General features: G+C 41.0%; 2 protein-coding genes across 3 annotated transcripts; both read right to left on the minus strand.

The window, feature by feature from the left end:
- Positions 1–2,505: 2,505 nt before the first annotated feature.
- On the minus strand, positions 2,506–45,485 carry LOC148067034 (NACHT, LRR and PYD domains-containing protein 3-like). 2 transcript variants are annotated; one of them, XM_087806490.1, is made up of 18 exons: positions 45,353–45,485; positions 44,302–44,368; positions 44,072–44,227; positions 41,666–41,815; positions 40,767–40,940; positions 39,517–39,586; positions 38,984–39,203; positions 36,430–38,182; positions 34,222–34,398; positions 31,683–31,859; positions 27,481–27,654; positions 23,497–23,673; positions 8,443–8,619; positions 6,366–6,542; positions 4,292–4,465; positions 4,058–4,231; positions 3,700–3,746; positions 2,506–3,272 (listed from the first exon to the last, which is right to left on the minus strand). In XM_087806490.1, exons 1-18 carry the CDS (start codon positions 45,387–45,389, stop codon positions 2,731–2,733), a joined length of 4,623 nt encoding a protein of 1,540 aa, XP_087662616.1. In that variant the 5' UTR covers positions 45,390–45,485; the 3' UTR covers positions 2,506–2,730. The 2 variants fall into 2 exon arrangements, with proteins under 2 accessions (XP_087662616.1, XP_087662617.1); XM_087806491.1 differs by lacking the exon at positions 34,222–34,398.
- Positions 45,486–67,066: 21,581 nt separating this feature from the next.
- On the minus strand, positions 67,067–68,951 carry LOC148067035 (uncharacterized). Its single transcript, XM_087806517.1, has 4 exons — positions 68,751–68,951; positions 68,081–68,207; positions 67,623–67,773; positions 67,067–67,446 (listed from the first exon to the last, which is right to left on the minus strand). Exons 1-4 carry the CDS (start codon positions 68,877–68,879, stop codon positions 67,269–67,271), a joined length of 585 nt encoding a protein of 194 aa, XP_087662643.1. The 5' UTR covers positions 68,880–68,951; the 3' UTR covers positions 67,067–67,268.
- Between the last annotated feature and the right edge of the window lie 2,525 nt (positions 68,952–71,476).

A 71,476-nucleotide genomic window follows, 5' to 3' on the forward strand; every position in this document is an offset into this window, starting at 1 on the left:
TATAATTTGTTTAAATGTAAAACAGTGGATACAAAAAAGGGAGTTGATAGAAGAAAGTGATTCTTTCAAATGATTTCATATATTGAACATGTATTTTATAATTACTGCAGTACTTTTGACAAGACATCAGGCAAACATCACTCATAGTACACACATAGAAACTACATGACAAAATTCACAAAAACACATTAAAACATGAAATGTTTGACCCCTGACCCTTCAGAAGTGCACCAGTGTGAGGAGATCCTGGGAAGTAGGAAAATCCAGAGAAGAGACGAATGAGACGCACCTGCCGCCAATCAAAGTGGTCCAGAGGAAGCAGTCCAAGGAGCTCCCGGGTCCACAGGTGGGCGCTCCTCTTCCTGAGATCCTGCCCATGCTCTTCGTCTCAGCTCTTGGCTCACCAGGGCACCAGGACGGTTCCTTGGGTCAACCCCGAGCACTTCAGTCAGGGCTACATGCCTCTGGTGCACTCGCAGCTGCGCCTGGACCCGGAGCTCTTCAAGGACCAGGTCCGTGTTCCGCAAGAAGTACAAGGACCTGGAGAGAGAGTGAACATGGGAGACAGGACTGGAGGCTGGACCAGACCCTGGAGGACTGACTCCAGGGTCTGTCGTCTGGTCCAGATGACAATGAAGAGAAGAACCAGATGTTGTGTGTGTGTGCGTGTGTGTGTGTGTGTGTAGGTGTGTGTGTGTGTGTTTGTGTGTGTGTGTAGGTGTGTGTTTGTGTGTGTGTGTAGGTGTGTGTGTGTGTGTGTAGGTGTGTGTGTGCGTGTGCGTGTTTGTGTGTGTGTGTAGGTGTGTGTGTGTGTGTTTGCGTGTGTGTGTTTGTGTGTGTTTGTGTGTGTAGGTGTGTGTATGTGTGTGTGTAGGTGTGTGTGTTTAGGTGTGTGTAGGTGTGTGTGTGTGTGTTTGCGTGTGTGTGTGTGTGTGTTTGTGTGTGTAGGTGTGTAGGTGTGTGTATGTGTGTGTGTGTTTGCGTGTGTGTGTGTGTGTAGGTGTGTGTGTTTGTGTGTGTAGGTGTGTGTGTGTGTTTAGGTGTGTGTGTGTATGTGTGTGTATGTGTGTGTTTGGGTGTGTGTGTGTGTAGGTGCGTGTGTGTAGGTGTGTGTGTGTATGTCTGTGTGTGTGTAGGTGTGTGTGCATGTGTATGAGTGTGTTTGTGTGTGTATGTCTGTGTGTGTGTGCGTGTGTGTGTAGGTGTGTGTGTGCGTGCGTGTGTGTTAGCGTGTGTAGGTGTGACCTCAAATCTACCTGTCTGACCTCACATCTACCCGTCTGACCTCATATCTACCTGTCTGACCTCACATCTACCCGTCTGACCTCAAATCTACCCGTCTGACCTCACATCTACCCGTCTGACCTCACATCTACCCGTCTGACCTCATATCTACCCGTCTGACCTCACATCTACCCGTCTGACCTCACATCTACCCGTCTGACCTCATATCTACCTGTCTGACCTCACATCTACCTGTCTGACCTCATATCTACCCGTCTGACCTCACATCTACCCGTCTGACCTCATAAGTACCCGTCTGACCTCACATCTACCCATCTGACCTCACATCTACCCGTCTGACCTCACATCTACCCGTCTGACCTCATATCTACCCGTCTGACCTCATATCTACCCGTCTGACCTCACATCTACCCGTCTGACCTCACATCTACCCGTCTGACCTCATATCTACCCGTCTGACCTCACATCTACCCGTCTGACCTCATATCTACCTGTCTGACCTCACATGTACCTGTCTGACCTCATATCTACCCGTCTGACCTCATATCTACCCGTCTGACCTCACATGTACCTGTCTGACCTCACATCTACCCGTCTGACCTCACATCTACCTGTCTGACCTCACATCTACCCGTCTGACCTCACATCTACCCATCTGACCTCATATCTACCCGTCTGACCTCACATCTACCCGTCTGACCTCATATCTACCCGTCTGAGCTCATATCTACCCGTCTGCCCTCACATGTACCCGTCTGACCTCACATCTACCCGTCTGACCTCATAAGTACCCGTCTGACCTCACATCTACCCGTCTGACCTCATATCTACCCGTCTGACCTCATATCTACCTGTCTGACCTCACATGTACCTGTCTGACCTCACATCTACCCGTCTGACCTCACATCTACCCATCTGACCTCATATCTACCCGTCTGACCTCACATCTACCCGTCTGACCTCATAAGTACCCGTCTGACCTCACATCTACCCGTCTGACCTCATATCTACCCGTCTGACCTCACATCTACCCGTCTGACCTCATATCTACCTGTCTGACCTCACATGTACCCGTCTGACCTCACATCTACCCGTCTGACCTCATATCTACCCGTCTGACCTCACATCTACCCGTCTGACCTCATATCTACCTGTCTGACCTCACATGTACCTGTCTGACCTGACATCTACCCGTCTGACCTCACATCTACCTGTCTGACCTTCTTTCTAACCTTTTATTGTGAAGTGACCTTGAGTCTCTTGAAAGTTTTAAACCAAATGTTTTATTATATCATGATGAACATCATAAGTGACTCGTGCTCCACTGAACTTCAAGTCTTCAGTCGACTCAACAAGTGATGAAAGAGTTTCTTCAACAACATTCAGATCAACACGTTTGTTTCAGGAGCAGATTTCTTCCATCATCACTGTCAGCACTTTAATGATGATTGACAGCAGCTACACAAGTGTGTTGGAGGAACACACTCACACACTCAGGTCACACACACACACTGAGGAACCAGAACCAGGAACCTCTGTGAGTCCAAATCCCAGGTACAAAGGTTCAGTGGAGATGAAGAAGGTGTCGAGGTGTTTCTCTCCATCAGAGGAGACACTGAAGAAGGTTAAATATCCAGGACCACTAAAGTTCATCATCACTCCTACTCTGTGAGAAACTTCTTGACTCTTGATGACAGTTTCTCTCTTATCGTGATATAATTTATATCCATCATCATCAGAGCAGCTCAGACTCCAGGAATAACGGTTCTGTCCAAACTCAGACTCGTCTTCTTTCCCTCCGTCTCTTCTGAGAGTCAGTGCGATAGAAGCTCCTCCTCTCCACTCCAGCTCCCAGTAACATGGTCCAGTCACAGCTTCTCTGCTCATCACCTGAAGACACCGGTGGAATCTGTCGGGATGGTCCAGATAATCCTGATCCTGCGGCACAAGTTCCACCGTCCTGTTGTCGTTGGACAGTAGGAGGCGCCGGTGTGCTGTGTCCGGGTCCAGTGAGAGTGAACGGAAGTCTGAGAGAAGAAGACACGAGAGGTGATGATGGTGGAAGAACTTTCTCTTCAAGACAATCATGGACGCAGTGTCCCAGCAAGCCAGGGAGGGCTGCTCTGTTTGTTGACATCTAGTGGAGATCATCATCAAAGTGAAGTCTTCTGAGACTGGGACCACCTCCAGAGAAGAACCAGGAGGAACATCCCAGAATCATCCTGCCACATTTGATTGACACCACTGTGTCCATATCAAGTCAGCAGCTAAACTAGCATGTAGCTAACATGATGTTTCTTCATGTTCTTGAAACATCTCTGTGTTCATCTCCACCATCATCCTGGACTTGATGAAGCTCCATCAGCAGATTCAAGTGTAACAACATCTCAACATCACAACTGCTCCACTAGAAGCTGACAAGGAGTTCTCATCCATCAATCAAATCAAACTTACACTTCTCCCATCCATATGTTAACCTCTGTGGTCCACAGTGATCCAGCCTGGAGGAAGAAACATTGAGAAGATCAGATTCATTTGACTTCAGATGCTGCTAAGTGGACGTTCTTTCATGACTGTGTGGACCACAACAAAGATGGATCTAGAAACACTCGCTCAGTCTCCACTGTCTCCTTGTTCTTCCACTGGTGTCCAGCAGGAGAACATGGAGAAGCTCTGAGAGTTGGATTCATGTGCTCAGTTCAGATGAAGAGTCTGAGCAGCAACACACACTCACATCTCTCTGCTTCTGATCACATGTTCAGTCTGAAGATCTTTGGAGCTCAGTCAGTGAGTTCTGCTGCTCCGTCCATACCTGAGAGTCTCCAGCCTCCAGTCTGGACTCTCCAGTCCAGCAGACAGCAGCTCCAGTCCTGGTCCTCCTGGATGATTGAAGCTCAGGTCCAGCTCTCTCAGATGGGACGGGTTAGATGTCAGAGCTGAGGCCAGAGAAGAACAACCTCCTGCTGAGATGTGACACCTTGACAGACTGTAATGAAGGAGAAACACTTTCATTAAATCAGAAGAACTGAAGACATGATGTTCTGACCTGAGAGTCTCCAGGTGACAGTGTGGACTCTTCAGTCCAGCAGACAGCAGCTCCACTCCTGGATCCTGCAGGTCGTTGTCACTCAGGTCCAGTTGAGTCAGACTAGAGGACGGAGAGCTGAGGACTGAGGACAGAAGTGAACAACTTCTCTCTGTCAGTCCACAGCAGTTCAGCCTGTGAAAGAGACAGAAACGTCAACAAGAGACTTTTTCTCTATTTTGACTTGAAAGCCTTGATTGGAGGAAACACTGAACTCTTGACGTTCATAAGATCATCACATGATTGTGTGAACATTTGAAGACTTTGATTTCAATCAGGATCAACTTGATCAACACATGAAATAATGAAGTTTTCATCAGTTCAACACTTGATGTATAAATGATCACATGACTCACTGTTGTGAGAGGATTGATGTGTGTTTGGACGACAAACAAACACAAGAGAAGAAAACATGAGAAAAACTAAAGTCACAAAACAAATAAAGAATAATAGTCATGAGAAAAACAAAAGTGTTTGTGTTTAATGTCAGTGTTAGTGTTAGTGTTGTGTAACTCCACTCACACTGGTGTTGTGTAACTCCACTCACACTGGTGTTGTGTAACTCCACTCACACTGGTGTTGTGTAACTCCACTCACACTGGTGTTGTGTAACTCCACTCACACTGGTGTTGTGTAACTCCACTCACACTGGTGTTGTGTAACTCCACTCACACTGGTGTTGTGTAACTCCACTCACACTGGTGTTGTGTAACTCCACTCACACTGGTGTTGTGTAACTCCACTCACACTGGTGTTGTGTAACTCCACTCACACTGGTGTTGTGTAACTCCACTCACACTGGTGTTGTGTAACTCCACTTTGACTCGTTGTGTGAATCATGTTGTTTGACTTGTGTTGTGTAAGTCTTGTTGTGTGAGTCGTGTTTTTTGAGTCGTGCTTTGTGAGTCTTGTTGTGTGACTTGTGTGGTGTGACTCATGTTGTATGACTCATGTTGTGTGACTTGAGTAGTGTGACTTGTGTTGTGTGACTTGTGTTCTGTGACTATTGTTGTGTGACTCATGTTGTGTGACTCGTGTCGTGTGACTCATGTTGTGAGACTCACATTGTGTTAGTTGTGTTGTGTGATTGTGTTTTGTTAGTTGTGTTATGTGACTTGTGTTGTGTAAGTCTTGTTGTGTGAGTCTTGTTTTGTGAGTCGTGCTTTGTGAGTCTTGTTGTGTGACTTGTGTGGTGTGACTCATGTTGTATGACTCATGTTGTGTGACTTGTGTTGTGTGACTTGTGTTCTGTGACTATTGTTGTGTGACTCATGTTGTGTGACTCGTGTCGTGTGACTCATGTTGTGAGACTCTCATTGTGTTAGTTGTGTTGTGTGATTGTGTTAGTTGTGTTATGTGACTTGTGTTGTGTAAGTCTTGTTGTGTGAGTCTTGTTGTTTGACTTTTGTTGTGTGACTCGTGTGACTTGTGTCGAGTGAGTTGTGTGACTCATATGAGTTGTGTGAGTTGTGTCGTGTGACTCGTGTTGTGTGACTTGTATCGAGTGACTCGTATGAGTTGTGTGACTTCTGTTGTGTGACTCATGTCGTGTGAGTTGTGTCGTGTGACTCGTGTCGTGTTACTCTTGTTGTGTGACTCGTGTTGTGTGACTTGTTGTGTGACTCGTGTTGTGTGACTCTTGTTGTGTGACTTGTGTTGTGTTGTTTCTCAAGTGGTTGTAAAGATCAACCTGCGTCTCATGGAAGCTTCAAGAACCAGAGAAGAGAGTTTGTTCTAATTGTTGATGGTTTTCTTCAACATTCAATGATTTGAACGTCTTTTACTGTCGAGTCATGATAGAAATACTAGAGTTTAGTCTCCAGACTGTGTTGATAAATATGTCAAGATGACTTGAAATATTCTTCACCTTCCTGTTGTGTTCATGAAATATCATCACTTCTAGAACCAAGTTCATGAGTCGAGGAAAAGTCATTCAAATCCTCTCAGAGTGAAAAAGGTTTCATGAAGAAACATGAATCCATTCACTGTTTACATCCATGTGTGTGTTTGTGTTTGTTTGAAATGATGTTCTGACCTGAGAGTCTCCAGGTGACAGTGTGGACTCTTCAGTCCAGCAGACAGCAGCTCCACTCCTGGATCCTGCAGGTCGTCGTTGTAACTCAGGTCCAGTTGAGTCAGACTAGAGGACGGAGAGCTGAGGACTGAGGACAGAAGTGAACAACTTCTCTCTGTCAGTCCACAGCAGTTCAGCCTGTGAAAGAGACAGAAACGTCAACAAGAGACTTTTTCTCTATTTTGACTTGAAAGCCTTGATTGGAGGAAACACTGAACTCTTGACGTTCATAAGATCATCACATGATTGTGTGAACATTTGAAGACTTTGATTTCAATCAGGATCAACTTGATCAACACATGAAATAATGAAGTTTTCATCAGTTCAACACTTGATGTATAAATGATCACATGACTCACTGTTGTGAGAGGATTGATGTGTGTTTGGACGACAAACAAACACAAGAGAAGAAAACATGAGAAAAACTAAAGTCACAAAACAAATAAAGAATAATAGTCATGAGAAAAACAAAAGTGTTTGTGTTTAATGTCAGTGTTAGTGTTAGTGTTGTGTAACTCCACTCACACTGGTGTTGTGTAACTCCACTCACACTGGTGTTGTGTAACTCCACTCACACTGGTGTTGTGTAACTCCACTCACACTGGTGTTGTGTAACTCCACTCACACTGGTGTTGTGTAACTCCACTCACACTGGTGTTGTGTAACTCCACTCACACTGGTGTTGTGTAACTCCACTCACACTGGTGTTGTGTAACTCCACTCACACTGGTGTTGTGTAACTCCACTCACACTGGTGTTGTGTAACTCCACTCACACTGGTGTTGTGTAACTCCACTCACACTGGTGTTGTGTAACTCCACTTTGACTCGTTGTGTGAATCATGTTGTTTGACTTGTGTTGTGTAAGTCTTGTTGTGTGAGTCGTGTTTTTTGAGTCGTGCTTTGTGAGTCTTGTTGTGTGACTTGTGTGGTGTGACTCATGTTGTATGACTCATGTTGTGTGACTTGAGTAGTGTGACTTGTGTTGTGTGACTTGTGTTCTGTGACTATTGTTGTGTGACTCATGTTGTGTGACTCGTGTCGTGTGACTCATGTTGTGAGACTCACATTGTGTTAGTTGTGTTGTGTGATTGTGTTTTGTTAGTTGTGTTATGTGACTTGTGTTGTGTAAGTCTTGTTGTGTGAGTCTTGTTTTGTGAGTCGTGCTTTGTGAGTCTTGTTGTGTGACTTGTGTGGTGTGACTCATGTTGTATGACTCATGTTGTGTGACTTGTGTTGTGTGACTTGTGTTCTGTGACTATTGTTGTGTGACTCATGTTGTGTGACTCGTGTCGTGTGACTCATGTTGTGAGACTCTCATTGTGTTAGTTGTGTTGTGTGATTGTGTTAGTTGTGTTATGTGACTTGTGTTGTGTAAGTCTTGTTGTGTGAGTCTTGTTGTTTGACTTTTGTTGTGTGACTCGTGTGACTTGTGTCGAGTGAGTTGTGTGACTCATATGAGTTGTGTGAGTTGTGTCGTGTGACTCGTGTTGTGTGACTTGTATCGAGTGACTCGTATGAGTTGTGTGACTTCTGTTGTGTGACTCATGTCGTGTGAGTTGTGTCGTGTGACTCGTGTCGTGTTACTCTTGTTGTGTGACTCGTGTTGTGTGACTTGTTGTGTGACTCGTGTTGTGTGACTCTTGTTGTGTGACTTGTGTTGTGTTGTTTCTCAAGTGGTTGTAAAGATCAACCTGCGTCTCATGGAAGCTTCAAGAACCAGAGAAGAGAGTTTGTTCTAATTGTTGATGGTTTTCTTCAACATTCAATGATTTGAACGTCTTTTACTGTCGAGTCATGATAGAAATACTAGAGTTTAGTCTCCAGACTGTGTTGATAAATATGTCAAGATGACTTGAAATATTCTTCACCTTCCTGTTGTGTTCATGAAATATCATCACTTCTAGAACCAAGTTCATGAGTCGAGGAAAAGTCATTCAAATCCTCTCAGAGTGAAAAAGGTTTCATGAAGAAACATGAATCCATTCACTGTTTACATCCATGTGTGTGTTTGTGTTTGTTTGAAATGATGTTCTGACCTGAGAGTCTCCAGGTGACAGTGTGGACTCTTCAGTCCAGCAGACAGCAGCTCCACTCCTGGATCCTGCAGGTCGTCGTTGTAACTCAGGTCCAGTTGAGTCAGACTAGAGGACGGAGAGCTGAGGACTGAGGACAGAAGTGAACAACTTCTCTCTGTCAGTCCACAGCAGTTCAGCCTGTGAAAGAGACAGAAACGTCAACAAGAGACTTTTTCTCTATTTTGACTTGAAAGCCTTGATTGGAGGAAACACTGAACTCTTGACGTTCATAAGATCATCACATGATTGTGTGAACATTTGAAGACTTTGATTTCAATCAGGATCAACTTGATCAACACATGAAATAATGAAGTTTTCATCAGTTCAACACTTGATGTATAAATGATCACATGACTCACTGTTGTGAGAGGATTGATGTGTGTTTGGACGACAAACAAACACAAGAGAAGAAAACATGAGAAAAACTAAAGTCACAAAACAAATAAAGAATAATAGTCATGAGAAAAACAAAAGTGTTTGTGTTTAATGTCAGTGTTAGTGTTAGTGTTGTGTAACTCCACTCACACTGGTGTTGTGTAACTCCACTCACACTGGTGTTGTGTAACTCCACTCACACTGGTGTTGTGTAACTCCACTCACACTGGTGTTGTGTAACTCCACTCACACTGGTGTTGTGTAACTCCACTCACACTGGTGTTGTGTAACTCCACTCACACTGGTGTTGTGTAACTCCACTCACACTGGTGTTGTGTAACTCCACTCACACTGGTGTTGTGTAACTCCACTCACACTGGTGTTGTGTAACTCCACTCACACTGGTGTTGTGTAACTCCACTCACACTGGTGTTGTGTAACTCCACTCACACTGGTGTTGTGTAATTCCACTCACACTGGTGTTGTGTAACTCCACTCACACTGGTGTTGTGTAACTCCACTCACACTGGTGTTGTGTAACTCCACTCACACTGGTGTTGTGTAACTCCACTCACACTGGTGTTGTGTAACTCCACTTTGAATCGTTGTGTGACTCATGTTGTTTGACTTGTGTTGTGTGAGTTGTGTTGTGTGAGTCGTGTTGTGTGAGTCGTGTTGTGTGACTTATGTTGTGGGACTCATGTTGTGTGTCTTGTGTTCTGTGACTATTGTTGTGTTAGTTGTGTTGTTTGAATTGTGTAGTATGAGTTGTGTGACTTGTGTCATGTGACTTGTGATGTTTGACTCGTGTTGTGTGACTTGTGTAGAGTCTACTGACTCCTTCAAGAAACATCTTAAGACGTTTTTGTTTGTTCAGGCTTTTCCTTGATTTTCTGGAACTCCTGTTGTGTTATCAGTTTTATCTTGATCTTTAAAGTATATACTTTATTGAATATTGTTTTGATTGTTTAAGTGCTTTGTGACCCTGGTCTGGAAAAGCGCTATATAAATAAAAATTACTTACTTACTTACTTGTGTAGTGTGACTTGTGTTAGTTGTGTTGTGTGACTTGTGTAGTGTGACTTGTGTTAGTTGTGTTGTGTGACTTGTGTAGTGTGACTTGTGTTGTGTACTTGTGTGACTTGTGTTAGTTGTGTTGTGTGACTTCTGTTGCGTGACTCATGTTGTATGACTCGTGTTGTGTGACTTGTGTTGTGTGAGTCGTGTTGTGTGAGTCGCGTTGTGTGACTTCTGTTGCGTGACTCATGTTGTATGACTCGTGTTGTGTAACTTGTGTTGTGTGAGTTGTGTTGTGTGATTTGTGTTGTGTGACTCATGTCATGTGAGTTGTGTCGTGTGACTTGTGTTGTGACTTGTGTTGTGTACTTGTGTGACTTGTGTTAGTTGTGTTGTGTGACTTCTGTTGCGTGACTCATGTTGTATGACTCGTGTTGTGTGACTTGTGTTGTGTGATTTGTGTTGTGTGATTTGTGTTCTGTGACTCGTGTTGTGTGACTCGTGTTTTGTGACTTGTGTTGTGTGACTCGTGTGACTCGTGTGACTTGTGTAGTGTGACTTGTGTGAGTTGTGTCTTGTGAGTTGTGTCTTGTGAGTTGTGTTATGTGAGTCGTGTTGTGTGACTTCTGTTGCGTGACTCGTGTTGTGTAACTCGTGTTGTGTAACTTGTGTTGTGTGACTTGTGTTGTGTGACTTGTGTTGTGTGATTTGTATTGAGTGAGTTGTGTCGTGTGATTTGTGTTGTGACTTTTGCTGTGTGACTCGTGTTGTGTAACTTGTGTTGTGTGACGCGTGTTGTGTGAGTTGTGTGAGTTGTGTTGTGTGAGTAGTGTTGAGTGACTTGTGTTCTGTGAATCATGTTGTGTGACTTGTGTTGTGTGACTCTTTTTGTGTTAGTTGTGTTATGTGACTTGTGATGTGTGACTTGTGTTGTGTGAGTCATGTTGTGTGACTTGTGTAGTGTGACTCGTGTTGTGTAACTTGTGTTGTGTAACTTGTGTTGTGTGATTTGTGTCGTGTGACTTGTGTTGTGACTTTTGCTGTGTGACTCGTGTTGTGTAACTTGTGTTGTGAGACGCGTGTTGTGTGAGTTGTGTGAGTTGTGTTATGTGACTTGTGATGTGTGACTTGTGTTGTGTGAGTCATGTTGTGTGACTTGTGTTGTGTGACTTGTGTTGTGTACTTGTGTGACTTGTGTTAGTTGTGTTGTGTTGTGTGACTTGTGAGTTGTGTTATGTGAGTCGTGTTGTGTGACTCATGTTGTATGACTTGTGTTGTGTAACTTGTGTTGTGTGACTCGTGTTTTGTGACTTGTGTTGTGTGACGTGTGTTGTGTGAGCTGTGTTGTGTGAGTCGTGTTGTGTGACTTGTGTTCTGTGAATCATGTTTTGTGACTTGTGTTGTGTGACTCTTTTTGTGATAGTTGTGTTACGTGACTTGTGATGTGTAACTTGTGTTGTGTGACTTGTGTTGTGTGATTTGTGTCGTGTGACTCGTGTTGTGTGATTCGTGTTTTGTGACTTGTGTTGTGATGTGTGTTGTGTGAGTTGTGTGAGCTGTGTTGTGTGAGTCGTGTTGTGTGACTTGTGTTCTGTGACTTGTGTTCTGTGAATCATGTTTTGTGACTTGTGTTGTGTGACTCTTTTTGTGATAGTTGTGTTACGTGACTTGTGATGTGTGACTTGTGTTGTGTGAGTCATGTTGTGTGACTCGTGTTGTGTGACTTGTGTAGTGTGACTTGTGTTGTGAACTTGTGTGACTTGTGTTAGTTGTGTTGTGTGACTTGTGTCTTGTGAGTTGTGTTATGTGAGTCGTGTTGTGTGACTTCTGTTGCGTGACTCGTGTTGTGTAACTTGTGTTGTGTAACTTGTGTTGTGTGACTTGTGTTGTGTGATTTGTGTTGTGTGACTTTTGTTGTGTGACTCGTGTTGTGTAACTTGTGTTGTGTGACTTGTGTTGTTTGACTCGTGTAGTGTGAGTCGTGTGACTTGTGTCGTGTCACTTGTGTCGTGTGACTTTTGTTGTGTTACTTGTGTGACTTGTGTCGAGTGAGTTGTGTGACTCGTGTGAGTTGTGTTGTGTGACTCGTGTTGTGTGACTTTTGTTGTTTGACTTTTGTTGTGTGACTCGTGTAGTGTGACTTGTGTTGTGTGACTTGAGTGAGTTGTGTCTTGTGAGTTGTGTCTTGTGAGTTGTGTTCTGTGACTATTGTTGTGTGACTCGTGTAGTGTGACGTGTGTTGTGTGACTTGTGTTCTGTGACTATTGTTGTGTGACTCGTGTCATGTGGCTCATGTTGTGAGACGCACGTTGTGTTGTGTGACTCGTGTTCTGTGACTGGTGTTGTGTGACTCATGTTGTGTGAGTCATGTTGTGTGACTTATGTTGTGTGACTTATGGTGTGTGACTTATGGTGTGTGACTCATGTTGTGTGTCTTGTGTTCTGTAACTATTGTTGTTTTGTGTACTTGTGTGACTTGTGTTAGTTGTGTTGTGTGACTTGTGAGTTGTGTTATGTGATTCGTGTTGTGTGACTTCTGTTGCGTGACTCATGTTGTATGACCCGTGTTGTGTAACTTGTGTTGTGTAACTTGTGTTGTGTGACTTGTGTTGTGTGATTTGTGTCGTGTGACTCGTGTTGTGTGACTCGTGTTTTGTGACTTGTGTTGTGTGACGAGTGTTGTGTGAGTTGTGTGAGGTGTGTTGTATGAGTCGTGTTGTGTGACTGGTGTTCTGTGAATCATGTTGTGTGACTTGTGTTGTGTGACTCTTTTTGTGTTAGTTGTGTTATGTGACTTGTGATGTGTGACTTGTGTTGTGTGAGTCATGTTGTGTGACTCGTGTTGTGTGACTTGTGTAGTGTGACTTGTGTTGTGTGACTTGTGTTGTGAACGTGTGTGACTTGTGTTAGTTGTGTTGTGTGACTTGTGTCTTGTGAGTTGTGTTATGTGAGTCGTGTTGTGTGACTTCTGTTGCGTGACTCTTGTTGTGTAACTTGTGTTGTGTAACTTGTGTTGTGTGACTTGTGTTGTGTGACTTGTGTTGTGTGATTTATGTTGTGTGACTTGTGTTGTGACTTTTGTTGTGTGACTCGTGTTGTGTAACTTGTGTTGTGTGACTTGTGTTGTTTGACTCGTGTTGTGTGAGTCATGTGACTTGTGTCATGTGAGTTGTGTCATGTGACTTGTGTTGTGACTTTTGTTGTGTGACTCCTGTTGTGTAACTTGTGTTGTGTGACTTGTGTTGTTTGACTCGTGTTGTGTGAGTCCTGTGACTTGTGTCTTGTGTCGTGTGACTTGTGTCGTGTGACTTGTGTTGTGTGAGTCGTGTTGTGTGAGTCGCGTTGTGTGACTTCTGTTGCGTGACTCATGTCATGTGAGTTGTGTCGTGTGACTTGTGTTGTGACTTTTGTTGTGTGACTTGTGTTGTGTAACTTGTGTTGTGTGACTTGTGTTGTGTTACTCGTGTTTTGTGAGTTGTGTGAGTTGTGTTGTGTGAGTCGTGTTGTGTGACTTGTGTTCTGTGACTCATGTTGTGTGGCTCTTTTTGTATTAGTTGTGTTATGTGACTTGTGATGTGTGACTTGTGTTGTGTGAGTCATGTTGTATGACTCGTGTAGTGTGACTTGTGTAGTGTGACTTGTGTTGTGTACTTGTGTGACTTGTGTTAGTTGTGTTGTGTGACTTGTGTCTTGTGAGTTGTGTTATGCGAGTCGTGTTGTGTGACTTCTGTTGTGTGACTTCTGTTGCGTGACTCATGTTGTATGACTCGTGTTGAGTAACTTGTGTTGTGTAACTTGTTTTGTGTGAGTTGTGTTGTGTGATTTGTGTTGTGTGAATCGTGTCATGTGAGTTGTGTCGTGTGACTTGTGTTGTGACTTTTGTTGTGTGACTCGTGTTGTGTAACTTGTGTTGTGTGACTTGTGTTGTTTGACTCGTGTTGTGTGAGTCGTGTGACTTGTGTCATGTGAGTTGTGTCATGTGACTTGTGTTGTGACTTTTGTTGTGTGACTCCTGTTGTGTAACTTGTGTTGTGTGACTTGTGTTGTTTGACTCGTGTTGTGTGAGTCGTGTGACTTGTGTCTTGTGTCGTGTGACTTGTGTCGTGTGACTTGTGTCGTGTGACTTGTGTCGTGTGACTTGTGGCGTTTGACTTGTGTCGTGTGACTTTTGTTGTGTGACTTGTGTGACTTGTGTGACTTGTGTCGAGTGAGTTGTGTGACTCGTGTGAGTTGTGTCGTGTGACTCGTGTCACTTGTGTAGTTTGACTTGTGTTGTGTGACTTGTGACTTGTGTCTTGTGAGTTGTGTTATGTGAGTCGTGTTGTGTGACTTCTGTTGCGTGACTCGTTTTGTGTAACCTGTGTTGTGTAACTTGTGTTGTGTGAGTTGTGTTGTGTGATTTGTGTTGTGTGACTTGTGTTGTGTGAGTCGTGTTGTGTGACTTCTGTTGCGTGACTCTTGTTGTGTAACTTGTGTTGTGTAACTTGTGTTGTGTGACTTGTGTTGTGTGACTTGTGTTGTGTGATTTATGTTGTGTGACTTGTGTTGTGACTTTTGTTGTGTGACTCGTGTTGTGTAACTTGTGTTGTGTGACTTGTGTTGTTTGACTCGTGTTGTGTGAGTCATGTGACTTGTGTCATGTGAGTTGTGTCATGTGACTTGTGTTGTGACTTTTGTTGTGTGACTCCTGTTGTGTAACTTGTGTTGTGTGACTTGTGTTGTTTGACTCGTGTTGTGTGAGTCCTGTGACTTGTGTCTTGTGTCGTGTGACTTGTGTCGTGTGACTTGTGTTGTGTGAGTCGTGTTGTGTGAGTCGCGTTGTGTGACTTCTGTTGCGTGACTCATGTCATGTGAGTTGTGTCGTGTGACTTGTGTTGTGACTTTTGTTGTGTGACTTGTGTTGTGTAACTTGTGTTGTGTGACTTGTGTTGTGTTACTCGTGTTTTGTGAGTTGTGTGAGTTGTGTTGTGTGAGTCGTGTTGTGTGACTTGTGTTCTGTGACTCATGTTGTGTGACTTGTGTTGTGTGGCTCTTTTTGTATTAGTTGTGTTATGTGACTTGTGATGTGTGACTTGTGTTGTGTGAGTCATGTTGTATGACTCGTGTAGTGTGACTTGTGTAGTGTGACTTGTGTTGTGTACTTGTGTGACTTGTGTTAGTTGTGTTGTGTGACTTGTGTCTTGTGAGTTGTGTTATGCGAGTCGTGTTGTGTGACTTCTGTTGTGTGACTTCTGTTGCGTGACTCATGTTGTATGACTCGTGTTGAGTAACTTGTGTTGTGTAACTTGTTTTGTGTGAGTTGTGTTGTGTGATTTGTGTTGTGTGAATCGTGTCATGTGAGTTGTGTCGTGTGACTTGTGTTGTGACTTTTGTTGTGTGACTCGTGTTGTGTAACTTGTGTTGTGTGACTTGTGTTGTTTGACTCGTGTTGTGTGAGTCGTGTGACTTGTGTCATGTGAGTTGTGTCATGTGACTTGTGTTGTGACTTTTGTTGTGTGACTCCTGTTGTGTAACTTGTGTTGTGTGACTTGTGTTGTTTGACTCGTGTTGTGTGAGTCGTGTGACTTGTGTCTTGTGTCGTGTGACTTGTGTCGTGTGACTTGTGTCGTGTGACTTGTGTCGTGTGACTTGTGGCGTTTGACTTGTGTCGTGTGACTTTTGTTGTGTGACTTGTGTGACTTGTGTGACTTGTGTCGAGTGAGTTGTGTGACTCGTGTGAGTTGTGTCGTGTGACACGTGTGACTTGTGTAGTTTGACTTGTGTTGTGTGACTTGTGACTTGTGACTTGTGTCTTGTGAGTTGTGTTATGTGAGTCGTGTTGTGTGACTTCTGTTGCGTGACTCGTTTTGTGTAACCTGTGTTGTGTAACTTGTGTTGTGTGAGTTGTGTTGTGTGATTTGTGTTGTGTGACTTGTGTTGTGTGATTTGTGTTGTGTGATTTGTGTTGTGTGACTCATGTCATGTGAGTTGTGTCGTGTGACTTGTGTTGTGACTTTTGTTGTGTGACTCGTGTTGTGTAACTTGTGTTGTGTGACTTGTGTTGTTTGACTCGTGTTGTGTGAGTCGTGTGACATGTGTCTTGTGACTTGTGTAGTGTGACTTTTGTTGTGTGACTTGGTTGACTTGTGTCGAGTGAGTTGTGTGACTTGCGTGAGTTGTGTTGTGTGAGTTGTGTTGTGTGATTTGTGTTGTGTGACTTGTGTTGTGTGATTTGTGTTGTGTGATTTGTGTTGTGTGACTTGTGTTTTGACTCGTGTTGTGTAACTTTTGTTGTGTGACTTGTGTTGTTTGACTCGTGTTGTGTGACTCATGTTGTGTGAGTCATGTTGTGTGACTCATGTTGTGTGAGTCATGTTGTGTGACTTATGTTGTGTGACTTATGGTGTGTGACTTATGGTGTGTGACTCATGTTGTGTGTCTTGTTCTGTAACTATTGTTGTGTTAGTTCTGTTGTTTGACTTGTGTAGTGTGAGTTGTGTGACTTGTGTCATGTGACTTGTGATGTTTGACTCGTGTTGTGTGAGTTGTGTTTTGTGACTTGTTTCGTGTGCGCTTTGTGACCCTAGTCTCGAAAAGCGCTATATAAATAAATATTACTTACTTACTTACTTACTTTTGTTGTTTGACGCGTGTTGTGTGAGTCGTGTGACTTGTGTTGTGTGACTTGGGTTCTGTGACTCGTGTTGTTCAACTTAAGTTGTGTGAATTGTGTTGTTTGACTTATGTGAGTTGTGTTGTGTGACTTGTGTTGTGTGACTTGTGTTAGTTGTGTTGTGTGACTTGTGTCTTGTGAGTTGTGTTATGTGAGTCGTGTTTTGTGACTTCTGTTGCGTGACTCGTGTTGTGTAACTTGTGTTGTGTAACTTGTGTTGTGTGACTTGTGTTGTGTGATTTGTGTCGTGTGACTCGTGTTGTGTGACTCGTGTTTTGTGACTTGTGTTGTGTGACTCGTGTTGTGTGAGTCCTGTGACTTGTGTTGTGTGACTTGTGTTCTGTGACTCGTGTTGTTCAACTTAAGTTGTGTGAATTGTGTTTTATGACTTATGTGAGTTGTGTTGTGTGAGTTGTGTTGTGTGAGTTGTGTTGTGTGACTTGTGTCGTTCGACTCGTGTTGTGTGACTCGTGTTTTGTGACTTGTGTTGTGTGACGCGTGTTGTGTGAGTTGTGTGAGTCGTATTGTGTGACTTGTGTTCTGTGAATCATGTTGTGTGACTGTGTTGTGTGACTCTTTTTTTGTTAGTTGTGTTATGTGACTTGTGATGTGTGACTTGTGTTGTGTGAGTCATGTTGTGTGACTCATGTTGTGTGACTTGTGTAGTGTGACTTGTGTTGTGTGACTTGTGTTGTGTACTTGTGTGACTTGTGTTAGTTGTGTTGTGTGACTTGTGAGTTGTGTTATGTGATTCGTGTTGTGTGACTTCTGTTGCGTGACTCATGTTGTATGACCCGTGTTGTGTAACTTGTGTTGTGTAACTTGTGTTGTGTGACTTGTGTTGTGTGATTTGTGTCGTGTGACTCGTGTTGTGTGACTCGTGTTTTGTGACTTGTGTTGCGTGACGCGTGTTGTGTGAGTTGTGTGAGCTGTGTTGTGTGAGTCGTGTTGTGTGACTGGTGTTCTGTGAATCATGTTGTGTGACTTGTGTTGTGTGACTCTTTTTGTGTTAGTTGTGTTATGTGACTTGTGATGTGTGACTTGTGTTGTGTGAGTCATGTTGTGTGACTCGTGTTGTGTGACTTGTGTAGTGTGACTTGTGTTGTGTGACTTGTGTTGTGAACGTGTGTGACTTGTGTTAGTTGTGTTGTGTGACTTGTGTCTTGTGAGTTGTGTTATGTGAGTCGTGTTGTGTGACTTCTGTTGCGTGACTCTTGTTGTGTAACTTGTGATGTGTAACTTGTGTTGTGTGACTTGTGTTGTGTGACTTGTGTTGTGTGACTTGTGTTGTGTGATTTATGTTGTGTGACTTGTGTTGTGACTTTTGTTGTGTGACTCGTGTTGTGTAACTTGTGTTGTGTGACTTGTGTTGTTTGACTCGTGTTGTGTGAGTCGTGTGACTTGTGTCATGTGAGTTGTGTCATGTGACTTGTGTTGTGACTTTTGTTGTGTGACTCCTGTTGTGTAACTTGTGTTGTGTGACTTGTGTTGTTTGACTCGTGTTGTGTGAGTCGTGTGACTTGTGTCTTGTGACTTGTGTCGTGTGACTTGTGTCGTGTGACTTGTGTCGTGCGACTCGTGTTGTGTGACTCGTGTTTTGTGACTTGTGTTGTGTGACGCGTGTTGTGTGAGTTGTGTGAGTCGTATTGTGTGACTTGTGTTCTGTGAATCATGTTGTGTGACTGTGTTGTGTGACTCTTTTTGTGTAAGTTGTGTTATGTGACTTGTGATGTGTGACTTGTGTTGTGTGAGTCATGTTGTGTGACTCATGTTGTGTGACTTGTGTAGTGTGACTTGTGTTGTGTGACTTGTGTTGTGTACTTGTGTGACTTGTGTTAGTTGTGTTGTGTGACTTGTGAGTTGTGTTATGTGATTCGTGTTGTGTGACTTCTGTTGCGTGACTCATGTTGTATGACCCGTGTTGTGTAACTTGTGTTGTGTAACTTGTGTTGTGTGACTTGTGTTGTGTGATTTGTGTCGTGTGACTCGTGTTGTGTGACTCGTGTTTTGTGACTTGTGTTGCGTGACGCGTGTTGTGTGAGTTGTGTGAGCTGTGTTGTGTGAGTCGTGTTGTGTGACTGGTGTTCTGTGAATCATGTTGTGTGACTTGTGTTGTGTGACTCTTTTTGTGTTAGTTGTGTTATGTGACTTGTGATGTGTGACTTGTGTTGTGTGAGTCATGTTGTGTGACTCGTGTTGTGTGACTTGTGTAGTGTGACTTGTGTTGTGTGACTTGTGTTGTGAACGTGTGTGACTTGTGTTAGTTGTGTTGTGTGACTTGTGTCTTGTGAGTTGTGTTATGTGAGTCGTGTTGTGTGACTTCTGTTGCGTGACTCTTGTTGTGTAACTTGTGATGTGTAACTTGTGTTGTGTGACTTGTGTTGTGTGACTTGTGTTGTGTGACTTGTGTTGTGTGACTTGTGTTGTGTGATTTATGTTGTGTGACTTGTGTTGTGACTTTTGTTGTGTGACTCGTGTTGTGTAACTTGTGTTGTGTGACTTGTGTTGTTTGACTCGTGTTGTGTGAGTCGTGTGACTTGTGTCATGTGAGTTGTGTCATGTGACTTGTGTTGTGACTTTTGTTGTGTGACTCCTGTTGTGTAATTTGTGTTGCGTGACTTGTGTTGTTTGACTCGTGTTGTGTGAGTCGTGTGACTTGTGTCTTGTGACTTGTGTCGTGTGACTTGTGTCGTGTGACTTGTGTCGTGTGACTTGTGTCGTGTGACTTGTGGCGTTTGACTTGTGTCGTGTGACTTTTGTTGTGTGACTTGTGTGACTTGTGTCGAGTGAGTTGTGTGACTCGTGTGAGTTGTGTCGTGTGACTCGTGTGACTTGTGTAGTTTGACTTGTGTTGTGTGACTTGTGTCTTGTGAGTTGTGTCTTGTGAGTTGTGTTATGTGAGTGGTGTTGTGTGACTTCTGTTGCGTGACTCGTGTTGTGTAACCTGTGTTGTGTAACTTGTGTTGTGTGAGTTGTGTTGTGTGATTTGTGTTGTGTGACTTGTGTTGTGTGATTTGTGTTGTGTGATTTGTGTTGTGTGACTCATGTCATGTGAGTTGTGTCGTGTGACTTGTGTTGTGACTTTTGTTGTATGACTCGTGTTGTGTAACTTGTGTTGTGTGACTTGTGTTGTTTGACTCGTGTTGTGTGAGTCGTGTGACTTGTGTCTTGTGACTTGTGTCGTGTGACTTGTGTCGTGTGACTTTTGTTGTGTGACTTGGGTGACTTGTGTCGAGTGAGTTGTGTGACTTGCGTGAGTTGTGTAGTGTGATTTGTGTTGTGTGACTTGTGTTGTGTGATTTGTGTTGTGTGATTTGTGTTGTGTGACTTGTGTTTTGACTCGTGTTGTGTAACTTGTGTTGTGTGACTTGTGTTGTTTGACTCGTGTTGTGTGACTCATGTTGTGTGAGTCATGTTGTGTGACTCATGTTGTGTGAGTCATGTTGTGTGACTTATGTTGTGTGACTTATGGTGTGTGACTTATGGTGTGTGACTCATGTTGTGTGTCTTGTTCTGTAACTATTGTTGTGTTTGTTCTGTTGTTTGACTTGTGTAGTTTGAGTTGTGTGACTTGTGTCATGTGACTTGTGATGTTTGACTCGTGTTGTGTGAGTCGTGTTGTGTGAGTTGTGTTTTGTGACTTGTTTCGTGTGCGCTTTGTTACCCTAGTCTCGAAAAGCGCTATATAAATAAATATTACTTACTTACTTACTTACTTTTGTTGTTTGAGGCGTGTTGTGTGAGTCGTGTGACTTGTGTTGTGTGACTTGGGTTCTGTGACTCGTGTTGTTCAACTGAAGTTGTGTGAATTGTGTTGTTTGACTTATGTGAGTTGTGTTGCGTGAGTTGTGTTGTGTGACTTGTGTTAGTTGTGTTGTGTGACTTGTGTTAGTTGTGTTGTGTGACTTGTGTCTTGTGAGTTGTGTTATGTGAGCCGTGTTGTGTGACTTCTGTTGCGTGACTCGTGTTGTGTAACTTGTGTTGTGTAACTTGTGTTGTGTGACTTGTGTTGTGTGATTTGTGTCGTGTGACTCGTGTTGTGTGACTCGTGTTTTGTGACTTGTGTTGTGTGACTCGTGTTGTGTGAGTCCTGTGACTTGTGTTGTGTGACTTGTGTTGTGTGACTCGTGTTGTTCAACTTAAGTTGTCTGAATTGTGTTTTATGACTTATGTGAGTTGTGTTGTGTGAGTTGTGTTGTGTGACTTGTGTCGTGCGACTCGTGTTGTGTGACTCGTGTTTTGTGACTTGTGTTGTGTGACGCGTGTTGTGTGAGTTGTGTGAGTCGTATTGTGTGACTTGTGTTCTGTGAATCATGTTGTGTGACTGTGTTGTGTGACTATTTTTGTGTTAGTTGTGTTATGTGACTTGTGATGTGTGACTTGTGTTGTGTGAGTCATGTTGTGTGACTCATGTTGTGTGACTTATGTAGTGTGACTTGTGTTGTGTGACTTGTGTTGTGTACTTGTGTGACTTGTGTTAGTTGTGTTGTGTGACTTGTGAGTTCTGTTATGTGATTCGTGTTCTGTGACTTCTGTTGCGTGACTCATGTTGTATGACCGGTGTTGTGTAACTTGTGTTGTGTAACTTGTGTTGTGTGACTTGTGTTGTGTGATTTGTGTCGTGTGACTCGTGTTGTGTGACTCGTGTTTTGTGACTTGTGTTGTGTGACGCGTGTTGTGTGAGTTGTGTGAGCTGTGTTGTGTGAGTCATGTTGTGTGACTGGTGTTCTGTGAATCATGTTGTGTGACTTGTGTTGTGTGACTCTTTTTGTGTTAGTTGTGTTATGTGACTTGTGATGTGTGACTTGTGTTGTGTGAGTCATGTTGTGTGACTCGTGTTGTGTGACTTGTGTAGTGTGACTTGTGTTGTGTGACTTGTGTTGTGAACGTGTGTGACTTGTGTTAGTTGTGTTGTGTGACTTGTGTCTTGTGAGTTGTGTTATGTGAGTCGTGTTGTGTGGCTTCTGTTGCGTGACTCTTGTTGTGTAACTTGTGTTGTGTAACTTGTGTTGTGTGACTTGTGTTGTGTGACTTGTGTTGTGACTTTTGTTGTGTGACTCGTGTTGTGTAACTTGTGTTGTGTGACTTGTGTTGTTTGACTCTTGTTGTGTGAGTCGTGTGACTTGTGTCATGTGAGTTGTGTCATGTGACTTGTGTTGTGACTTTTGTTGTGTGACTCCTGTTGTGTAACTTGTGTTGTGTGACTTGTGTTGTTTGACTCGTGTTGTGTAACCTGTGTTGTGTAACTTGTGTTGTGTGAGTTGTGTTGTGTGATTTGTGTTGTGTGACTTGTGTTGTGTGATTTGTGTTGTGTGATTTGTGTTGTGTGACTCATGTCATGTGAGTTGTGTCGTGTGACTTGTGTTGTGACTTTTGTTGTGTGACTCGTGTTGTGTAACTTGTGTTGTGTGACTTGTGTTGTTTGACTCGTGTTGTGTGAGTCGTGTGACTTGTGTCGTGTGACTTGTGTCGTGTGACTTTTGTTGTGTGACTTGGGTGACTTTTGTTGTGTGACTTGGGTGACTTGTGTCGAGTGAGTTGTGTGACTTGCGTGAGTTGTGTTGTGTGATTTGTGTTGTGTGACTTGTGTTGTGTGATTTGTGTTGTGTGACTTGTGTTTTGACTCGTGTTGTGTAACTTGTGTTGTGTGACTTGTGTTGTTTGACTCGTGTTGTGTGAGTCGTGTGACTTGTGTCATGTGACTTTTGTTGTGTGACTTGTGTCGAGTGAGTTGTGTGACTCGTGTGAGTTGTGTCGTGTGACTCGTGTGACTTGTGTAGTGTGACTTGTGTTGTGTGACTTGTGTGAGTTGTGTCTTGTGAGTTGTGTCTTGTGAGTTGTGTTATGTGAGTCGTGTTGTATGACTTCTGTTGCGTGACTCGTGTTGTGTAACTTGTGTTGTGTGACTTGTGTTGTGTGATTTGTGTTGTGTGACTTGTGTTGTGTGACTTGTGTTGTGTGATTTGTGTTGTGTGATTTGTGTTGTGTGACTCATGTCATGTGAGTTGTGTCGTGTGACTTGTGTTGTGACTTTTGTTGTGTGACTTGTGTTGTGTAACTTGTGTTGTGTGACTTGTGTTGTTTGACTCGTGTTGTGTGAGTCGTGTGACTTGTGTCGTGTGAGTTGTGTCGTGTGACTCGTGTTGTGTGACTTTTGTTGTTTGACTTTTGTTGTGTGACTCGTGTGACTTGTGTCGAGTGAGTTGTGTGACTCATATGAGTTGTGTGAGTTGTGTCGTGTGACTCGTGTTGTGTGACTTGTGTCGAGTGACTCGTATGAGTTGTGTGACTTGTGTTGTGTGACTCATGTTGTGTGACTTGTGTCGTGTGACTCGTGTTGTGTGACTTGTGTAGAGTGAGTTGTGTGACTCATATGAGTTCTGTGAGTTGTGTCGTGTGACTCGTGTTGTGTGACTTGTGTCGAGTGACTCGTATGAGTTGTGTGACTTCTGTTGTGTGACTCATGTCGTGTGAGTTGTGTCGTGTGACTCGTGTCGTGTTACTCTTGTTGTGTGACTCTTGTTGTGTGACTCGTGTTGTGTGACTCTTGTTGTGTGACTCGTGTTGTGTGACTCTTGTTGTGTGACTTGTGTTGTGTTGTTTCTCAAGTGGTTGTAAAGATCAACCTGCGTCTCATGGAAGCTTCAAGAACCAGAGAAGAGAGTTTGTTCTAATTGTTGATGGTTTTCTTCAACATTCAATGATTTGAACGTCTTTTACTGTCGAGTCATGATAGAAATACTAGAGTTTAGTCTCCAGACTGTGTTGATAAATATGTCAAGATGACTTGAAATATTCTTCACCTTCCTGTTGTGTTCATGAAATATCATCACTTCTAGAACCAAGTTCATGAGTCGAGGAAAAGTCATTCAAATCCTCTCAGAGTGAAAAAGGTTTCATGAAGAAACATGAATCCATTCACTGTTTACATCCATGTGTGTGTTTGTGTTTGTTTGAAATGATGTTCTGACCTGAGAGTCTCCAGGTGACAGTGTGGACTCTTCAGTCCAGCAGACAGCAGCTCCACTCCTGGATCCTGCAGGTCGTCGTTGTAACTCAGGTCCAGTTGAGTCAGACTAGAGGACGGAGAGCTGAGGACTGAGGACAGAAGTGAACAACTTCTCTCTGTCAGTCCACAGCAGTTCAGCCTGTGAAAGAGACAGAAACGTCAACAAGAGACTTTTTCTCTATTTTGACTTGAAAGCCTTGATTGGAGGAAACACTGAACTCTTGACGTTCATAAGATCATCACATGATTGTGTGAACATTTGAAGACTTTGATTTCAATCAGGATCAACTTGATCAACACATGAAATAATGAAGTTTTCATCAGTTCAACACTTGATGTATAAATGATCACATGACTCACTGTTGTGAGAGGATTGATGTGTGTTTGGACGACAAACAAACACAAGAGAAGAAAACATGAGAAAAACTAAAGTCACAAAACAAATAAAGAATAATAGTCATGAGAAAAACAAAAGTGTTTGTGTTTAATGTCAGTGTTAGTGTTAGTGTTGTGTAACTCCACTCACACTGGTGTTGTGTAACTCCACTCACACTGGTGTTGTGTAACTCCACTCACACTGGTGTTGTGTAACTCCACTCACACTGGTGTTGTGTAACTCCACTCACACTGGTGTTGTGTAACTCCACTCACACTGGTGTTGTGTAACTCCACTCACACTGGTGTTGTGTAACTCCACTTTGAATCGTTGTGTGACTCATGTTGTTTGACTTGTGTTGTGTGAGTTGTGTTGTGTGAGTCGTGTTGTGTGAGTCGTGTTGTGTGACTTATGTTGTGGGACTCATGTTGTGTGTCTTGTGTTCTGTGACTATTGTTGTGTTAGTTGTGTTGTTTGAATTGTGTAGTATGAGTTGTGTGACTTGTGTCATGTGACTTGTGATGTTTGACTCGTGTTGTGTGACTTGTGTAGAGTCTACTGACTCCTTCAAGAAACATCTTAAGACGTTTTTGTTTGTTCAGGCTTTTCCTTGATTTTCTGGAACTCCTGTTGTGTTATCAGTTTTATCTTGATCTTTAAAGTATATACTTTATTGAATATTGTTTTGATTGTTTAAGTGCTTTGTGACCCTGGTCTGGAAAAGCGCTATATAAATAAAAATTACTTACTTACTTACTTGTGTAGTGTGACTTGTGTTAGTTGTGTTGTGTGACTTGTGTAGTGTGACTTGTGTTAGTTGTGTTGTGTGACTTGTGTAGTGTGACTTGTGTTGTGTACTTGTGTGACTTGTGTTAGTTGTGTTGTGTGACTTCTGTTGCGTGACTCATGTTGTATGACTCGTGTTGTGTGACTTGTGTTGTGTGAGTCGTGTTGTGTGAGTCGCGTTGTGTGACTTCTGTTGCGTGACTCATGTTGTATGACTCGTGTTGTGTAACTTGTGTTGTGTGAGTTGTGTTGTGTGATTTGTGTTGTGTGACTCATGTCATGTGAGTTGTGTCGTGTGACTTGTGTTGTGACTTGTGTTGTGTACTTGTGTGACTTGTGTTAGTTGTGTTGTGTGACTTCTGTTGCGTGACTCATGTTGTATGACTCGTGTTGTGTGACTTGTGTTGTGTGATTTGTTTTGTGTGACTCATGTCATGTGAGTTGTGTCGTGTGACTTGCGTTGTGACTTTTGTTGTGTGACTCGTGTTGTGTAACTTGTGTTGTGCGACTTGTGTTGTGCGACTTGTGTTGTGTGACTCGTGTTTTGTGAATTGTGATGTGTTACTCGTGTTTTGTGAGTTGTGTGAGTTGTGTTGTGTGAGTCGTGTTGTGTGACTTGTGTTCTGTGACTTGTGTTCTGTGACTCATGTTGTGTGACTTTTGTTGTGTGGCTCTTTTTGTATTAGTTGTGTTATGTGACTTGTGATGTGTGACTTGTGTTGTGTGAGTCATGTTGTATGACTCGTGTTGTGTGACTTGTGTAGTGTGACTTGTGTTGTGTACTTGTGTGACTTGTGTTAGTTGTGTTGTGTACTTGTGTGACTTGTGTTAGTTGTGTTGTGTGACTTCTGTTGCGTGACTCATGTTGTATGACTCATGTTGTATGACTCTTGTTGTGTAACTTGTTTTGTGTGAGTTGTGTTGTGTAATTTGTGTTGTGTGACTCATGTCATGTGAGTTGTGTTGTGTGACTTGTGTTGTGACCTTTGTTGTGTGACTCGTGTTGTGTAACTTGTGTTGTGTGACTTGTGTTGTGTGACTCGTGTTTTGTGAATTGTGTTGTGTTACTCGTGTTTTGTGAGTTGTGCGAGTTGTGTTGTGTGAGTCGTGTTCTGTGACTCATGTTGTGTGACTTGTGTTGTGTGCCTCTTTTTGTATTAGTTGTGTTATGTGACTCGTGTTGTGTGACTTGTGTTGTGTAACTTGTTTTGTGAGTTGTGTCGTGTGATTTGTGTTGTGTGAATCGTGTCATGTGAGTTGCGTCGTGTGACTTGTGTTGTGACTTTGTTGTGTGACTCGTGTTGTGTAACTTTTGTTGTGTGAGTCATGTTGTATGACTCGTGTTGTGTGACTTGTGTAGTGTGACTTGTGTTGTGTACTTGTGTGACTTGTGTTAGTTGTGTTGTGTACTTGTGTGACTTCTGTTGCGTGACTCATGTTGTATGACTCATGTTGTATGACTCTTGTTGTGTAACTTGTTTTGTGTGAGTTGTGTTGTGTGATTTGTGTTGTGTGACTCATGTCATGTGAGTTGTGTCGTGTGACTTGTGTTGTGACCTTTTTTGTGTGACTCGTGTTGTGTAACTTGTGTTGTGTGACTTGTGTTGTGTGACTCGTGTTTTGTGAATTGTGTTGTGTTACTCGTGTTTTGTGAGTTGTGTGAGTTGTGTTGTGTGAGTCGTGTTCTGTGACTCATGTTGTGTGACTTGTGTTGTGTGGCTCTTTTTGTATTAGTTGTGTTATGTGACTCGTGTTGTGTGACTTGTGTTGTGTAACTTGTTTTGTGTGAGTTGTGTCGTGTGATTTGTGTTGTGTGAATCGTGTCATGTGAGTTGCGTCGTGTGACTTGTGTTGTGACTTTTGTTGTGTGACTCGTGTTGTGTAACTTGTGTTGTGTGAGTTGTGTGACTCGTGTAGTGTGATTTGTTTTGTGTGACTTGTGTTGTGTGACTTGTGTTGTGTGACTTGTGTTGTGTGACTCGTGTAGTGTGACTTGTGTTGTGTGACTTGTGTGACTTGTGTTGTGCGACTTGTGTGAGTTGTGTGACTTGTGTTGTGTGACTTGTGTCGTGTGACTTATGTTGTGTGACTTGTGTCGTGTGACTTTTGTTGTGTGACTCTTGTTGTTTGACTTTTGTTGTGTGACTCGTGTAGTGTGACTTGTGTTGTGTGACTTGTGTTGTGTGACTTGTGTTGTGTGACTTGTGTTGTGTGACTTGTGTTGTGTGACTTGTGTGACTTGTGTCGAGTGAGTTGTGTGACTCGTATGAGTTGTGTCGTGTGACTCTTGTCGTGTGACTCTTGTCGTGTGACTCATGTTGTGTTACTCTTGTTGTGTGACTTGTGTTGTGTTGTTACTCTTGTTGTGTGACTCGTGTTGTGTGACTCTTGTTGTGTGACTTGTGTTGTGTTGTTTCTCAAGTGGTTGTAAAGATCAACCTGCGTCTCATGGAAGCTTCAAGAACCAGAGAAGAGAGTTTGTTCTAATTGTTGATGGTTTTCTTCAACATTCAATGATTTGAACGTCTTTTACTGTCGAGTCATGATAGAAATACTAGAGTTTAGTCTCCAGACTGTGTTGATAAATATGTCAAGATGACTTGAAATATTCTTCACCTTCCTGTTGTGTTCATGAAATATCATCACTTCTAGAACCAAGTTCATGAGTCGAGGAAAAGTCATTCAAATCCTCTCAGAGTGAAAAAGGTTTCATGAAGAAACATGAATCCATTCACTGTTTACATCCATGTGTGTGTTTGTGTTTGTTTGAAATGATGTTCTGACCTGAGAGTCTCCAGGTGACAGTGTGGACTCTTCAGTCCAGCAGACAGCAGCTCCACTCCTGGATCCTGCAGGTCGTTGTCACTCAGGTCCAGTTGAGTCAGACTAGAGGACGGAGAGCTGAGGACTGAGGACAGAAGTGAACAACTTCTCTCTGTCAGTCGACAGCAGTTCAGCCTGTGAAAGAGACAGAAACGTCAACAAGAGACTTTTTCTCTATTTTGACTTGAAAGCCTTGATTGGAGGAAACACTGAACTCTTGACGTTCATAAGATCATCACATGATTGTGTGAACATTTGAAGACTTTGATTTCAATCAGGATCAACTTGATCAACACATGAAATAATGAAGTTTTCATCAGTTCAACACTTGATGTATAAATGATCACATGACTCACTGTTGTGAGAGGATTGATGTGTGTTTGGACGACAAACAAACACAAGAGAAGAAAACATGAGAAAAACTAAAGTCACAAAACAAATAAAGAATAATAGTCATGAGAAAAACAAAAGTGTTTGTGTTTAATGTCAGTGTTAGTGTTAGTGTTGTGTAACTCCACTCACACTGGTGTTGTGTAACTCCACTCACACCGGTGTTGTGTAACTCCACTCACACTGGTGTTGTGTAACTCCACTCACACTGGTGTTGTGTAACTCCACTCACACTGGTGTTGTGTAACTCCACTTTGACTCGTTGTGTGACTCATGTTGTTTGACTTGTGTTGTGTGAGTTGTGTTGTGTGAGTCGTGTTGTGTGAGTCGTGTTGTGTGAGTCGTGTTGTGTGAGTCATGTTGTGTGAGTCATGTTGTGTGAGTCATGTTGTGTGACTTATGTTGTGGGACTCATGTTGTGTGTCTTGTGTTCTGTGACTATTGTTGTGTTAGTTGTGTTGTTTGAATTGTGTAGTATGAGTTGTGTGACTTGTGTCATGTGACTTGTGATGTTTGACTCGTGTTGTGTGACTCGTGTTGTGTGACTTGTGTAGAGTCTACTGACTCCTTTAAGAAACATCTTAAGACGTTTTTGTTTGTTCAGGCTTTTCCTTGATTTTCTGGAACTCCTGTTGTGTTATCAGTTTTATCTTGATCTTTAAAGTATATACTTTATTGAATATTGTTTTGATTGTTTAAGTGCTTTGTCACCCTGGTCTGGAAAAGCGCTATATAAATAAAAATTACTTACTTACTTACTTGTGTAGTGTGACTTGTGTTGTGTACTTGTGTGACTTGTGTTAGTTGTGTTGTGTGACTTCTGTTGCGTGACTCATGTTGTATGACTCGTGTTGTGTGACTTGTGTTGTGTGAGTAGTGTTGTGGGACTTCTGTTGCGTGACTCATGTTGTATGACTCGTGTTGTGTGAGTCGTGTTGTGTGAGTCGCGTTGTGTGACTTCTGTTGCGTGACTCATGTTGTATGACTCGTGTTGTGTAACTTGTGTTGTGTGAGTTGTGTTGTTTGATTTGTGTTGTGTGACTCATGTCATGTGAGTTGTGTCGTGTGACTTGTGTTGTGACTTGTGTGTGTACTTGTGTGACTTGTGTTAGTTGTGTTGTGTGACTTCTGTTGCGTGACTCATGTTGTATGACTCGTGTTGTGTGACTTGTGTTGTGTGATTTGTTTTGTGTGACTCATGTCATGTGAGTTGTGTCGTGTGACTTGCGTTGTGACTTTTGTTGTGTGACTCGTGTTGTGTAACTTGTGTTGTGTGACTTGTGTTGTGTGACTCGTGTTTTGTGAATTGTGATGTGTTACTCGTGTTTTGTGAGTTGTGTGAGTTGTGTTGTGTGAGTCGTGTTGTGTGACTTGTGTTCTGTGACTTGTGTTCTGTGACTCATGTTGTGTGACTTTTGTTGTGTGGCTCTTTTTGTATTAGTTGTGTTATGTGACTTGTGATGTGTGACTTGTGTTGTGTGAGTCATGTTGTATGACTCGTGTTGTGTGACTTGTGTAGTGTGACTTGTGTTGTGTACTTGTGTGACTTGTGTTAGTTGTGTTGTGTACTTGTGTGACTTGTGTTAGTTGTGTTGTGTGACTTCTGTTGCGTGACTCATGTTGTATGACTCATGTTGTATGACTCTTGTTGTGTAACTTGTTTTGTGTGAGTTGTGTTGTGTAATTTGTGTTGTGTGACTCATGTCATGTGAGTTGTGTCGTGTGACTTGTGTTGTGACCTTTGTTGTGTGACTCGTGTTGTGTAACTTGTGTTGTGTGACTTGTGTTGTGTGACTCGTGTTTTGTGAATTGTGTTGTGTTACTCGTGTTTTGTGAGTTGTGCGAGTTGTGTTGTGTGAGTCGTGTTCTGTGACTCATGTTGTGTGACTTGTGTTGTGTGCCTCTTTTTGTATTAGTTGTGTTATGTGACTCGTGTTGTGTGACTTGTGTTGTGTAACTTGTTTTGTGAGTTGTGTCGTGTGATTTGTGTTGTGTGAATCGTGTCATGTGAGTTGCGTCGTGTGACTTGTGTTGTGACTTTGTTGTGTGACTCGTGTTGTGTAACTTGTGTTGTGTGAGTCATGTTGTATGACTCGTGTTGTGTGACTTGTGTAGTGTGACTTGTGTTGTGTACTTGTGTGACTTGTGTTAGTTGTGTTGTGTACTTGTGTGACTTCTGTTGCGTGACTCATGTTGTATGACTCATGTTGTATGACTCTTGTTGTGTAACTTGTTTTGTGTGAGTTGTGTTGTGTGATTTGTGTTGTGTGACTCATGTCATGTGAGTTGTGCCGTGTGACTTGTGTTGTGACCTTTTTTGTGTGACTCGTGTTGTGTAACTTGTGTTGTGTGACTTGTGTTGTGTGACTCGTGTTTTGTGAATTGTGTTGTGTTACTCGTGTTTTGTGAGTTGGGTGAGTTGTGTTGTGTGAGTCGTGTTCTGTGACTCATGTTGTGTGACTTGTGTTGTGTGGCTCTTTTTGTATTAGTTGTGTTATGTGACTCGTGTTGTGTGACTTGTGTTGTGTAACTTGTTTTGTGTGAGTTGTGTCGTGTGATTTGTGTTGTGTGAATCGTGTCATGTGAGTTGCGTCGTGTGACTTGTGTTGTGACTTTTGTTGTGTGACTCGTGTTGTGTAACTTGTGTTGTGTGAGTTGTGTGACTCGTGTAGTGTGACTTGTTTTGTGTGACTTGTGTTGTGTGACTTGTGTTGTGTGAGTTGTGTTGTGTGACTCGTGTAGTGTGACTTGTGTTGTGTGAGTTGTGTGACTTGTGTTGTGTGACTCGTGTGAGTTGTGTGACTTGTGTTGTGTGACTTGTGTCGTGTGACTTGTGTCGTGTGAATTTTGTTGTGTGACTCTTGTTGTTTGACTTTTGTTGTGTGACTCGTGTAGTGTGACTTGTGTTGTGTGACTTGTGTTGTGTGACTTGTGTTGTGTGACTTGTGTGACTTGTGTCGAGTGAGTTGTGTGACTCGTATGAGTTGTGTCGTGTGACTCGTGTCGTGTGACTCTTGTCGTGTGACTCTTGTTGTGTGACTCGTGTCATGTTACTCTTGTTGTGTGACTCTTGTCGTGTGACTCTTGTCGTGTTACTCTTGTTGTGTGACTTGTGTTGTGTGACTTGTGTCGTGTGACTTATGTTGTGTGACTTGTGTCGTGTGACTTTTGTTGTGTGAATCTTGTTGTTTGACTTTTGTTGTGTGACTCGTGTAGTGTGACTTGTGTTGTGTGACTTGTGTTGTGTGACTTGTGTTGTGTGACTTGTGTGACTTGTGTCGAGTGAGTTGTGTGACTCGTATGAGTTGTGTCGTGTGACTCGTGTCGTGTGACTCTTGTCGTGTGACTCTTGTCGTGTGACTCATGTTGTGTTACTCTTGTTGTGTGACTTGTGTTGTGTTGTTTCTCAAGTGGTTGTAAAGATCAACCTGCGTCTCATGGAAGCTTCAAGAACCAGAGAAGAGAGTTTGTTCTAATTGTTGATGGTTTTCTTCAACATTCAATGATTTGAACGTCTTTTACTGTCGAGTCATGATAGAAATACTAGAGTTTAGTCTCCAGACTGTGTTGATAAATATGTCAAGATGACTTGAAATATTCTTCACCTTCCTGTTGTGTTCATGAAATATCATCACTTCTAGAACCAAGTTCATGAGTCGAGGAAAAGTCATTCAAATCCTCTCAGAGTGAAAAAGGTTTCATGAAGAAACATGAATCCATTCACTGTTTACATCCATGTGTGTGTTTGTGTTTGTTTGAAATGATGTTCTGACCTGAGAGTCTCCAGGTGACAGTGTGGACTCTTCAGTCCAGCAGACAGCAGCTCCACTCCTGGATCCTGCAGGTCAAGGTTCTCACTCAGGTCCAGTTGAGTCAGACTAGAGGACGGAGAGCTGAGGACTGAGGACAGAAGTGAACAACTTCTCTCTGTCAGTCGACAGTCTCTCAGCCTGTGAAAGAGACGAGTGTCGTCAACAAGAGGATTGATTTGTGTTTATATGAGAAACAAACACAAGATAACATAAGGAAAAATAACAAGAGATACAAAACAAACAACAATGACAAATGAAAATAAAGGTTGTTACATGTATATTGATCATAATAACACATCATTAATTATTTTTCTATTCACGTGTTTTTGTGTGTTTTCTCTCAATTGTTGTGTCTAATTCTTTTCCAGAGTAAAAATATCTTCAATTTAATCAAGACACTGATTCAATCGTGAAGATTCACTTCAGTCAATTTATTCTATTTGTTTTTTTAACATTAAATTCAATAAGACAGGTTTACAAAGTTATTATTCATAACAGTGTCAGGTGTGAGTGTGAAGGTGTTGCAGGTAATACAAGCTCAAACAATGTGTGTGTGTTTGTCACTCACACTCCTGCACTCTCTCAACACTGTTGTCTTCATTTGAATGTTTACAGAAAATTCAAGGTGAATTCTCTCCATCTTTGGATCCAGTGGATCTATGTTGTGACACAGATGGAGTGTCAATCATCCTCCGTCACATTCACCTTCATTTCTTCTCCATGTTTGCTTCACATGAACTGAATTAGTTTCAACTTTTGAAACATTTGTCAAGTTTGGAGACTATTTTTGAAGTTGTTTCTGGAGATCAATCGATATATGGATCAGTTTGTTTCCATCTGGTGACACTTTTTATTCATGATTCATAAACATGTTTCAAGTGAAGATGTTTTGACATTTTCTTATTTTCTAATGATATTTTTTCACATTTATCAAAGTTTTCCTCCAACATTGTTCAAACATGTCGTTCCTTTCAATCTCCAGGTTTCAAATGTTTTCTCTGTAGTTCCAGGTTTGACTATGGAGGCCTAGGAGGGTCAAACCTTTCATTGATATTTGAAACAATCTTCCATGTTTGAAGACAATACTTTTGGCAGAGATGGACTCGAGTCAACGACTTGGACTCGAGTCCAACTCTGGTCGCACCTATCAGACTCGTGACTCGTGATTTGTGACTCCAGTACACTGGGACTTGTGAATAATGACTCACTACTCCACCTGGTTAAGTGATTCGTGACTCAAGAGTCGACCCAGACGAGTCATTTGTGACTCGAGCGTCGACTCAGTTATTTTAGTGAGTCTAAAGTCAAATCATCTTCTGTTCACTGATCCATGCTGTGAGTTTTTATTGAGTGAATCTCCTATAGATGGTTCATGGACTCGAACATGGCTTCAGACTTGATTGACAGGACTATGTTGATGGTTCAATGTTTTATAATAATCAGTGAAAATCTAATGGTTTCATACAAGTCATGAGTTCATTGAATCATCTGGTGTTTTTCATTTTAACTACAGACTAACTGATGTCGAAACTGGTTACTATTTTGAATATTGTTTGTATTATTGTGAAGTTTGCAGTGGATTTAAGTTGTGTTCGTGTTATTTATGCTCTTGTAAAACGTTTTTAGTTTTATTTTGAAAGTCCACTTCCTCTCTGTTTCTCTCACAAGAGTTCAAAAGTCTAAGAAGAAGCTCAAGAGACATTCATTTGCATAAACTCAAGGACTTGAAGAAACATTAAACAAGACTTTTCTCTGTTTGAAGCCAACGAGGTGTTGTTTTGTTTGAATGTTATTTTCTCTTCTATTAACACTGTGTTAACTTTTCATTTTCTTCATCATTTATGTTCAGTTTTCACGCTGGATTTCGGGGTCAAGCCTAAAATAAACCCTGTCTGTGCCTGAGGGAGAAACATACAGTTGTTCATTCACTGTTTGTGTGTTTGTGTTCACGTCACATTTTCAAGTGTTTGCTCATGAAATTCAAATGAAAAGTTGATGTTTCAAAAAGTGACTTTAGAAAATGATGGATTTACAAAACAACGTGAAAGAAAAACCATGGAGAGAAAGAAGGAGTGAGATGGTAACACAGAGATGAGTTGAAATGAAAGATGAGCAGGATGTGAGACGACACTGTTGAATATTGTGATGAAGAAGAACATGTTTGACTTTTCATACAGTTGCTGATGTGTTCATCACACATGCTCACATCACCATGAACATTACCCTGCATTGAAATCTAGCAACAGAACGAGTGATGACATCACAAGAGTCTCTCAAATGTCTTTGAATGGATCTGAGATCAGTAAATATGTGTCAACATACTGAACAGCACGACCCAGCAGAAGAACAAATCAAGTTCAAGTGTGAGAACCTGCTGAAGACTGAGGTCACTTAGAATCAGCAGCTTCATTGAAGAACTCACTGGAGACTCAACTTTGACTCTCTGGAGTCTCACCTCTGACTTTCACATGTTCTGAAGCTGAAGACATGATGTTCTGACCTGAGAGTCTCCAGGTGACAGTGTGGACTCTTCAGTCCAGCAGACAGCAGCTCCACTCCTGGATCCTTCAGGTCGATGTTGAAACTCAGGTCCAGTTGAGTCAGACTAGAGGACGGAGAGCTGAGGACTGAGGACAGAAGTGAACAACTTCTCTCTGACAGGAAACAGTGTCTCAGCCTGTGAAAGAGACGAGTGTCGTCAACAAGAGGATTGATTTGTGTTTATATGAGAAACAAACACAAGATAACATAAGGAAAAATAAAAAGAGATACAAAACAAACAACAATGACAAATGAAAATAAAAGTTTGTTACATGTATATTGATCATAATAACACATCATTGATTGTTTTTCTATTCACGTGTTTTTGTGTGTTTTCTCTCAATTTTTGTGTCTAATTCTTTTCCAGAGTAAAAATATCTTCAATTTAATCAAGACACTGATTCAATAGTAAAGATTCACTTCAGTCAATTTCTTGTATTTGTTTTTTTAACATTAAATTCAATATGAACAGGTTTACAAAGTTATTATTCATAACAGTGTCAGGTGTGAGTGTGAAGGTGTTGCAGGTAATACAAGCTCAAACAATGTGTGTGTGTTTGTCACTCACACTCCTGCACTCTCTCAACATTGTTGTCGTCATTTGAATGTTTACAGTTAGAAAATTCAAGGTGAATTCTCTCCATCTTTGGATCCAGTGGATCTATGTTGTGACACAGATGGAGTGTCAATCATCCTCCGTCACATTCACCTTCATTTCTTCTCCCATGTTTGCTTCACATGAACTGAATTAGTTTCAACTTTTGAAACATTTGTCAAGTTTGGAGACTATTTTTGAAGTTGTTTCTGGAGATCAATCGATATATGGATCAGTTTGTTTCCATCTGGTGACACTTTTTATTCATGATTCATAAACATGTTTCAAGTGAAGATGTTTTGACATTTTCTTATTTTCGAATGATATTTTTTCACATTTATCAAAGTTTTCCTCCAACATTGTTCAAACATGTGTCGTTCCTTTCAATCTCCAGGTTTCAAATGTTTTCTCTGTAGTTCCAGGTTTGACTATGGAGGCCTAGGAGGGTCAAACCTTTCATTGATATTTGAAACAATCTTCCATGTTTGAAGACAATACTTTTGGCAGAGTTGGACTCGAGTCAACGACTTGGACTCGAGTCCAACTCTGGTCGCACCTATCAGACTCGTGACTCGTGATTTGTGACTCCAGTACACTGGGACTTGTGAATAATGACTCACTACTCCACCTGGTTAAGTGATTCGTGACTCAAGAGTCGACCCAGACGAGTCATTTGTGACTCGAGCGTCGACTCAGTTATTTTAGTGAGTCTAAAGTCAAATCATCTTCTGTTCACTGATCCATGCTGTCAGTTTTTATTGAGTGAATCTCCTATAGATGGTTCATGGACTCGAACATGGCTTCAGAATTGATTGACAGGACTATGTTGATGGTTCAATGTTTTATAATAATCAGTGAAAATCTAATGGTTTCATACAAGTCATGAGTTCATTGAATCATCTGGTGTTTTTCATTTTAACTACAGACTAACTGATGTCGTAACTTGTTTCTATTTTGAATATTGTTTGTATTATTGTGAAGTTTGCAGTGGATTAAAGTTGTGTTCATGTTATTTATGCTCTTGTAAAACGTTTTTAGTTTTATTTTGAAAGTCCACTTCCTCTCTGTTTCTCTCACAAGAGTTCAAAAGTCGAAGAAGAAGCTCAAGAGACATTCATTTGCATAAACTCAAGGACTTGAAGAAACATTAAACAAGACTTTTCTCTGTTTGAAGCCAACGAGGTGTTGTTTTGTTTGAATGTTATTTTCTCTTCTATTAACACTGTGTTAACTTTTCATTTTCTTCATCATTTCTGTTCAGTTTTCACGCTGGATTTCGGGGTCAAGCCTAAAATAAACCCTGTCTGTGCCTGAGGGAGAAACATACAGTTGTTCATTCACTGTTTGTGTGTTTGTGTCCACGTCACATGTTCAAGTGTTTGCTCATGAAATTCAAATGAAAAGTTGATGTTGTTTCAAAAAGTGACTTTAGAAAATGATGGATTTACAAAACAACGTGAAAGAAAAACGATGAAGAGAGAAAGGAAGTTGGAGTTTCTCAGCCTGAATAAAATGAAGAAGGAAATCAAACATTCATGGTTCATATCAGAGATGCTTCAATGATCCACTTACAGAACTTCATTTGAAGCTTGAACCACCGGCAGAAGCCTCTCAAGAACCTCCTCTGAGGTAGAGTATTTCTTCAGGTCAAACACTTTCAGATGTTCCTCTGAGGACAGTAAGATGAAGGCCAGGCTGGACCATTGAGCAGGAGACAGTTGATCTGTGAGGAGACGTCCTGATCTCATCTGCTGTTGGACCTCCTCCACCAGAGAAGTGTCCTTCACTTCATTCAGACAGTGGAACAGGTTGATGATTCTCTCTGGAGACACATTCTCACTGATCTTCTTCTTGATGAGCTCTGCTGTGTTGTGATTGGTCCAGGAGCTACTTCCTGTCTTTGTCAACAAACCTGTCAGGAGACTCTGGCTGGTCTCCAGAGAAAGACCCAGAAGGAAGCGTAGGAACAAGTCCAGATGTCCATTTGGACTTTCTACAGCTTCATTGATTTCTTTCTGGTAGAAATTTTCTATGGCAACGATTGTTGACTGCAGGTTGACTTTGGAGTTGAAGAACATCTGGTGAACATGAAGAGCAGCCAGAAACTCCTGAAGGCTCAGGTGGATGAAGCAGAACATCTGGTCCTGGTACAGTCCTCTCTCCTCTCTGTAGGTCTGAGTGAAGACTCCTGAGTGAAGTGAAGCAGCTGTGATGTCGATGTCACACTCTGTCAGGTCTGATTCATAGAAGACCAAGTTTCCTTTCTTCAGGTGCTCAAAAGCCAGTTTTCCCAGAGACTCCATCATCTTGCTGCTCTCAGGATCCCAAACTGTGACCGTCCCAGCTGCTCCATGGTTCTTCAGCTTCTTGACTTTGAACTGAACCACTATGAAGTAGATGTACATCTCAGTCAGGGTATTGGGCAGCTGTCCTCTGTCTCCAGTTTTCAACATGTCCTCCAGAACTGTGGCAGTGATCCAGCAGAAGATCGGGATGTGACACATGATGTGGAGGCTTCGTGAGGTCTTGATGTGAGAGATGATGGTGCTGGTCTGCTCCTCATCACTGGACCTCTTCCTGAAGTACTCCTCCTTCTGGAGGTCATTGAACCCTCTGACCTCTGTCACCATGTCCACACACTCAGGAGGGATCTGATTGGCTGCTGCAGGTCGTGTGGTGATCCAGAGACGAGCTGAGGGAAGAAGATTCCCTCTGATGAGGTTTGTCAGCAGGACGTCTACTGAGGTGGACTCAGTAGCTTCTATCAAGACCCGACTGTTGAGAAAGTCCAGAGGGAGTCGACACTCATCCAGACCATCAAAGATGAACAGAACCTGGATTCCTTCAAAGCTGCCGAGATCTTTGGTTTCAGGAAAGAAACGATGAACAAGTTCCATCAAACTCAACTTCTTCTCTTTCAGCAGGTTCAGCTCTCTGAAGGTGAAAGGAAATATGAAGTGGAAGTTCTGGTGAGCTTTGTCTTCAGCCCAGTCCAGAGTGACCTTCTGTGTCAGGAGGGTCTTCCCAATGCCAGCCACGCCCTTCGTCAGCAGGCTCCTGATTGGTCGGTCAGGTGAGGCTTTAAAGAGGTCTTCTGATCTGATGGTGGTTTCTGGTCTGGTCTGGTTCCTGGTGGCTGCTTCGATCTGTCGGACCTCATGCTCCAGGTTGACCTGGTCTGTGCCCCCCTCAGTGATGTAGAGCTCCGTGTAGATCTGATTCAGAGGAGCAGAGTTTCCTGCTTTAGGGACCCCCTCAGACACACGGCGGAACTTCTCCTTCAGGCTCCTCTTCAGTCGTCTTTGACGCTTTCCAGCACGACTTCCTGAAGAAGAGAAGTCACATGAAGCTCAAGATTCTAGAAGATCAATCTTCTCATCAGCTGCAGGAATTTCAATCTCAAATGTAGTGATGGCGAGATGAAGCCTCATGAAGCACTGAAGCCTCCCAGCCGAGTAGTTCATCTTTGGAGCAAAGCCTCGTGAGGCTTCATTTGCACGACCATGCCATCATGTGGACAATTGGGAGCATTGCATCTTTGTGCGCAAATGATTCTGATATTAAAAAATGTGCTTGATACGTATATATATATATATATATATATATATATATATATATATAGTATATATAATAATGGGTGTGTGTATGTGTCTGTGAGAATATATTAATCACAGGCTGTGATTCGCAGCCTATATTCCAACATCATTATACCTTTCTAGGAGAGATCTGCTCAAAATGCTGCCACACGGGGGAAAAATGCCTTTTTCTCGCCGGTTCCATGATACTAGTAGTAAACCAAAGTTTGCTATAGTCAACAATCCGCCAATCCAAGAGATGTTTCGTTTCCATTGCGTTTCGAGGCCACTTTTATTCTGAGTTTCGCGGGAAGTTCACGAGCGATTACCGAACTGGTCACGTGACGGTTCGGTTCGCGAGGCCTCGAACGTCATCACTACGTCACCACCTACGTAACCAACACACGCCTCGATACACGCTTCATGAAAAAATTCCTGGATCACTCGACACACGCTTCGAAGCCTCGACACAGTCGGTAACATCACTACTCAAATGTTCTAATAGATTCAAGACTTAATTTTCAACAGGTTGAAGGTTCAAATCCTCTTACTTCCCCACAGACGACCAGCAAGCTCCTCCTGCTTCATGCTCCTCAGGAGGTTCAAGATGAACATCAAGAAAGCTTCTCTGCTGCTCCTCATCTGGTCCTCTTCACACTTCACCTCCTCCTCTTCCTCATCATCCAGGTGTTTCTGCTCACCTGGTCTGAGAAACTTCTTCACTCTCTCCAGTTCCTCCTTGACCAGGGTCATGACCTTGTCCTCCAGCAGCTGAAACACAAACATGTGACTTGATCATGTGACCTACAGAGGTCACCAGAAGTATGTCCCAGTCCGAGTCTAACCAGGACCTGTTGAGCAATACTTTCTTCAAGAGTAGGACCAGAGAGTCTGAGTCAAATTCAAATCTCATCTTCTCTCTAAAACTAAACAAGAGTCTCAGCCACACCAGACCTTCTACTTCAAGTATGAAGCTGACAGGTGGAGTTGTCCAGGATCAGAGCTTCATGAAGCAGCAGAAGCAGCTGACTGGTGAGTTAGCAGCTGTTGTAGTCAGCAGGTGAGGCTGAAGACTTGAACGTACCTGAAGTGTGGAGTCCACATCTGTCTGCTGCTGGACACACTGGAGAACATCTGAGACCTGCTGATCCTCTCTGTGAAAAACATCAGGCCGTCCATTAGTTCTGTCTACTTCTACAAGGACACCAATGATCTGAGCAAGACTCTGACTCTTCCATGTGCAGACCACCTAAGATAGAATCTTCCACATTCATGGAAAACCAGGTGAAACACAAGTTTGTCTCACACTTCAGTTGTGATTTCATTCTCATGGCTGCAGTTTGTTGCTTCTTCTCTTGTGAGTCGACTTTCCTCCACGACTGTCTGCAGCACTTTTGACGAGCAGTTCATGAAGCTCAATAAAAGAGAAGTTTTGAGCTGCATTGATTCATGAGTTCAGTTGAAGTCACCAAGAGTCACTAACTGCTGATAGAAACACACACAGCTGTGAGTGAAAGAATGATTGTTGAGGATCAACTAACAGTCTTTGACGACTCAAACATTCCCTCAATCATTGAATCAGTGACTCTTAAATCACTTGAAGTATTTTCTCTTATCAGTGACCTTCATCTGAGGCGCTCATATGATCCACGTGAATGTTGCATCACAAGAAAAACACTCAAATCAAACTTGACTTTTGATGAATATTTCCTCACGTTTGTTGTGTGTCAAGTTTCACAAGACTTCAGGTGGAGGAGAAGAAAAGTAGTTGCACTATTTAGAATTCTTCTTCTTGACTCAACAACTGAAGAGACTGTTGGTCGTCACATGATGCAAACTTCTTCAACAACAGATGGAATGATCTTGACATCAAGTTGTAGATTTCTTCATGAGTCCAACAGCACCTGTTTGTCCCACAGCAGCTGCACATGCACTATTCTGTGTTGAATGTAAAATATACATTCAATTTAAATACTGCAAACACTGCCATTAATTCTCTCCCTCTTTGTCTGTCTTTCACCAGCAGTTTCCACTGCTTCGATGATGACACCCAGCTCTACCTTTCATGCAAACCCAACTCGTCACTTCCACCCCCACACTGGAACTCTCTCTCCCTCTTTACAGCTCAGCTCAAACCCACCTGTATTTGTGATTTTATTGTATTTGTGATTTTATTGTGCAGTGACCTTGAGTCTCCTCAGAGGTGGTTTTAAATAAGATTTATTATTATTGTTATTTTCTTCTTCCTCTCATGTGTATAGATATACTGTATAGTTTTCTCTGCATATTTAATAAACCACTAGATGTTCTCATGTTGTTCCTGTTGTCTCTCACCTCTGATGCTTCTGTTCACCTTTGAAGTCAATCCTAAATCCCATAGACGCGTCACTCTTCAGAGACACACAGCTAGGAGCAGGTCCAGGTCCAGGTCCAGGTCCAGGTCCAGGTCCAGGTCCAGGTCCAGGTCCAGGTCCAGGTCCAGGTCCAGCAGATGTACGTAGCTTTGATCTGAACACACACAAGTCGCAGTGAGAAAGTATTTCCAGTATTTGAAGGTGTGATGTGTTACGACCTCCACTGATCAGATTTAGCCTCTAACAGGAAGGGTCAGTTCCATGCACTGTAACTGGGAGTTAAGTTTGGTTCTTTTGTTTGCATATTTTAAACGTTAACTCATTGTTGTAAAATTGTAGTTGTTTGCTTGGCCTGCGTTCTCTTGAGCAGCCTTTTCCTTTTGTTGCCTCTTTGACGGCTTTGAGCCAGTATTTAAGTTGATTATTTCAAAGTGTGGAAGTGAAGAGTGTTTTTCCCAATTTGTATTTTGCATTGGGTTTTGTATTATATTTTGGGAATAGACAGACAGACAGACAGACAGACAGACAGACAGACAGACAGACAGACAGACAGACAGACAGACAGACAGACAGACAGACAGACAGACAGACAGACATACAGACAGACAGGTCGTAACATAAATGGGAGTTCATCCAGGACAATAGTAAAAGTAATTCCTATAAGAAGAAATTCAATTGTATGGTTAAATTGTGTGATTTTTATCCTATTTGTGATTTTATTGTGCAGCGACCTTGAGTCTCCTGAAAGGTGGTTTCAGATAAGATTTATTATTATTATTATTTTCTTCTTCCTCTCATGTGTATAGATATACTGTATAGTTTTCTCTGCATATTTATATAACCACTAGATGTTCTCGTGTTGCTCCTGTTGTCTCTCACCTCTGATGCTTCTGTTCACCTTTGAAGTCAATTCCTACTCCCATAGACGCGTCACTCTTCAGAGACACACAGCTGGGAGCAGGTCCAGGTCCAGGTCCAGGTCCAGGTCCAGGTCCAGGTCCAGGTCCAGCAGATGTACGTAGCTTTGATCTGAACACACACAAGTTGCAGAGAAAATGATTCCAGTACTTGATAGTGTTACGACCTCCACTGATCAGATTTAGCTTCCAACAGGGAGGGTGAGCTCCATGCACTGTAACTTTGGTTCTTTGGGATGTCACAGTAATATACATATCAATGGCAACAATGAGCATTTCTGATGCTCTTAACATGATGTCTGCGTATATTCTGTTTGTGCACGTTTGTTTCGAAAGGCGGGAAAATTGGCAAGTTTATAAATGTGCCGATGGGAGGGGATTCCGACAGGTGTGGTGAGATCGTTGTTTTCCTAAAGAACCTGGCGCCTCATGTACTAAGAAGTTCGTAGATCTTCTACTAAATATGTCCGTAAGTCAAGTCAAATATGTATGAAGTCATAGTCCAACGTACCCGTTACATGACATGTGTACTCGTACTATTAAGTTGCATTGACGTAACTACATATTCATACTCGTAATCAAGAAGGTACACATGAGTGATTGAAGACTTGTAGTCGTAAAAGAGGAAAAAGAAACCTTGACTATATTGTCTAAGTTTACAAGTACAAGTTACTAAACACGACCTCTTGAATCTGCAGGTGTGAGTCACAGATTTTTTTTATCTAGACACTCGTAGCATGAGATCTGTACCTGTACTTCAAATGCACTTACATGTAACTACATACGGTGGGTACAGAAAGTAATCAGGCCCTTTTGATTTTTCACTCTTTGTTTCATTGCAGCCATTCGCTAAAATCATTTAAGTTCATTTTCTTCCTCATTAATGTTCACTTAGTTCCGCACCTTGACACAAAAAAACTGAAATGTAGAAGTTTTTAAAAATGTATTAAATAATGAAAACTGAAACATCACATGGTCATAAGTATTCAGACCCTTTGCTGTGACTCATATTTAACTGACGTGTCGTCCATTTCTTCTGATCCTCCTTGAGATGGTTCTACACCTTCATTGAGTCCAGCTGTGTTTCATTAAACTGACTGGATTAGGAAACACACTCCTGTCTATATAAGACCTCACAGCTCACAATGCATGTCGGAGCAAATAAGAATCATGACGTCGAAGGAACTGCCTGAAGAGCTCAGAGACAGAATTGTGGCAAAAGATCAGGCCAAGGTTACAGAATAATTTCTGCAGCACTCAAGGTTCCTCAGAGCACAGTGGCCTCCATAATCCTTAAATGGTTTGGAAAAGTTTGGGACGAGCAGAACTCTTCCTAGACCTGGCCGTCCAGCCAAACTGAGCAGTTTTTGGGAGAAGAGCCTTGGTGAAAGAGGTGAAGAAGAACCCAAAGATCACTGTGGCTCCAGAGATGCAGTGAAGACATGAGAAAGTTCCCGAAAGTCAACGATCACTGCAGTTCTCCACCAGTCAGGGCTTCATGGCAGAGTGGCCCCACGGAAGCCTCTCCTCAGTGTAGGACGTATGAAAGCCTGCAAAGAGTTTGTCAAAAAAACACGTGAAGGACTCCCAGACTATGAGAAATAAGATTCTCTGGTCTGAGGAGATCAAGATGGAACCCTTTGGCCTCAATTCTAAGAGGAATGTGTGGAGAAAACCAGGCACTGCTCATCAAGTGTCCAGTACTATCCAACAGTGAAGCACAGTGGACGCAGCTTCATGCTATGAGGGTGTTTTTCAGCTGCAGGGACGACTGGTTGCAATTGAAGGAAAGATGAATGCAAGTACAGAGATATCCTGGAAGAAAACCTTGAGTGCTCAGGACCTCAGACTGGGCCGAAGGTTCACCTTCCAACAAGACAATGACCCCGAGCACAACTAAATAACAAAGGAGTGGCTTCGGAACAACTCTGTGACCATTCTTGAATGAGACAGAGCCCTGACCTAAACCCAATCTAGCATCTCTGGAGACACATGGAAATGTCCGTCCATCAACGTTCACCATACAACCTAAGAGAACTGGAAAGGTTCTGCAAGGAAGAATGGCAGAGGATCCCCAAATACAGGTGTGAAAAACTTCTTTAACAGTTTTCTCCCGAGAACAGCCAGACTGACTGCAAAAAAAACAACACTGAACACTGTAAAAAAGAACGAGACACTACCTCACCTTAATCACATGCAATGTTCTGTGGTGAATGTAAAATATAGATTTAAGTGCAATATTGAAAACACTGCTTTAATTCTCTGTCTCTTTTCTTCTTCCTCTCATGTGTATAGATATACTGTATAGTTGTCTCTGCATATTTAATTAACCACTAGATGTTCTCATGTTGCTCCTGTTGTCTCTCACCTCTGATGCTTCTGTTCACCTTTGAAGTCAATTTTTCTTCCCATAGACGCGTCACTCTTCAGAGACACACAGCTTGGAGCAGGTCCAGGTCCAGGTCCAGGTCCAGGTCCAGGTCCAGGTCCAGGTCCAGGTCCAGCAGATGTACGTAGCTTTGATCTGAACACACACACGTTTCATTGAGAAAATGATTCCAGTATTTGAAGGTCTGACAGGAGAAGTGATCTTCTCACCTCTGAGCTCTGGTCTGACTGTCATGGTCTTCACCCAGAAGTTCTTTAGAGGGAGGATCTTCCTCCTCTGTGTCCACACACAAACACAAACACAACAGCATCATGGATCTGAATGTTTGTGTCACTTGTTTAAACACAACATCTCTTTGACTTTGTTCCACTTAAATTTTTTTTCATCTCTTTTTTTGCATGTTTTCATTTATTCAATCAACAAATTATCACGATGAAGATTCATTCATTCACCTCACGACCACGCTCTTGATTCATTCATTCACCTCACGACCACACTCTTGATTCATTTATTCACCTCACGACCACACTCTTGATTCATTCATTCACCTCACGACCACACTCTTGATTCATTCATTCACCTCACGACCACACTCTTGATTCATTTATTCACCTCACGACCACACTCTTGATTCATTCATTCACCTCACGACCACACTCTTGATTCATTTATTCACCTCACGACCACACTCTTGATTCATTTATTCACCTCACGACCACACTCTTGATTCATTCATTCACCTCACGACCACACTCTTGATTCATTTATTCACCTCACGACCACACTCTTGATTCATTTATTCACCTGACTACCACACTCTTGATTCATTTATTCACCTCACGACCACACTCTTGATTCATTTATTCACCTCACGACCACACTCTTGATTCATTTATTCACCTGACTACCACACTCCTGATTCATTTATTCACCTCACAACTTCACGCTTGATTCATCTCACAACCACACTCTTGATTCATTTATTCACCTCACGACCACAATCTTGATTCATTTATTCACCTCACGACCACACTCCTGATTCATTTATTCACCTCACAACTTCACTCTTGATTCATTTATTCATCTCACAACCACACTCTTGATTCATTTATTCACCTCACGACCATACTCCTGATTCATTTATTCACCTCACGACCATACTCTTGATTCATTTATTCACTTAGGACCACACTCTTGATTCATCCATTCACTCTTTCTGGGCAGACATGATAGATGGTAGACGGTGAGAAAGCCACTGACCTGTGAGCGGCTCTCTGCTCTGAAGACTTGTGTCCATGTTTGTAGGTGAAACTTCCAGGTGAGCTCAGCTCCTTCTGATCCAGACTCAGGGAAACACTGATCGATGAAACGCCCGTGAGTGAGGGGGGGTGTCCTGTCAGAGACCAACAGTGCAACATTGTTTGTTGTTGTTGATTCACATGGTTACAATATGCAAACAAAATATTGACCACGAGGGTCAAGACAAAGTGAAAATGTTCAAGTAGAGGAAAGAATCCAGGAGTGGTCAGGAGAGCTTCAACATGAGGGAGATTAATAATTTAATCCACCCTGATATAAATGTATTTTTTAATTTTAAAGTCAGTCAAATGGTGGATATTGGACATATATTCAATGCACCAGATCGGAGTCTCTCACTTGAAGCACTTCCAGTTCAGTACGTGTCATTTAGGGACCGTCAACAAATTCAATGTCATTTTTGTAATATAATTTTTCAATAGCTCCCTGGAAATTAAAACTTAGGGGGACACATGATACATAAAGATGACTGACTTATATTACAGCAAGATTAATAACTTATATTCATTAATATTAGTAATATGTTTCCAATATTTCCTCAATAACGTCAAGAAAATGTTTTCTGCGATAAGGTCTTGGACTCACTAGTCATTGGAATTGTGGATCAGCAAACACCCATGCTGGGGCCGGTTTCATATTAAAGTAAAATTCATGTTACTTTGGATTAGAAGTTCTCAGCTGTACTTCAAGTCAGATCGTTCCTACACACTGAGGAAAACAAAACAAATCCTCACATGATGCCAGCAAGTCTCGATTCAAAGACGAGATCTGCGACAAAGTCACGAGATAAGCCGAGTTCCACGGAGTCTGTTGAAACTTTCCACAACGACCATGTAGCACGGCCATCTTAGGAGCCAGTTGTTTAGACTTGCTGTCAATAATACACGCAGGACTGACCAGAGGCGTTTATCTGAACATTCATACTAAAAAATAGGGATGGGCGATATGAAAGAAATCTTCTATCATGATATAGATGATCTTATATCACCATTAGATTTACCACGATATAGATTTTCAGAGAATAACATTAAAAAATATTGTCCAAAATACACAGAAACTGCTTCATTTTTCTCTCCCTGTGGTTTGAAACCATGTTGTCATGTAGTGGATACAAATACTAGTACATTATTTGATACTTCAATACCATTTCTTAACTACGATTAAAGAAAAAGTACTTCTTAGCTCACAACTTTATTAAATAACAATCATCAATTTTATTATGTTTCTTTCTTTATCTTTACAACATTTATTACTTTATATGTAGTTCACTGTTTTATTTGACGTGTGCAGATACAGTATATGTATTTATCTTTATGTGATGTATTAATTTATCTGTTATTTTATGTTTGTTTGTTTGCGTGAAGATTCCTTTTTTTCATTTCTTTATAATATATATTTGTTCATCTGCTGTTCATTGTTTTGTTTCTTTTAGTTTACTATGTGCCGTTATTTTTGTTTCTACATCTTTATATATTTATTCGTTCTTCAATGTTTTTTTTGTTCGTTTGTGTTCTGATGACATATTTACAGTCAATCTGGAGAGTTAGGTTTTTAATAACGTCTGAAACAGACGCAGTTCTATCCTGAAAACAGAAAGAGAACATGTATTGTTAACTGGAAGAATATACATTTAACAACAATAAAACCCAGCGTGGTTGTGACGAAAAGTTTTCTTCCTGCGTTTCCTTTGGAATGTCAGTGTTATAATCACAAATGTCCATTTCTTCTTCATCCTCCATCATAGGTGAAAATAACTCTGTTTCATTTAGGAGGAATAACGCACAATTGACATACTTCAATTCTTCAATACTTTTAAACTGAGATAAACAGTACCTTTAACTTGTAGTTTTCCTAACATTCTCTGTTGTTCCTCCTCCCCCGGTTTGCAAGATGGAAAGTATGTCATTTGACATGCGAGTCATTCAGAGGCAGTAGGTGCAGTTTTTGACCACAAACATTGTAACAGAGACACATTATTTGAGTCCGTAAATCAACGTATGCATGTCTATCAAATATAATGTTACTATCCTGGTGTACAATAGCTCATGCTTTACACAGAAATTCTCATTTCAAATGGTTTAATTGAGGCAAACATTTTAAAGGTGACACTTTTTTCCTGATGAAGGTGACATCTAAGACTGGACAGTATTATATTTGCAATACATGTTACTCTCAGTGAAATGTATCCAAATTAATACATATTTTTCAAATGTGACCAATGTAAAGCATAAAAGTATCTTGTATTTACCACTGTATAGAATTCTGCAACACTTCTGCTTGCGATGATAATCACATGTCAATGCTGACGAAGTCTCCACAGATGAGAAAATCAGACACAAATACAAAGAAATGTGTTGATACACTTCCCCACAGTAGAGAGGAAGACAAGTTTGCGTCTGGTTTATTTACAATCTTATAACATCATGTACAGGAGAACTTGACGTCAATGATACAAGACAAATAAACTACATGAAGGCTCAATAATATAAATAATAAAAAGTTTACAGGTTCTACGTCATTTGGTGCTCCGCCCTCTAACTGCTTCGCTATTGGTTTATCCTCGAGGCACCGCCTCGTCTCTGAGAACGCTTATGAACTCTCCGACCAGATGGGTGTAGTCCACTTCCTATAGAGGTGTGGAATCCCCACCGCACTTCCTCCTTTTTAACTCGGCAGAAAGCTACTGACAGTGAAAAGATCACAGTGGAATGTAATGATGGCGAATAAATGTTTACAATCTTATAACATCAGGCAGTAGCGGTTTTGGGTACGGGCGAACGGGGCAGCCGCCCGGGGCGGAATTTTTTCATGACATACGGGGTGCGGCACGAGCGCTTGATAACCAAAATGAAAATGCGCCTCTGCAACACGGTTTTGTATGAGGCGATCTGGCGCCCCCTGCAGCAGCTGCTCGCTGACAAGGTGCAGCTGTGAGTGAGAAGAAAGGAGGGGGGGCGCGTGGACAGCGTGATATATATATATTTTTTTCGAGTGTGTTATTTGTGTGATGAAGGATTTGTGCTATTAAGAATATTGTTCCTATATTTTATTTGTATTTAATTTTCAGTGTAGAACCACCACTGCCTTAGAAACATGTCCTTATCTGGTGCGGATGTTCGTTTGCTGTGGTTGAAATGGAAGAGTGGCTGTAAAGTAGGTAGCAATTTATAGACTGAAGGTTATACTGCCCTCTGCTGTTTGGAAATAAAGAAGAACAAAAAATAGCTTTAAGGCGGCAAAATATGGCGGAATATGGTGATTGTTAAATACTCTGTGTATGACAATACAATTGATCTAGGATGTATCATGACGTATGTGTAACAGAAGAGGAAAAATATAGCTGACAATGATTTGTTCACAGTATTTGTATTTATTCAATACATCTGTCTCCCACAGTGCAAAGAACATGTACGGCCTAAACAGTGTATCATACATTTCCATCAAAATAAAGAAATGTAAAAAATACACATTCCAGTTCTTAACAAGAATATTTTTTTTTAGAAGAATCCCTCTTTAGGATTCCTCAGAAGACAAAAAAAACCTCCATCACTTCCTTTAGGTCATTCCATAGAGACAAATCACTGTATCAAGACTAGATACGTAATACCTGTGACCCTTGACCTCTGTGTTGTATTGTTATTTGTCACGGTTGTGATCCATACTCGTACTCTTGATACAGAATCGTGATATTTTGATTCATACTTGAAATTCTGAAAAAAGTTGTAACTTTTTTAGTTGTAGTCAGTTATTTTTGTAAATTATTTTAGGAGAAATAATAATAAACATGCACACGTCACAGATTTCCTACAATTCAGGTACGAATACTGACAATGACCAAACAAACTTGTTCTACATACACATGCCTTTTTGAAAGCTTACTTACCCCATACAAATAAGCGTATGGCTTTAGGCTAAGCTGGACTGGGCATTTCGATTACTACACTGTCCGGCCTATTGCAGTGGCGTTGGGCATGATGTTTCAATATGTCATGTTGCATTTCCTATGATGCCATTGTGCTTGGATGGATGAACTAGGATAGAGCCAGGCATCATTTACCAGGCATGTGCTGTGCAGCGCTGCTCTCTCGCTCAGTGAGGAATAAAACGATCAAAACACGGAGTCCGTTCCGTCGCTCCAACACGACGTCATTTCCCGTCCGGGTTCTTATGCTTCGCTTCGTGGCGAAAGATGGACAATCAAAAGTGTGTCACGTGTCGTTTATTCGCCGCTTCAAGTCAAACAAAATACAAGCTTTACGATCGCGACCGGACACACTTTCTCCCGGCAACTGTACAGGTCAATAGTCCCGGGAGAAAAGGCCCGATCTGTAGAAACATTGCTATATTTAAGGCAAATTTCCCTCCCAGGGGGTCATCCTTTCCGGCCAAATGGTCCTTTCAAGTTCCCTGTGTCCAGATCCACCATTGAGAGACATCCTAATTTGTTTTCTTGTAATCTAATCATTCAAATGTTCTCGGGTGTGGGTTTCCGTCTTTTAGCCCCCCTTTCCCGGGTGAGTCTTGCTTCGTTCTTTGATCTACGATTTAAGGTGTGATTTGCAGATGAACAGATGTTTTAAATTACCGGTGTCGTATCTCTAATCCTGATCAAAGCTAGCCTTGAACCAGTGAATCAGTCTGGAGTGGAATGTTGATTGTGAATGTGTAGTCAAACGTTTAAGCTCTTAGATGAAGCGAGTCATTTATACTTTATATTTTGATTATCTTTTAGCATTAATTTAAGTATGGCGTATACGTATATAATAATTTTAATCTAACAGGAAGTATTTCTTCCTCCTTTCTTTCTTCCTTTTAGAGGTCTGAAAACCTTTACTTTTTCTCTTCACGTGATGGCGGCGGCTGCTGCTGCCGCTGTGGTTGCTGATCCTGCTGCTGACATTGCACTACACTGTCGCTGCTGCTGGTTTCTCGTACCAAAAGATGTCGGGTTCTCTGTCAAAAGCCCTGTATCCCCTGCAAGCTTCCTTTTGATTCGGGTGCATGTGATCCCGGGCCAAACAGGGAATCCTCTGTGGACCTTGAGGATTAACCAATAGCGAGAAACTCGGTTAGAAGGCTTCGAACCAAGAAGTAGAACCTGCACCCACAGCCGTCCTTGAGGACCTTGGAAGACACTGCTGTAAAGGTTCCCCACATGGTCTTGGGTTCTCAGATGCATTAGTTAAGAAAAAGTCTGAGCTTTTTATTTAATTCATTCTTAGTTTTTTATTCTATTTCTGCAGATGTCCTCGTCCAATCAGAGGACACCAGATATTTAGAACTGAAGAAGCCTCTTGGATGAGTGGGGAGATGTCTTCAGTAACGCGACACTTTTAGTGTTGAAGTCAATCAAACAAGTGTGATCTTTTGAGGTCGCTAAGCAATCGAGCTCCTTATTTACCAAACTTTAACAGCAAGTATGAGTCTGAATATTGTCTTTTCATTCTTGGAGGCGCAGCTATCTTACTTTTCTGTGATGGGTCTTGACAAAACCTATGTTTGACAAATCACAGCAGAATGGGTGTTGTTTCCAGAAAAAGAAAGACTTTTCAATGGGTGGGGCGTATTTTTATAATGTAAATATTTAAATTAAAGGAGAGTTTTGTGCAAACAAACACATACTGATGAGTACAATAGAGGTCAAAGATCAATCTAGGCGCCACTCAAATCAACACATTAGTTTTCCATTAATTATATTGAACCAAACATCCAGTGGGTCACATAGATTGACTTGACTGGCTATATTTGACTTCTTGGTCTTGAGTTTGACATACTTGCTCTACACAGTCAAGTTGCCTCACTTTGGAACCAACAGGTTCTTAAAGTATCTTGCAATAATAGCCCCGTGAAGAGTGATGGTACTGGTGATACATACAATTAAATTCAATTGTATTTCAAGTATCATAACAAAGTTATCTCAGTTGAAGTAAGACTATAGTTGAGAAAGGAAAAACAGATCCCAGCAATTCAACAATGAGTGAATCACATGGTGGCGTTGACGTATGTAAAGCAGCACAGAAACATCTAGAGATGGAATCTGAAACATAAAAATGACAAAATAAAGCAGCACTTGGTTACACTTTTGGTTACACTGTTTTTATCGCACCAGTCAATTGTTAAACTGTTTCCTGAACATTTTATGTATAGGTGCAGTTTTTTTACATCACACAGTCATGGAGCCTCATCTATGTGTGACATTGACAAATAGTTTAAAGAACTAGTTTTAAGAAAATTGTAACAATTTGTGAAATGATGCATAACCTGCTCGGCCGAAAATGTGGCGTAGGGTTGGACCCTCAATTATCATTCCTATTGTAGTACTATCACTACTCCAAGTTATTGAGCCGTCAGAACTATGAAAAAAAACAGCTCTGTCACTGTCACGCCACATGTCCATTGAATGCTCATTTTACCTGCATTTTCTAGATCAAGATAAGTTGAGCTGCTTATGCCAAAGTTTGAGTCACAGAAAAAGGCTCCGTCACACTAAGATCTAGTCTGTTGGAGCTACCAGCAGTGACCCTTCGAAGACTCCTTGTGGCTAATCATTAATAATGTATTTAGGAGACAGGATTGAAAGTCAATTCTTAAATGAACATGGAGCCAGTTCAGTGAAGCTTTTAAAGTCAGTGTCCTCAACCTCCAGCAAAGCAATGGTACCGGTCTTCACACATCTTCTGCATACGACGTCCTTCCTTGTAGGCTTTTTATCAAAGTATTTGATGTAATTGGCCCCTGGGTTACCAATATGGTGAACCTCTCCCTTTCCATAGGGGTTTTTCCCAATGCATTTAAACATGCCATTGTGGAGCCTCTGCTCAAAAAACCAGGCTTAGACCCAACTGACCTCAGTAATTTCAGGCCTATTTCTAAGCTCCCTTTCTTGTCCAAGATCTTGGAGAAGGTGGTGTCTGAGCAGCTGTCTTTGTTCCTGGATCAGAGCGACATCCATGAGTAGTTTCAGTCTGGCTTCCGTAAACATCACTCTGCGGAGACAGCTTTATTGAAAGTGTCCAGTGACATCATGATGTCGACTGACTCTGGTAAATTCACTGTTCTGGTTCTCTTGGATCTGTCCTCAGCCTTTGACACAGTTGATCACCAGATCCTGCTGAGAAGACTGAGGGATGAAGTGGGACTGTCTGGGTCTGTGTTAGAATGGTTCTCATCTTACCTTTCTGGGCGCAGCTTTAGTGTATCTGCCAATCAAATGAGGTCTGAATCGGCAGATCTGTTGTGTGGAGTCCCTCAAGGTTCTGTTCTGGGTCCTTTATTGTTTTTGCTGTACTTGATTCCCCTCCGTAAAATCATTCAGAGATTTCCAGATGTTTCTTATCACATTTTACTGCTACTGCTCTTTTGATCCAACTGAGCCCAAAGGCTGAACAGCTTAGTCAATTATTTGCTAGAAATCAAACAATGGCTGAGTGAAAACACTTTACAGCTAAATGTGGACAAAACTGAAACACTGGTGATTGCTCCCGATGATAAGATTCCAGGGTTGAGTCAGTACTTGGGTGACTTAGGTCAGTCTGTCAAACTGAGCCTGAGAAACCTGGGTGTTGTATTTGATAAAGACATGTCTCTTGTTCAACACTGCAGAAAACTGACCAGAAACTGTTTCCTTCAACTGAGAAAAATCTCTAAATTTAGGAAAATGTTGTCGGAACATGATCTGGAGCTTGTAATCCATGCGTTTGTTTCTTCTCGTCTGGACTATTGTAACAGTTTGTTTTCATGTCTTAACCAGAAGGATGTGTCTCGTCTGCAGTTGATTCAGAACTCTGCAGCGAGAATTCTGACCCGCTCAAGTAGAAGAACTCACATTTCTCCGATCCTTAAAACTCTTCACTGGCTTCCAGTTTCTTTCAGGATCAACTTTATAATTCTGGTTCTTACTTTCAGATCTATTCATGGTCAGGCTCCTCCTTACATCACTGATCTGATCCAGCCTTACACCCCAGCTCGGGCTCTGAGGTCTGTGGATCAGAATCTACTTCCACGCACACGACTCAGGACCAGAGGAGAGAAATCTTTTCAGGCTGTTGCTCCTAAGCTTTGGAACGATCTTCTCTCTCTTTGTGTTTGATGATCTACTGACTCCTTTAAGAAACATCTTAAGACGTTTCTATTTGTTCAGGCTTTTCCTTGATTTTCTGGAACTCCTGTGTTGTTCTCAGTATTATCTTGATCTTTAAAGTGTATATACTTTTTTCAGTATTGTTTTGTTTGTTTAAGCGCTTTGTGACCCTGGTCTAGAAAAGCGCTATATAAATAAATATGACTTACTTACTTACTTACTTACAATGAAATATAAATTAATAACTTCACACAGCCATATATTTTTGTAACCAGTCCGTTGCCCTTGCTGATTCAGCGTTATGATTTATTTTTGCTGGTATTTCTATTTTCTCTTTTTTCTCTATAGGTAGGTCCGTGTATATCAACAGCAAAACAAAAAGGTTGTTCCAAGTCCTTTTAAGTGGTTTGTAGAATCAAAGTAGAATAATGTTGTCATTTCCTTGTAATTTAACAGCTGAAGCTGAAGCTAAAAACCAACACATAGACAATAAAACAGTTTGAAGAGCAGAAGGAAGTTTATTTGAATTATCAAGAAGAATAATTGCATTGCAAGTACACTAGCCTAATCTTATGGTACACACATAAATGTGAAGTTATATCAATATACAGGATTTGTTTACCATATTTAGTTTTATCATATTAGTTTACAAACCCTGAGAGGAGATTAATTCAACCCTTAACTGGGTTAATCAACAAGCTTTTACGCTCCTTTATTTTCAGTGTTTTATCTTTTTTTTAATATAATATTTTCCTTGAATAGAATGTGCGTTGTTTTATCTTGTTTGATTACTGTTCTCTTTTAATGGATTGTGTCGATTTTAACTGTAGTTTTTTGCTTTTATGTAAAGCAATGTGTGACTATGGTTTAAAAAGTGCTATATAAATAAAGTTATTATTATTATTACTATTGTTATAAATGTTTGATGTACTACCCCAGAAATGAAAACTGGGATTATTATCCAATCATGCACTGTACAATGCAAATAGTATTGAAAGAGAAAAAAATAACTGTTTCCTTTTTTTAAAAGAAGAATTAAAGCCAATATTCAGCCCATAGGAGAGTCATTAAGTTCTCTGAGCTCATTCATCAGCAACAATCAAGACGTCATTGTGATAGACCATCAAGATGTTCCATGAATCATAAGTTGCTCCAATGTAGTTGTCGGGATTGACGTTGATCCCAGCCTCAGTCAGAACCTCCATCATCGCAGCATGTTTGGCTGAGCCGGTTTCCTTGCTCGGCAATCCAGTGTACGGGCTTAAAAAAACAAGGAAAATAAAGATTTACGATCTAAATTTCATTGTTTCCGTTCAAGAGAAACTCCAAAAGTTAGTAAAAAACTGTATACATCAGATGAAAACTAATGAACTTACTATGCATACACCAGTTGAGCAGGTTTCTTCTCGATCTTGACTTCATCAGTGTCGGGCAAATCCACCGTATGTGAAACGGGCCACTGCAAAGAAAGCTTTCCTTCTCGGAAAGCGATTTGGACCGGCCATCTATCACAGTCCAGTTCATCGTCTGTAGGGATGGAAAGACGTCACTGTCTCTGTTTGAGATTTACGAGACAGTACTGACAGTGTGTCAGAGATAATTCACTGTTAACCCGTTCAGGACAGAATTCTTTTGTAGCAACGTTGCCAGTAAACAACCCACAATGAGAAAATAATGTAGGTTCAAGGGCTTGTGAACAAAAATGTTGCCTGTTCAAATACCTGAAGGAAACAAGTCAAACTACTGCTTTCAAGAAAATTTGGGCTGATGAAGCTTCATGAAGCACTGTCTTTATTTTTAGAGCTCAGTAGGCAGTATCCTCAGTTTAAAATTATTTGTTTTCTAATCAAAATTGCCTTTTATAAAAATGCTTTAGAGCAGAAAGTAACATATAAGTTGGTAAGTAAGTAAGTAGGTAATATTTGTAGAGTGCTTTTCCAGACCAGGGTCACAAAGTGCTTAAACAATCCAAAACAATACCCAATAAAATAAATACTTAAAAGGTCAAGATTATACTGAGAACAAACACAGGAGTCTCTGAGAATCAAGGAAAAGCCTGAACAAATAAAAGTGTCTACAGATGTTTCTTGAAGGAGTCAGTAGATCATCAAACACAGAGATGGTTCCAAAGCTTAGGAGCAACAGTCTGGAAGGATTTCTCTCCTCTGGTCCGGAAGTTCAGGAACCATCAGTAGATTCTGATCCACAGACCTCAGAGCCCGAGCTGGGGTGTAAGGCTGGATCAGATCACTGATGGAAGGTCTGACCATGAATAGATCTGAAAGTAAGAACTTATACGTATAGTTGTCTCGGAAATCAAGGACACCATTCATGAACATTTGTCAGCACATTAGTAGCCCCTAAATGTAAACAACAGGTAAACAAATGTCACCAGATAGATTTAGTTCTTTTACTTACCTAAGTCCTTCATGTTGTTGCAGTAACTCTTCAGCGCTTTGGTTCCTTTTGTCACATCGGGAATTGTCAGGTCTGGTATGGAGGTGCTCAGCCAATCAGTGGGTTCATACAAACGTACCTCAACAGTCTGTAAACAAGAATACTACTTTGAACACATTTATTTTAACTTGAAGTTGGTTTGTATTTTCTTGATGCTTCCAGGAACGCCACTCTATGGCACTAAACCAAAATTCAACTAAATTCTTGTGTGTAACACTGGAGAAGGAGCCAAATATTTTTTACAAAATAAATACATTTTTGGTCGAACCTGCAACACTTATCTAATCATGTTATAAAGGTGAGGAAATTAATACAGTGTTCATTTTTAAGTTGTCTTTTTCTTCTGTACTTCTGCGGTGTGTGCATTTAAAAATATATATTTATTGTACAATTGTTATTGTTATTTATCTTCTTCTTTTTTTTTTGTTCTGTTTTTGTCTACTGTTTTCATTATTATCTTAATATTATTCCTGTTTAGTTATATTTAACATGTGTACCGTACTTCTTAATATACCATGTATGTATGTTTATTATGGTCCATTTAATGAACTGCTGTGAAAACTCAAATTTCGTGTCCAAAGACTTGAGGTATATCTTACAGTATCTTATTTCTATATGTATCAGTCGGTAAATCAAATAAAAGAAGATTTCCAAAAGGGAAAGGAAAAAGCTTTGGGGAAGATGGGACATTGTCCACTCACACATAAGTGGAGCTACCCTTTGTTTGCATTGTTATCGTTATTATTATTATTATTATCATATATTATTGTTAAACAATTTCCCAAAAGAGACCTCCTGAGGGATCAATAAAGTTTTACCTTATCGTATACATGTTTTAATTGTTGGAGTAGGTACCGTGCATCTATAGGTGTGTGTGTTTTTTTAAATATAAAAAACCTTCTCTTAAAGCTCACCTTGCCAAAGTGCTGTATGTCCGGCCTGCGTTCATATTGAGGACAACCCTTCTTGCAGTGTTTCTGCTGGTCAGCGTAGCAGGGCGAGAGCAGGGCCAGAGCGACGGCCACCAACACAAGTCCTTCCATCCTTGGTTGAGTCTCAGAAATGACAACATGCGTTAATGCTCTCAAGCGTCTGCGTCTCTGGTAACCTGTTCATCGAGTCAGAAGCCCTCAAATGAAGAATTCCTCAAAAATTCCTCAGCCACAAATGTTTTGCTCCTTTTCTACTGTTGGCTGAGCCTGTCAAAGGCACAATTTAATTTTTCTTGTGCTTGTGACAATGACTGTCCACACAGGATTAACACGGTTGCACTACAGGTGCATACACACTGGCCTCAAACCATCTAAATAAAAAAAACACTTAATTAATTAAAGCATAACGTTTTCTAAATTAAAGTATGACATTGCTTGAGTGCATTTCTTCACAAAACAAAACGTTAAAGCCATTGGAAGATATGAGAAATTGTTTGTATGAGCCAGTGGATTATTGGACGAGGTGTTGCATGTAAGTTTATCTATGTAATGTGTGGAGAATTTAAAATCTCTCTGTTCTGACTGACCAATAAAGAACTGTACCTTTCTCTGCGCTCCTCGTCTTGCCACAAAATTAAAGTTTTACGTTTGATGTGCGATAATGTAAATGGCTGGGAGACCCCGAGTCCTGGAGTGAGATATACAATTGTAAGAAGTGAAAAAAATCATCATATTTGATTATTCAGCCAACAACGTGCAACTCCTGGTGTTTAAAGCCTGGCACTTCATGTTGATTTCTGAGAAGGAGGGCCTTGGAGGTCTGGGGAATGTCAAGCGGAGTGTTTAACCAGAAGTCTTGATTAACTGTGGCAATGCTGATTGGAGACAGCATACTTACCAAGGTGCAGGTGCCTACCTAATTAAGTGGGAGGTGATCATAAGGTGTTGGTGTGGCACCACCACCAGATGTCAGACCTAACCTTAGAGAAAGATTTTTTGGAAGGAATGTCGGTAAGGTTAGGTTAGTCTGGTAACTTTTAGCCAAGTAAAAGATGTCAGTGAAGCATAGGTTGTTGTCAATGAGGCCTAGGAACTTGCCCCAGGTGTTGTATTGGGATGATACTCTTTAATATCCCACCCCAGAATGTTATTAGACACAAACTGAGCAGTGGGGGGTCATACACTGAGTGTTTAGCAGGAGGTCTGGCATTAGTGTTGGGAGCTTCTTTGAAATTAACCTTTATCAGTTTGACAGTGTCATACCCGTCGTGCTCCAAAGCCAAGGACATGGGGTCAGTTTTACCATAGAATCGTTTTTAATTTTAATTTGATTTTAATCATGCAAACCTGGACTCTACTCTGCCTACTTTCCACCAGGCGGTGGATTGTCCCACCAGGAATAACAGGACAATTGACCTTCTTTACTCCAACTTGAAGCATGCATACAGAGCCAAACCTCTTCCTCCACCTAGAAGGTCTGATCATAACCTGGTCCACCTTCAGTCACAGTACATTCCTCTGGTCCGGTTGATTGTCAATCAATTTTTCATCAGCTGGATGATTCGTTCTTTCTCTACCACGTGACCTGGGGGGAAGCCAACGTCTCCAAACAAAGTGAGAGATGAATCCTACTGGTGAAGTTTCCTTGTCAAGTTCTGTGGATTGGCAGAACAAAAGTCTGGGATGGATTGTAGAAATCCAATCAAATACAAGAAGAGATTATTTCATCATTGGACCCAAACTACAAGCATCATTTTCGGTCCCAACTAAGATTGAGACGTGGGGAGCACTTAGTGGTCCCAAGGACTTCTTGAAGTTCAGGAAGCAGGAGAAGCCGCCACTCCCTCAGAACCTACAATCAGATGATCAATGGAGATGTCCAAGATGGAGGGATGAGCGTGAGACGCTTCTTTAAAGAAATTCCAATTCATGTCAAAGCATAGTTGACAGTTAAATGCAAAGGATCAACTGTAGGAGTGTATGCTTTAATGTTCTGAATCCATGGCAACCGCGGGGAGACAAAATCATCTAGTGGAGTCAGATAAATATCCAAAATTCGTCTCCACCAGACGCGAGCCACATCATCAGACTCTTGATATCCGTTAAGATGATCCTGTGTCACCATTTGTGACAGGATCCCTGGGGAGTTGTTTTTTTTGCAAATACACAAATCTCAGTGGGAAGTTTGAGTATTGCACCCTCTGGACATAATGCTAGCCATTGGAGGAAACAAAATCTCTTCCTAACAAATTGTGAGGGCATTCATGTGAGAGTAAAAAGGAAAGGGTACATTTGTAATCCTCAATCTCACAATCAAGTGGAGTTGAGATCGCTTTAGTGGTCAACTGTCCCGAAAAAAAACACTTGCACATGAGAGATCACTGGGACTTGATTAGGGGAAAGTTTCAGAACTGAATACCTGGCCCCGGTGTCTATGAGAAATGTAGTTTTTGCGCCCTTCCACCTGAATCATGAGAAAAGGTGGGGCCGCCTGTGCAAGCAAGAGTTCCAGGGCGCCCTATTGTGTCTGAGGAGGAAGAAAGTGATGTCCAGGTAAGTTATTACGCTGTTGTCGTTGGTAATACTGTGGTTGAGAGGGAGGTGGAGCCATACTCTGGTATTTAGGTGATGGTTGTCCATCATAATCAGCACCATCAGTAATGCCTGCTCTGCAGTCACGTGCCCAGGGTCCAAAACCTCCACATCTGAAACACTTATCAGGGTCATACCGGGGGGGTGAGGTTGAGGCTGGAACCTGCCTCCTCTGCTGGATCCTGCAGATCTTTCAGCTGCATCTTCAGAACTTTGGCCTCCTTATCTCCCTGGAATTTGCTCTCCAGGTCATGATTCGGATGGTGAGAGATGGCGCTAATCCACTCGAGTCTGGGAAGAGTCGACGGATTCATTACAGACACAAGAGGTGGTAATACCGGTAAGTCCATTGAAACATACTTGTCTGAAGAAAATGTGAGTCTATGGATTTTCATATGGATCAGCGTCCATGTTTTTCCTCCATTTTGTTCAAATCATCTCCAGGGTTCACAGAACCATCATAAGCCATAGTAGCTTCATACAACGTTTTAAGATTCATTTGTTGTGGAAAGACAGCTCAGAGTACGGCACACAATGGATCTCCAAACATGTCAAAAGGTGTTTCATTTACCCGCCTCCCTGCTCATGCGTGAGCAACACAGTATTCAGCTCAGTAGGAGAACAGGTCTGGGACAGAATTCTTCTCAAGTCTCCAGAACAAATGTTACTTCCAGTTCATAGCTTCACTAATGAAACAAGCCAGAACGAACCCCCTTCTCTCGTGGGAGGGGGTGCGTCCACAATCATCTTTGTGTCACACATGTTCAGAGGTTGATAAACTTGTCCATTTCCATCAGGAGAAGGAATCAAAGGAAACATGCCTCCATCTGCTGGCAGGGAGGGGTTCTGCATGACAGGAGGAATGCTGGGTATTGGCCGAATTTCTGGTGATGACTGAATGTACAATCTGGTCATATCTCAGCAGCACTTGTGGTCACACCCTCTTCTGCTGTATCAAGGGCCCCAGTGATTTTTATCTTATTTTGTTGTGTCAATACAGGGCATGGTCCCTGGGACTCCTCTCTTACGCCCCCCAGTGGTGGCACTGGGTATGTCACTTTGAAAATCTGTATTTCTTATCAGTTATCTGTCCTCTAGTCTCATTTACATGAGCATCAGCTTCAACTCTGACGGCATGTTCAAAGTTTTGATCGAGCAATGTTTTGTGTTCTTGTCTAAGAGAATTTTCCCTCTTTTACTGTCTTTTGTATGATAGAGTATCAAATCCTACGAGTTAATCACTTTCCTCACAATCAGAGGCTGCTTCTGCGCCTCTAGTTTTTATCTTCACTTTTTTCGACAGCACCAGATTTCCCCCTGGGTTGTCCGACGATAAACTGTCCCTCTAAGGACGGGTACACAGGATAATAAGGTGGAGGATAAAACGGTCAAAACACGGAGTCCGTTCCAGTCGCTCCAACACTTCCCGTTCCGGTTCTTAATACTTTGCTTGGTGGAGAAAGATGAACAATCAAGAGTGTGTCACGGGTTGTTTATTCGCCGCTACAAGTCAAACAAAATACAAGCTTTACGATCGATCGGGCACACTTTCTCCCGGGGACTGTACAGGTCAATAGTCCCGGGAGAAAAGGTCCCGATCGGTAGAAACATCGCTATAGTTAAGGCAAATTTCCCGCCCAGGGAGTCGTCCTTTCCAGCCAAATGGTTCTTTCAAGTTCCCTGTGTCCCGATCCCCTATTGAGAGACATCCTGATTTGTTTTCTTCTAATCTAATCATTCAAATGTTCTCGGGTGAGGGTTTCCGTCTCTTAGCCCCCCTTTCCCGGGTGTGTCTTGCTTCGTTCTTTGATCTACGATTTAAGGTAAGTAAGTAAGTAAGTAAGTAATATTTATTTATATAGCGCTTTTCGAGACCAGGGTCACAAAGCGCTTAAACAATCAAAACAATACTCAAAAAAGTACATACTTTAAAGATCAAGATAATACTGAGAACAACACATGAGTTGTGATTTGCAGATAAACAGATGTTTTAAATAACTGGTGTCGTATCTCTAATCCTGATCCGAGCTTGTCTCGAACCAGTGAATCATTGTGGAGTAGAATGTTGATTGTAAATGTGTAGTCAAATGTTTAAACTCTTAGATGAAGCGAGTAATTTATACTTTATATTTTGATTATCTTTTAGCAATAATTTAAGTATGGCGTATACGTATAGTGTATAATAATTTTAATCTAACATGGATTAAGTGATGCAGTTTGTGGTGATATGAATGGATGGGTATGTCTTAGTGATGTCAGTTTTAACAGGTCAGAGGTTCAACAGCAGCCGCTTTGAAAGACTCAACATGCTCAAAAGCCGCAATTTTGTTCATAGCAAACTTTGTCAGCGTCGCCACCATATCAGCACCAAGAACCAGCACATCACTGTTCAACTTATGCCATTCACATCTTTTCAAAACCATTTTCTCTTCTCACCCAATGCCTCAGTCTTTCTTGGTTTAAGCATTTTCTCAAACGTTTACCAATCTTCGACCAGTCGGAGTTTCATTCTCCGCCGATCTTGGACGCACGCCACACTCCACACCCTTGTCAGTCAAACGCTTGAATCTGCTCCATATCGCAGCCAAGTCACCACCTGAAAATCCACATCCTGGAATATAAATCCCCTCTCGAGCCCCCTTTTTTAAAATTAATTTTAACAGAAAATCACTTTAGCGATCCTTAATTGCTTATTAGAATTTATTATTTTTATTTTTATTCAAATTTAACTTTTGGCGATCCCAGATCCCTTCTTTAGAATTAATTTTTTATTCTTATTCAATTTTAACCTTTATTTTTAATTACATCTTGGCGATCCTAGATCGCTTTGACCTTTAACCTTTTACGATTCCATATCGCTTTTTAAACCTTATATATGATTCCAAACTGTTTTAAAAACCAGATAATAAGGTAGAATAATAGTCTTTATCTCGCTCACGACAGTTTTGCAAAATGTCTGCATGTTTGGACAGTCCTAGAATATGTGGGCGTGATCACTAACCATTCCACTCATTCTTGCGCCATCCGGGGTTGAGGGGAGGAGTCTTGTTTTCTAATGCAAACTCTTAACTGCAAGTATCGGAAAAAAGTCACAATTTGGTAGGTATGTCTGTTTTATTAGCTGTTCGAAGGATTTCAATTCATTCATCATAGTTATTATTATATTATTATTATTTTCAACCTTTATATTTTCATTTCCTAAAAGTGTTGTAATTGATTGATTGTAAAAATGTTATCAGCTATTGACATATCTCCTCTCCTGTATTATTGATTTTACCCACACCATGTTTATTTCAGTTTCTTTTGGGTCTGGTGGCTAAAAACGAGAGAGTCTATAAAGAAACCTCAGGTATTGAGTCTATTCCTGGATCTTTAACTAACTAGGCCACCAAGGCTCTAAGCTGCGCTGCCCAGTATTAGATTTTCACATCCGGTAGGTCAAGTAAGTCCTGCTTTACTTTTTGGTGACATCAGTTTTTTTAATCTGATTCTTGGTTTTTTGTTTTGCCAGATCAAATGAGCTTGTTAATGACATTAAACCTGGTGCTTGGTACAATGATTGGGAGAGATTGAAATACAAAGAGGAATAGAGGGAGAACATTCATTTACAACATGATCTGGAGCTTATAATCCATGCGTTTTTTTCTTCTCGTCTGGACTATTGCAACAGTTTAATTTTCATGTCTTAACAAGAAGGATCTGCAGTTGATATAAAACTCTGCAGCAAGAATTCTGACCCGCTCTAGTAGAAGAACTCACATTTCTCCGATCCTTAAAACTCTTCACTGGCTTCCAGTTTCTTTCAGGATCATTTTAAAATTCTGGTTCTTACTTTCAGATCTATTCATGGTCAGACCTTCCATCAGTGATCTGATCCAGCCTTACACCCTTTTCCTTGATTTTCTGAGACTCTTGTTTTTGTCTCTGTGTCGTCTTGACCTTTTAAAGTATTTATTTTATTGAGTATTTTCTGATTGTTAAGCGCTTTGTGACCCTGGTCTTGAAAAGCGCTCTATAAATACTAATTACTTACTTACTCTATTCTGCCAAACAATGACAACGGTAGCATGTTCCATCTGCTATTGTCCTCTTTTATTTCCTCTATAAAAATTGTCTAGAGGAGAATAGTCGTGAACATTTCCGCTAATTTCCGTTAATATCAAAAGCGGTGTGAGGTAGATGCACCTGACTGCTATGTTTTTGAGCTTTAGCTGTTTGATCAAAAAAGATCGGCTTGTTAAGAATGTTTGATTACAGCTTCTTTGGTAGAGAAGTCCAGAAACTACCGACCTTGGTGCGGCGTCAGGGTTCAATCGATCGCTCGATGCACTTTCTCCATTTAAAAGTTAAGGTGGTGGTTGGTAGATGGTAGACTTCAACAAACTTTTCATATTATCCCCCTCAGCTCCTTCTGGTACTTGATCTATCCACAGGTTATTGCGTCGTAACCAATTTCCAAGTCTTTGTTTCGGGGTTTCAGACTAGCTTCGCGTTGCAGGAGAGGCTCGTTGGTGTCGCCTCTGTGTCTCTTCCCCATTAACTATTCGGTATTTTGCTTCCGTTGTTCATGACTCCAGCTGCTTGATAACCTTGTTGAGTTCTTGAAGTGATGTCTCTAATCAGGGGTGGGAAAACTCAGTCCTCAAAGAGCTGCAGTGGCTGCAGGTTTTTGTTCCAACTAATCAAGAGGACACATTTTGACCAATCACGTGTTTTAGGAGTGTAATCAGTCGACTGTTAGTCTGTGTTGTGTCTCAGATCGCATACTTCTCTTAGTACACTAGAAGTTAGTATCATCAGGATAGTGTACGTACTAACTAGTAACTAATCCTCCACAGATAGTATGTCTCAAATCACATACTTCTCTTAGTATACTAGAAGTTAGTATGCATCAGGATAATGTACGTACTAACTAGTAACTAATTCTCCACAGATAGTATGTCTCAAATCACATACTTCTCTTAGTATACTAGAAGTTAGTATGCATCAGGATAATGTACGTACTAACTAGTAACTAATTCTCCACAGATAGTATGTCTCAAATCACATACTTCTCTTAGTATACTAGAAGTTAGTATGCATCAGGATAGTGTACGTACTAACTAGTAACTAATTCTCCACAGATAGTATGTCTCAAATCACATACTTCTCTTAGTATGCTAGAAGTTAGTATCATCAGGATAGTGTACGTACTAACTAGTAACTAATTCTCCACAGATAGTATGTCTCAAATCACATACTTCTCTTAGTATGCTAGAAGTTAGTATGCATCAGGATAGTGTACGTACTAACTAGTAACTAATTCTCCACAGATAGTATGTCTCAAATCACATACTTCTCTTAGTATACTAGAAGTTAGTATCATCAGGATAGTGTACGTACTAACTAGTAACTAATCCTCCACAGATAGTATGTCTCAAATCACATACTTCTCTTAGTATACTAGAAGTTAGTATGCATCAGGATAGTGTACGTACTAACTAGTAACTAATTCTCCACAGATAGTATGTCTCAAATCACATACTTCTCTTAGTATGCTAGAAGTTAGTATCATCAGGATAGTGTACGTACTAACTAGTAACTAATTCTCCACAGATAGTATGTCTCAAATCACATACTTCTCTTAGTATGCTAGAAGTTAGTATGCATCAGGATAGTGTACGTACTAACTAGTAACTAATTCTCCACAGATAGTATGTCTCAAATCACATACTTCTCTTAGTATACTAGAAGTTAGTATCATCAGGATAGTGTACGTACTAACTAGTAACTAATCCTCCACAGATAGTATGTCTCAAATCACATACTTCTCTTAGTATACTAGAAGTTAGTATGCATCAGGATAATGTACGTACTAACTAGTAACTAATTCTCCACAGATAGTATGTCTCAAATCACATACTTCTCTTAGTATACTAGAAGTTAGTATGCATCAGGATAGTGTACGTACTAACTAGTAACTAATTCTCCACAGATAGTATGTCTCAAATCACATACTTCTCTTAGTATGCTAGAAGTTAGTATCATCAGGATAGTGTACGTACTAACTAGTAACTAATTCTCCACAGATAGTATGTCTCAAATCACATACTTCTCTTAGTATGCTAGAAGTTAGTATGCATCAGGATAGTGTACGTACTAACTAGTAACTAATTCTCCACAGATAGTATGTCTCAAATCACATACTTCTCTTAGTATACTAGAAGTTAGTATCATCAGGATAGTGTACGTACTAACTAGTAACTAATCCTCCACAGATAGTATGTCTCAAATCACATACTTCTCTTAGTATACTAGAAGTTAGTATGCATCAGGATAGTGTACGTACTAACTAGTAACTAATTCTCCACAGATAGTATGTCTCAAATCACATACTTCTCTTAGTATGCTAGAAGTTAGTATCATCAGGATAGTGTACGTACTAACTAGTAACTAATTCTCCACAGATAGTATGTCTCAAATCACATACTTCTCTTAGTATGCTAGAAGTTAGTATGCATCAGGATAGTGTACGTACTAACTAGTAACTAATTCTCCACAGATAGTATGTCTCAAATCACATACTTCTCTTAGTATACTAGAAGTTAGTATCATCAGGATAGTGTACGTACTAACTAGTAACTAATCCTCCACAGATAGTATGTCTCAAATCACATACTTCTCTTAGTATACTAGAAGTTAGTATGCATCAGGATAGTGTAAGTACTAACTAGTAACTAATCCTCCACAGATAGTATGTCTCAAATCAAACTCTGCTGCTTCACACTAACCGGAAATGACGCGACAGCTTCTTCTTCTACTTCTATTAAACGATGGTTTCAACCAGCTGTAGGAACACTATCGCCACCTGCTGGCAGCACGTTTTGCAAGTTTGGAAAAAGAAATAAAGAAAAAATATGAGAATCTAAATAATCGCGAAATATTTAAGCTGGTATCAGCAGCAAATGTGTTTATCCTCCTACTGCTGCTGAAAATACACCTGTAGGTATATGAATATATATATATATATATACAGTATATGACGTAACTTCAATTTAAAACGTCATTAAGATGGCGGCAGTTTAGTGTGTTTAGTGTCCATCGAACCATACTCAGTTTTGTGGGCGTTTTAGTGAGAATTAGGTGTGCATTGCGTACTAAATTTCGCATACTAAGAATTGAGACGCACTAACGCACTAAAAATACTAACTTTGAGTACGCAAGTATGCGATTTGAGACACAGCACTGGTGTTGCTTGTTTCAGCTGAAAGCTAATTGGTTAAACTGTGCATGCTCGATCGGTTGAAACAAAAACCTGCATCCCGGCCCTTTGAAGACCGGTTTGCCCACCCCTGAAGACTAGTTTAACCAGTTGTCTGGTGTGACTATGACCTTCCATGTTTTCTTTACGGAGGCTCATTAGCTCGTCTATTAGCCTCGACCCTGTCTCGTCATCGATCTCTCCTGTTATATTAGAATTCTTGTCCAATTTGTCTTGTTGACTCGTTGCCTCGTTTCTTTCGCCGAGTTAATTCAGTTTAGTGAGGACGTTAATCTTAGTTTTAAAGACCGAGCTGAACTTCTATGTTGTCGTCTGTGTCGAGGCACCACCGGAAGTCCATTAAATAATTTTCATTTTATTTATTTCACAGTTTAGAAACCCACAGAGACCAATCCATGTGTTTGCTTAAGCTTGGATTATTATCAAATGAAGTGCTATACAGTGCAAATAGAGTTGAAAAAAAAAAAACAGAAGTGTTTCTTATCTTAAAAAGATAACAAAAGAAAAGTCCTGCACGAATCATTACGTTCTCTGAGCTCATTCATCAGCAACAATCAAGACGTCATTGTGATAGATCCCCCAGATGTTCCATGAATCGTAAGCTGCTCCAGTGTAGTCGTCGGGATTGACGTGGATCCCAGCCGCGTACAGAACCTCCATCATCGAAGTATGTTTAGCTGAGCCGGTTTCCTTGTCGGGATATCCAGTGTACGGGCTTAGGAATGAGACAGAATTACAATCTATATTCAATTCTTTCTGTTCAAGAGAAACTCAAAAAGTTTGGCAGCAAATGTCAAGCAGTATGTTCGTGGATATTGTATAATGCAAATACAAAAGGATGAGGGAAAAAAGGATAAACATCAGAAGAAATTAGAAGAAAAATCAACTTACTATGCATACACCAGTTGAGCAGGTTTCTTCTCGATCTTGACTCCATCAGCCTCGGGCAAATCCACCTTATGTGAAACGGGCCAGAGCAGAGAAATTTTTCCTTTTCGGAAAGCGATTTGGACCGGCCATCTATCACAGTCCAGTTCATCGTCTGTGGAGATGAGATGTAAAGACGTCACTGTCTCTGAATGAGATTTACGAGACAGTACTGACAGTGTGTCAGAAATAATTCACTGTTAACCAGTTCAGTTCCTCTATTTAAAAAAAATGTGATAAGGTTTTATCAAAATAGCCAAGTATAAATTATATATATATTATTATATATTATAGAGCATAACATATGGTTGTCTCGGAAATCAAGGACACCATTCATGAACCTTCGTCAGCACATTAGTAGCCCCTAAATGTAAACAACAGGTAAACAAATGTCACCAGATAGATTTAGTTCTTTTACTTACCTAAGTCCTTCATTCTGTTGCAGTAACTCTTCAGCGCATTGCTTCCTGTTGTCACATCTTTAATTGTCAGGTCTGGTATGGAGGTGCTCAGCCAATCAGTGGGTTCATACAAACGTACCTCAACAGTCTGTAAACAAGAATTCTCTTTTGAACAATATGTGGAAAAATTTTTCGACTTAAAATTGTTTTGTATTATCTTTATACCTCAAGGAACGTCACTCTCATTAAATCAGGCATTAAAATGTATCTTAATCGCCTGCCTGTCTGCCACCTTAGCACCCATTTGATAAAGAGTCATATTGACTCTTGATTCTCAACCTCGGCTGGTTCTTCAAATGTTTTTCTTGAAATATGGGTAACTAATAGATGTTTGTTTACATGTGTATAGATGTTTAGGAAAAGATGAGAAGAAATGGTTAAAGGAAGGGGTTTGATTTTTTCTTGTTATTCGAAAGAAAAAGTAAAATATAGCCACATGGATATGACTGTGTTGTATTATAACTGTTGCATTATCAATAAGATTTGTTGCCAAAAGAAAAAAAGTATCTTAATCATACAAATTGCTTATTCAAGTCGATTATATAAAAGCTTTATGGCACTGAACCAAAATCCATGTTAAAAATAGAACACCTCCAGCTAAAGGCAGCAAAAACCTTGTCTTAAAACTCACCTTGCCCAGGTGCTGTATGTCCGGCCTGCGTTCATATTGAGGACAACCCTTCTTGCAGTTTTGCTGCTGGTCAGCGTAGCAGGGCGAGAGCAGGGCCAGAGCGACGGCCACCAACACAAGTCCTTCCATCCTTGGTTGAGTCTCAGAAATGACAACACTTCCTGGCGCTCACAAGCCTGCGTCTCTGGTTACTCGTTTATCAAGTCAGTCCCTGACGCGTCGTTGGCTGTTTTGAATACTTTGAAGAGGATTGTCGAAATCTTCTTCATGAGATATCGCTGTGACCAAAATGTTTTTTCTCAGTGTCTAAAAACAATGTACCACATGTACCCAAAAGAACGTTCTTATCCTTTGCACCTATATCCAATCTCCCTGTCAGCAAAAACTAGACATTTTAAGTTTATTTCAGAGTTTATTAGAATGTTTTTCAGTTTATAATTTGATTGACAGTTTGTACTTGTGATCCAATGCAGTTATTGATACACAAACTGTTATTTAACTTATTTGCGTATATGTTCTATCTGACCACTGTGAAAATTAAACCCATGATATAATAATGTGTAATCACAAATACACAAATAAATCCTTGAAAAAAACATTCAAATAGTAAATATGAGTTCAACTTTATCACAGCAGCAGATGTCCTCAGCCCAGGTTCATCTCTTGTCCCCCGTCTCCTGCTAAAACCTACTCTATGTGTCCCAGTGCTGACCTACTCATCTTACCTCACCTACTGTCTCATGCTCTTGAACCTGTAGAACTAGTTTTCTCCTGGTGTTTCTTTCTCTTTCTTTTTTCACACTTTGTTTCTCGTGTTAATGGTCACACAAACATGGCAGTTCTCAAGGCCCTGAAGTCTCACACATCCAGAGTATGACACACTTCACTTTTTATGTTGTCTTTTTTTTTTGTTCATGTAGTTTTTGTTCACGTGTCTTATACGTTTATGTCTCATTTGTTTATAGTACCGATGCAATTATGTATTTTTTCAATTAGAAACCATGTGTGAATCAGTGTGTAAACCAGTGGTTCCAAACCCCCGCAGAAACAAGAAAATATTTATAGAATGTCTGTTCAATTGATTATTACTGTCTGACAGTTTTATTAAGAAAACAAATCCGATTTTTATTAAATATATTAAATATAACATCTGTAATGTCAACACACTTGCTTCAAGTGTCAAGTTTACTCAGAAAATAAACCTGTTTACTAGTATCACTGAAACATTAAAGTCTTAATTGAAACTCCCTGTTTTATATTAATTTTGCCAAAACAAATGAGCAAAAAGTCTAAAAAGCTAAGAGAAATACAGAAAGTAAGTAATTTGTATTTCTATAGTGCTTTTCCAGACCAGGGTCACAAAGCGCTTAAACAATCAAAACAATACTCAATAAAGTAAATACTTTAAAGATCAAGATTAAACTGATAACACAACAGGAAAAGCCTGAACAAATAAAAACGTCTTAAGATGTTTCTTAAAGGAGTCAGTAGATCATCAAACACAGATGTTTCTTAAAGGAGTCAGTAGATCATCAAACACAGATGTTTCTTGAAGGAGTCAGTAGATCATCAAACACAGATGTTTCTTAAAGGAGTCGGTAGATCATCAAACACAGATGTTTCTTGAAGGAGTCAGTAGATCATCAAACACAGATGTTTCTTGAAGGAGTCAGTAGATCATCAAACACAGATGTTTCTTGAAGCAGTCAGTAGATCATCAAACACAGATGTTTCTTGAAGGAGTCAGTAGATCATCAAACACAGATGTTTCTTAAAGGAGTCAGTAGATCATCAAACACAGATGTTTCTTGAAGGAGTCAGTAGATCATCAAACACAGATGTTTCTTAAAGGAGTCAGTAGATCATCAAACACAAAGAAAGAGGAAGATCGTTCCAAAGCTTAGGAGCAACAGTCTGGAAGGATTTCTCTCCTCTGAAGCATGTTCAGGAACCATCAGTAGATTCTGATCCACAGACCTCAGAGCCCGAGCTGGGGTGTAAGGCTGGATCAGATCACTGATGGAAGGTCTGACCATGAATAGATCTGAAAGTAAGAACCAGAATTTTAAAATGATCCTGAAAGAAACTGGAAGCCAGTGAAGAGTTTTAAGGATCGGAGAAATGTGAGTTCTTCTACTAGAGCATTTACAACATAACATCATCGTCAGCATACAACACAATGCATAGATGCAAATACAAACACATTTCGTTGTAAATAGTCTCTTGCTGATTCAGAGTTATGATGAGATGTTTTTGTTCATGTAATTCTTTTTTTTTTCACATTCATGCGATTATATTTTACCTTTTTGTTCATCTAAAGGTCGGTCTGTTCATTTAATGCAGACATTTAAAGTTTTTTTTAGGTTTGTGACAGTAAAGTTGGCTTGATAGTGGCAGACTCCATCTTATTAACTCGTGAACGCTGAGGTGATGAATTACAAATCTTACCTCTTTCTAACCAGAGTTACCTGCTGCATTGACAAGCGTCGTATTGTCCTGATTAAATACACGGATGTCTATGCAAGTGACACGACGTTTAAGAGAGCGTCCTCCAATAGACGAACAGTGAAAAAGGGTTGACTTCTATTGATGTGTCTTCATAACTCCTTAACTTTAAGTCACTATAATTATCTGACTAATGAAGGACCTCCATATTATGTTACTACACTCATTCATCGTTCGAATTCACCTTTGAAATCTAAAAAATATATATTTTCATGCAATAT

This window comes from Callionymus lyra, chromosome 13, assembly GCF_982586985.1.
Source record: "Callionymus lyra chromosome 13, fCalLyr1.hap1.1, whole genome shotgun sequence".
Lineage (NCBI taxonomy): Eukaryota > Metazoa > Chordata > Actinopteri > Syngnathiformes > Callionymidae > Callionymus > Callionymus lyra.

Bases quoted from the DNA above. Each gene is read 5' to 3' on its own strand.
- LOC148067034 (XM_087806490.1), bottom strand. From the start codon at position 45,389: ATGGACACAAGTCTTCAGAGCAGAGAGCCGCTCACAG. The intron at 41,816-44,071 runs GTGAGAGACAAC...GTGTGTGTTCAG, and splicing joins GGTGAACAGAAGCATCAGAG to ATCAAAGCTACGTACATCTG. The intron at 23,674-27,480 runs GTCAGAACATCA...TCTCTTTCACAG, and splicing joins TGTCACCTGGAGACTCTCAG to GCTGAACTGCTGTGGACTGA.
- LOC148067035 (XM_087806517.1), bottom strand. From the start codon at position 68,879: ATGGAAGGACTTGTGTTGGTGGCCGTCGCTCTGGCCCTGCTCTCGCCC. The intron at 67,774-68,080 runs GTAAGTAAAAGA...TCATCTCCACAG, and splicing joins CAACAGAATGAAGGACTTAG to ACGATGAACTGGACTGTGAT. The intron at 67,447-67,622 runs GTAAGTTGATTT...CTCATTCCTAAG, and splicing joins GCTCAACTGGTGTATGCATA to CCCGTACACTGGATATCCCG.